The 72,089-nt window shown below is 36.5% G+C and overlaps 1 protein-coding gene across 1 annotated transcript; it reads left to right on the top strand.

Annotated features, from left to right (window-relative positions):
* Positions 1-35,920: 35,920 nt before the first annotated feature.
* Positions 35,921-55,517, top strand: ATP6V1G3 (ATPase H+ transporting V1 subunit G3). The gene is made up of 3 exons (XM_039216968.1): positions 35,921-36,012; positions 48,565-48,665; positions 55,303-55,517. The coding sequence occupies exons 1-3, from the start codon at positions 35,931-35,933 to the stop codon at positions 55,474-55,476; spliced, it is 357 nt and encodes a 118-aa protein (XP_039072899.1). The 5' UTR covers positions 35,921-35,930; the 3' UTR covers positions 55,477-55,517.
* The last annotated feature ends 16,572 nt before the right edge of the window (positions 55,518-72,089 follow it).

Genomic DNA, 72,089 nt, shown 5'->3' with positions numbered 1-72,089 from the left:
GGAGAGAGGCAAACCATGAGAGACTCTTGAATGCTGACAAAAACTGAGGACTGATGGATGTGGGGGGGAGGGTATGGAGGAGGGCACTCGTGGGGATGAGCACTGAGTGTTATGTAGAAACTAATTTGACAATAAACTATTTGTAAAAAAATAAAAATAAAAAAAAAAAAATAAAAGTGAAAAAAAAAAAAAAGTTGTATTTCTATTTTGGCAATGAACAATCAGGAATCAAAATTTTAAAAAGCTGTATTTGTAATATAGTATAAAAATGACTTCAAAGTGAATCTGACAAGAGATGTTCATTCCATATAAACTGAAAAGAGTAAAATGTTGCTGAGGGAAATTAAAGAAAATCTTGGGGTCCCTGGGTAGCTCAGTGGGTTTAGTACCCAACTTTTGATTTCAGCTCAGGTCACTATCTCATAGTGTGAGTTTGAGCCTCGTGTTGTGCTCTGCACTGACAGTGTGGAGCCTGCTTGGGATTCTCTCTCTCCCTCTCTCTCTCTCTCTGCCCTCCCCCACTTGCTCTCTCTCTCTCTCTCTCTCTCTCTCAAAATAAATAAATAAACCTAAAAAAAGAAAATCTAAATAAACAGAGAAATATTCTTTATTCATGCATCAAAATACTCAATTTATTTTATATTGATTCTCCTCAAATTGATGTATCGTTTCAATGTTGTCTCATTCAAAATCCTAGTGGGCTTTTCTGTATAAATTGGTAAGCTGATTCTGGGGAGTCTGGGTGTCACAGCCAGTTAAATATCCGACTACGGCTCAGGGCATGATTTCATGGTTTGTGGGTTCAAGCCCTGCATCAGGCTATGTGCTGACAGTTCAGAGCCTGGAGCCTGCTTCAGATTCTGTGTCTCCCTCTCTCTCTGCCCCTCCCCTATTTGTGCTTTGTCTCTGTCTGTCTCTCAAAACTAAATAAACATTAAATTTTTTATAAATTTGATAAGCTAATTCTAATATTTGATTCTAAAATTTGCATGAAAATTCAAGAAACCTAGAAAAGCCAAAAAGTCTTTGAAAAAGAACAAAAGATTATTACCCCTATGTTATTTCAACACTAATTATAAGGCTACAGTAATAAAGACTATGGTATTTGTATACAGAGAGACAAATAGATCAATAGAACAAAATAGTGAAAAAAACAGGCCCATAAATAGATAGACAGCTGATTTTTGGCAAAGATGAAAAGACAAATCTGTGGAGAAAAGTCAGTCTTTTCAGCTATTAGTGCTTGAACAATCAGATAATCATATGCAAAATAAAAACTTTGATCCACACCTCACACCACATATACAAGTTAACTAAAAAGGATTCTAGACCTAAATGGTAAACTGAAAGCTCTTAACATTTCTAGAAGAAAATGGGAGGAAAGGTTTGTAATCTTGTGTTAGGCAAATATTTCTTTGATACAACAGTAAGAACATATCTATAAAAGAAAAAAATTGATAAAATGTGTTTTGTCAAAATTTAAAACTTAATTTCTCACAAATTATTATCAAAATAATGAAAAGTCAAACTGAAAGAAAATATGATTAAGTATAGTAAGGGATTTGTATTCAGAATATATAAAGAACTCTCAAGACTCAAATATAAGGGGAGAAAAGTCCAATTTTTAAAATGGAAAAATATTTGAAGAGTCATTTCAACAAAGAATATATGTAATGACAATGAAGGCCATGAATACATGCTCAATTCTGTCATTTGGAAAATGCAAACTAAAACCCAAGATACCAGCAAACTCCCATTAGAACAGCTAAAATTAAAAATATTGATCACAGTATGCATTGGCAAGTAAATGGAACATTGAAATTCTCACACATCAAGGATGAAAATGTAAAATGGTGTAGTCACTTTGCAAAACTTTTTGGGATTTTTAAAAAGAATTAAATGTATGTATATTATATGTTCTAACCAATCCACTCTGAACAAAGACTTGTGCAAAAGTGTTCAAAGAAGTTTTTTTTTTGTGATAGCCCCCAATGGCAAACAATCCAAATTTCTGTCACAGATGAATAAGCAAATAAACATTGGTCTATCCATTCAATGGAATACTACTCAGCAATAAATAGGAATAAACTGCTGTTACATACAACATGAATGGATTTCTAGGTAAGTACCCTGTGTGAATGAAGCCACGCAATAAAAGAGCACATACTGTGAGATTTTATTAATATATAACTAGAGGACACAAACTGCTCTGTAGTACCAGAAAGTAGACCGTTGATTACCTCTGAGAAGAACTGGGTGGAGAGGGGCAGGATGTGCGGATTCAAAGGGCACCTCTTGGAGGTGATGGATGTGTTTTTTGTCTTGAATGTGGTGATGGTTTCACAGATATACACACATGTCAAAACTTATTAACTTGTACACTAAATATGTGCAGTTAATTGTATGGCAATTATTCCTCAATAAAATCTGTCGCAAAAAAAGATAAGTATGTATAGAATTCAGATTGTAGCTAGGGAGAAAGGTTTTGTGACTATCATCTTGGTGGCAATAGCTCAGGAGTCCCTTTAAAGAGATTCAGGAGGCCATGATTCTGCTAACAATGTGTGCAGAATTTGAGCACCACTGTATACTTATAGTCAAACTCCTTGGATTTAAAACCTAGCCAAGTTACTTATCCAACCTCATGAGATTGTTGTGAGGATTTAATAGATCGCATAGTAAGTGTTCTGCAAATGTTAGCTCCACAAATGTTATATTCTCATGTCAAAATTTGGGTGAGGGGTTCATAGCTTTGATCAGCTGCTCAAATAGTTCCTTGACTCAGAAAGTCAGCAACTGTAATCATTGGAGCTATGGAAGGCAGGAGAAATGACTCAAAAAGAGTGTGCAGAAGGAGATGAGAAAACTAAGTATAGAATCCTAGAGGACTATCTGAGCTTAATGGACAAGAGATAGAAGGGGATCCAGATAAGAAAACTGAGAAGTAATACAGAGATAAGAGGAAACCAGGAAATGGCAGATCACAGAAGCTAAAAGAGGAAATGTTTTCAAGGAAAAAAATGCAAATACTGCAGCCATATGAAAGAAGGTCATATATAAGAAAGATCTACTGGATTTGACAATAATGAGTTTGTGTTGACTTATTTTTAATGAGCTATAATTGACATATAATATCATATTAGTTTCAGTTGCACAAATGATGATCTGATGTTTGTATATGTTTCAGAATGATCACCACCGTAAGCCCAGTTAACATGTTGACCTTTGAGAGAACAATTTCACCAGAGAGGTGGGGAAACAAAACATATGATAGGGGGATATAAAAGAATGCTAGAAAGCTAGGCAATAATCCATAGAACTTTTCAAGAAATTTAGAAATTAATTTAAAAGATAAACAACAATATGTCTACAGCTGTAGCTGTAGTTAGGGCAAAGAGAGTATCTTCCATGGTAAGGAGTACCTGAGCATGTTTTCAAGATAACAGAAAGAAGCCAGGGAAGAACAGGTGATTGGAAATGAAAAAAGGCAAAACGAACTATTTCAAAACTAGGTTTTGAAAGCAGTAAAAGAAAACAGGAAATAGGGTATACAAGGATGCCTTAGAAACACCAAAGACCTTACATTTTATGGAAACTAGAAAGAAGAAAAGAAGAGTGAAGACCAGAGTCATTTTGAGCTGAAGAAGAGGAAAACTAAGCTCTCTGGTATTGTATGGCTGAAAATTCATTATAATAATTACCAAGGTCATCATCAAAATAAAAGATGAACTGACATTGCCCATGCATGCATAGTAAGGATAAGTGACTTGAATTACCAAGAGTTTGATATTACCACATACTTGATGTGCCGGGTGCATATATGTTGAAGAATTTAAAGAGATAAACAATATTGCAACCTCATATGCCTGACAACAGATTCTATCACATACTCAAAGTTTTGTTTTGTTTTTAATAAATGATTATATTGTTGTCAAAAGCCACAAGCAATAAGCCACAGTATATACAAGCATGAAATGAAGGACCTGATTATTAAGTACATTAGTTCATCTATTAAGCCCTTGGTTCTTGTTCTGATTCTGTCCCATGATCTTGAATAAGAATCTTCACCTTGCTGAGTATCAGTGTCCAAGTATAAAATTTGATCCAGGTCAAACATGGTAAAATTATATATCTTTATTTCAATTCCAAAAGATGATATCATTTTTGGTGTAATGTGGCTTGACAAGTTGGGATTTTTTTTCTTTCAATCCAAAACAAAATATGTTATTTTCATCAGTAGATGAGAAATAAATGAGAAAACCCAAAGTCAACTGCCAAGCCATGGTACTATGGGAGTTCAAACTTGTAAAGTCCTGTAGTCACCCTAAATTTCCAACAGATAAAACAAGAAAAGACCATTTGTCTGGTACATAGGCCTCCTCAATCACAGAGGCAGCCATTGCCCTCCTGGCTTCATATGGGTACTTATAAATAGAATGCAGAGTTTCATTTTAGGAATAACATTTTAAGCTATTTATCTTTACATTTTCCAGAGAACTTGATCTCATATCAAGGAAAGCAGTGCTTTATTTCAGAAGGGCAAGAACATAGTAATTAATAATGAACTCTCAAGAATGAGAACACCTAAGTTTGAGTTCTGGCCCCACTGCCTACTAGTTATAGCTTAGCCCTTCCAAGTAAAAAATTTCAATAAGTGCATGCATCACATATGCTGAGGATAGTATCTGGCACATAGTAAGCAATAAATGTTAGTTGTTTTTAACAGAAATGCACTACATTGTGGGGAAAATATTTTTTTCTCAATAAATATTTCTTCTGTTTGGATAATATTCAATTGGGTAAGTTATATCTTTAGCCTGAATATAAGTCAGTTTCAATAATCTTGGGAAAGGTGTGATCCAGGGGTCCCTGGGTGTCTCAAGTCAGTTAACCATCTGACTCTTGGTTTCAGCTCAGGTCCTAATCACACAGTTCATGAACTTGAGCCCCACATCGGGGTCTACACGAACAGTGGGGAGCCTGCTTGGAATTCTCTCTCTCTACTTCTCTCTCTGCTCCTCCCCTGCTTGTAATCTCTCTCTCAAAAAAAAAAAAAATAAATAAAGAAATTTAAAAAGAGTGTGCAGATGTGGCATTGAATGAGGGTGGCACTTAGAATATCTTCTGAAGTAAACCTGATTAAATCTTTTTCTCCTTCTTTCTCCTACCCACCTACTTGTCTCCACTCCTATGGGAACTAGTTAGTAATCCAGATATTGTTAGCAGAGAAAAATAGAAGGGGGCCTATCAAAAACTGGATATGACAAGTTGAATAGCATAGAATTTATGTTGCAAACAATGGAGTGCTAATTCAGAGAGATAAAAAGGTTAAATATGCATGTTAGAAAGTGGTTTGGGGATAACTTTAAAACACAGACTGGCAAACATTTTCTCCAAATTGTCACTTAGTATTTCTTAACTTTGCCAGCCTTTGTTAAGATAACTCAATTTTTCTGCTATAGGATAAAAGCAGCCATAGGTAAGATGTAACTTAATGGGTGTTGCTGTATTTTAATAGAACTTTATTTATAAAAACAAGCAGTGTTAGCAAGCAAAATTTGACCTTGCTATAGAAGATGAATTGGACAGTATAAGACTATACCAGAGTCAGATATTTCAAATGAGGTACTTAGCATAATTAACCAAGCAAGACATGAAGAGAATTGAAGGAAGCCATTGGCAGAGGAGACAGAGAGGAGGGAATATATTTTAAATATATGTAAGAGATAGAAACTACAGCTCTTAGAACCAATTGGATATAGGAAGATGTGATAATGCAGATTCAAAGTTTAGATCAGATATGCAAGGGGTATTCCCCACTCAGTCCCCTTATGTGCCCAGAGCTGTCACTGAAGAGAACGCAGTACATGGGAAAACTCTGCTCTCGGGTCACAAACCTCAGCCGTGACCAACATTCTCACCTCAATGCAGGACTAGCTACACAATTTCCATGACCCATTATAAAATCTGTGAACATGTGGGAGCCCTTATTCAAAATGATTAAGGCTTTCAAGACAATGACAACAGTGCATTAAACCAAGCATGGAGACTTTTCTAAGTACTGAGCCTTGTGCACACAAGGATTCATAGGACCATGAATCTGACCCTGCCCCCATCTCTAGCCTAGTATCCCTCAGGGGTGGGTTGCCTACTGCAATTCCAGAAGCATGCTGCATTTACAAAATTGAGCCTCTAGTCATGTTTCCATTGACTAGTAGATTTCAAGAAGTTTTTCCATAGTGTATGGATTTACTATGCTGATAACTAAGAAACGTTTATTGGGGTCATAAATTTCTAACATGCCTGCACAGCCCATTTTTGTTAGCTTCCCAATCTGTCACATAGACTAAATAGCTGTACTTGGATGGTGGCTTCAAGTTAAAGGAGATTTTAATTTTTTTCTTCCCTCAACTCACATTCAAGAAAGGGTATGCCAGAATGGCAGTATGCATTCTCCATGATGGACTGAGAATCTTTTTGAAGATGAGTTTCTCTCTGTGACTCAAAATGACAAGTGCATTTGGGGACCTGCATTGAAAAGGAATACAAGAGGGGCACCTGGGTGGCTCAGTCGGTTGAGCGTCGGACTTCAGCTCAGGTCATGATCTCGCGGTTTGTGGGTTCGAGCCCCATGTCGGGCTCTGTGCTGACAGCTCAGAGCCTGGAGCCTGTTTCAGATTCTGTGCCTCTCTCTCTCTCTGATCCTCCCCTGCTCATGCTCGCTCTCTCTCTCTCTCTCTTTCTCTCTCAGAAATAAATAAAACATTAAAAAAAAAAAAAAAAAAGGAATACAAGTTCCAAAGTCCTAGGCAGCTTTCTGCGTTCCAGGGCAGCTATTTCCTTGAGGGGTCTATGTCGATGAAGGCTCAATCCATTCAGAAGCCTGGAGAATAATCTGTGGTCAGTGAAGAAGATTTCTCTGATAAGAAGTCCAGAAATACATGCTGTCTATCCAGCTTAGCCCCCATTGTTTTGTACTCTTAATCAACTCACGTGACATTACTTAGTACACCTTCCTTCCTTATGACGACACATGAGGTGTGGCTCTTCAAGACCTAAAATTCACTTTTTGTATTACCTTTGCTCTGATTCCACAAAGTTTTTGAGGACCCATCATGTCAGTAAATTAGATAGTTCATGATTCATAACAAAGAGCAAGAAAAAAATTAAAACATCTTCTTAGCTGATTTTGATGTTTATATACACATAGACTTTATAATCAATTACTTCCCTATTTAACAAGAAATACTTCTTTCTATTTGGAGAAGGGAAAGCTAGTTATCCATATGCTAGAATTCCTGCAGAGTGGTCATCAAGGTGGGGTTGACAGATAAAATGTAGGATACTAAGTATCTGCAAATAGTTGGAACATAATTATACTTTAAAATGTGTTGTTTATTTGAAATTACTGGTAAATCTGGCAACTTTATATCTAAACTGAGTGGAAAATTGAAATATATGACTTGTAAAATCCGACCTGGCTCTGAGAACTGAATCTAGACATGATTTTACCATTTCCAGTAAACCAAACTAAGATCAAATAGGAGAATTTAAGAGAGGTAAGATAGTAATTCAATAGAAGATGAATCTGTTAATCAAGCAGAACTATATCCCCAAATGTTATCCATTTAATCTGAACTCTAATCCTAACCCTAACACTAACCTAGCCTAATGGTCTATAAAGTGGGATGTGCCCACCCTACCACAGGAGATGGTCAAGACAATCCTCCTTAGTGAAGGAAGAAAAAATGAAAACTTTTAATTTTTAAATAAGAAAGAATTTAATAAAAGAATTGAGCCCGGCCGCCTATCTCTATCAAGAGTTGAAGGTATCATGAAGGATCTGTGACAGTTTCACAACACAGGTGGTCAACAGAGAAATGTATATATTAGTTTTCTGCACTATCAAAATGGATGGATAAAAATGTTTCAAATTTTTGTGCTTTCTTTTGCCACAAAGGACAGGGCATCTTTAAAAATGTATAAGCATAATTTTTGAAACTTAAATTTTCTTATGCAATTTCTGCAGAGTTTAAATTAATTTTCAAAAATATAAACTGCAAATTTTCCAATGATTGTGCAACAATAGCTCATGGACATCAAGGATGACAGGAACTTAATGGATGAATTTCAACAAAAGCCTTTGCTTAATTAGTGGATGAAATTTTGTACCATAACTTAAAAATCACAGTTAATAATGCATTTCTTCTTTTGGATCAATATGCCAATGTGGCATATGTTTTTTTATTATGACAAACTTTATAACCAAGTATCAGAATTCTTTATCATAAATTTTTATAGAGTATTTCCATATTTTTCACGTATGAAAATATTCTTACATATATTTTTTGTGAAAACTAAACAATTTTGATATTTTGTTTTATATGTTAAAGCATTTCAGGGAAATTACAATGTGTTGAATGATTCATAAATAAAATAAAATATATTGTAGATTATTACATCTTTGATCTTTACCTCATCCACTTTATTTTTTTAGATTTTGAGAATATTTCGTTATATTAGAGTGCATTGGAAAATTCACATAATTTTTAAATTAGTAATATTCAGAAATCAGAGGTAAATTTTTAAAAATTTCTGTTTGATAGCTTTGTATTAAAATACATATTTAGTGATCTGCACAAATCATTTATCAGAGATTTTTAAGAGACCTTCCAAAATGAGCTGGGGATTTACCCTAAACTCTAAGTTTTGTTATTTTTTTTTTCCACTCTCAGTTTATTATTTTTGACAATTGTAGATATCCCAGGTAAAACTGGTCTTTATTTTGGAGGGGTAGACGGTCTCCTGTTTTGGCAAAAAAAAAGACTTTAATTTGGAGACGTGAGTCAGAACTGTTCTTAAACTGCCTTTGCTTCAAAATTTAGAGGAACATGAATAACTCTTCACCTTTGCATGTAATTAGTTCAGCAGTACCGTATAATAGCCATTGTAATCATTTCTACTATACATTAAACCTCTTTCTTCTTCTGACAATGATCCAAAAGATTACTTATAACTCTAAACTTCAAGATGATCATTAGGTTCTTTTCTTTAAAAAGTGGTTTGGTCATTTCTAATTTGGTTAAGGAGAGTGCAATCCATTCTTTCTCTCCCTCTTTTTTGTTAATTGGCCTGCTTTAAAAAAATCCATGCATTTGTAAAGTAATTGAATTAAAAAAATAATGATTTTGTTTTGTGTTTAGGCATAAAAAGTTAATCAATAAATTCATAAAATATTAGACCAAAGAATGGACAATTTTAGGGTTCCTTAAAATTGCTATGAATTCTTAGAAAGCTAAAAAGAAATAATGACTAGACTAGAAACCACAAGAAACTAGATAAAGGTTGGTAAGATGCATAAATGTGGTATTTTATTTTATTTTATTTTATTTTACTTTTTATTTTATTTTGTAAGCTCTAGGCCCATTGTGGGCCTTGAACTCACAACCCCAAGATCAAGAGTCATATGCTCTACTGACTGACCCAGCCAGGCACCCCTAAGTGTAATTTTTTATTAGTGGCAACTCAGTCTCAATAATTTAAGGTTAAAAGCTGTCTTTGACTTAGGGAAGATATAGAGTAACAACTTTAGGACAAATGAAAAATACTTTTAATATTTCGACCAGGCCATATTTTATAGGCAAACTAAGTATAATTAAGGAAAATATTTTAGGAGTCTAAATTTATTGTTGGATGCCATTCTTTTATGTAGAAAATATGCAGTAGAAATGATGTATATATATTTAAAATCAATACATATACTGATTTTTTTTCAACTTGGTTAATGTAATTGAGTTTTATAAAATAATGCTTTGGGGACTTATCAAGAAAAGTCCCTAGAAAGTGAAGAAAGAGAAAAACATTTTAAATTCTTCACTAAGTTACTTTACACTGACAGCAGATTGTGCAAGTAAAATGGGCCATGGACATGAGTGCTCAGATCTTGCGGGGGACATTGTGGCTTCTTAGGATTTCACTTGACTACGGACCTTTATATTATGCTATGTTTGAAATGTGAGTGATAAAATGTCACCAGCCTTGTGGTTACCAAAACCACCCTGAGAAATATGAAAAGCAATACAAGGGAATGAATAAAGTAATAAAGGTCCAAATGAATAATTTTAACATAGTAAAAATCCTATTTTTATGTTTTTTCTGAGATCATAAACCCCTTTGCCAGGAGCATCTAAGTTCTTTCCCTCAGGCTAATTCTGTTCTCTTTTAAAGGAATATTTGGAAATCCAGCATCTTAATTCAGGCTCTAGTTCCCAGCACCTCTTCCCCATCCAACTGAAAAACTTATGTTTGAAGGCTCGGCTCATTTGTTGCCTCTTTGGTGAAAACATCCAAGATGAATTCAGAATATTTTATGCAATGTAATTTCACTGATTATCATCAATATTTGTTAAATTCTGCCTTTTCTGTTGGAATATGAGCTCTACAAGGCAGGGCACATGCTTTATTCATCCCCATATACCCAAGGCTTCCAATAGACCAGCTTAGCATTGTCTGACAAATTCAAGGATAGAAGGAAAGGAAGGAGGGAGAGAGGGACGATGTAGGGGAAGGAAGGAAGGAAGGAAGATTAAATACATGAATAAATGAATGAAGAATGGTTTTTGGAGGAGGTATCGGATGTGTGTTATTAGAGTTATAGGAGGAGTATAGCACATTTCTTATTTAAAATCCTCTGTTAGGCCAGCATTAGACTCAGGCCTGAGCAATGGATGGAGTGAAAACCCACAAGTTTGAAGTTAGAGCCAAAAGTAGTAGGTAGCAATAAAAACTTAGTACTAAATCAAAGCTAGGTAGATCATTAAAATAGAGCTGTCAATTAAAAAAGCCTAAGTAAAAAGTCAGAATTCAAATCAAAAGCAAAGGACTAGAAACAAGGAACACTAGATGAAAGAAGAAGAGAAGCAGAACCAAGAGAAATCCCAAAGGCCAAGAAAGTAATTACTACAATTCTTTGTGTGCTAGTAATGACCTTCGCATTCCATAGTGACTAAGAGTCAGATTCTGCGTAGGCTGCTTGAATTCAGCAGAATTCTGTTGCTTAGCAGATCCCTTGCTTTTAACATCACACTTTCCTCATATGTAAACTAGAAATGGTAATAATACCTATCCATAGGGTTGGTGTGAGAGCTATATAAAACATGTCTGTAAGGTATTTAATTTAGTATAGTCCTTAACACATAATCAGTAATAAATGTTAGCTATTGTGATTAGGAGGTTTTATTTAGAGTTGGACAGCTATGCTAAGGTAGATTTTTTTTTCCCTAAGGTGTAGGGGTGCACCTAGATGGTTCAGTCGGTTAGGTGATGGACTCTTGATTTCAGCTCAGGTCATGATCTATCCCGTGGTTTATGAGTTTGAGCCCCATGTCCAGCTCTGTGCTGACACTGTGGAGCCTGCTTGGGATTCTCTCTCTCCTCTCTCTGCCCCTCACTTGTGCTCTCCCTCTCTCTCTCAAAAAGGAAAATAAATAAATATATTTTTAAGAAAGGTGGAGAGAGTTGGTCCTGGATAGAATGATAGTATTTATCAATTTGATTAGACCAAGCCTGATTTATGTATGTTGTCTTGGTATCTAATTTGGTTAATATGCTCTTTCGCTATCATAGAAACTTTAAAAAATAAAATGCGTTAGAATATCTTTAGGATGACAAGATAGGGAAAAATTTTCTGAAACATTAAATAAAAACTACAAATTGTAAATCAGTTAAATCAGACCTTGTCAAAATTTAAACTTTCAGAAAAACAGACAAAATGAGAAGTTGCACTTGTAATTAAGAAAATGAAGGTAAAATACAATGATGACTTTGCTTCTATAATAACACAGAGATAGCTGTAAAGAAGACTTCCCATAGGGACCAAGAGAAGCTGAACAAACTGCAAAGGATTTAAATCAGACAGAGTATGTTCTTTGATTACATTGCCAAACTAGAAACCAACAGCAAGAAAATAACTAGAAAATACCTAACTGTTTAGAAATTAAACAATGTATTTCTAAATGACACATGAATCAAATCATTAAATAAAATATGAATTATATCTATGAGAATTAAAACATGGTATAGAAAAACATGGGGAAGTAGCTAAAGCCATGCTTAGAGGAAAATTTGTAGCATTGATGAATATATTAGAAAAGAAGAAAGTCTGGAAAGTAATAAATAATTTTCATTGATCTAAATATTCATTTTAAGACACTTGAAAAAAAGAACAAATTAAAACTAGAGAAAGTGGGAAAAAGGAACCATAAAAGCAGAAAGAAATGAAGGGAGATGTGTTTTTTTTTTTTAGAGCTAATTAACAAATTCAAGTGTTGTTTCTGTAAAAAGTTGGGGTGTCTGGGTGACTCTGTCCATGGTTAAATCTCTGACTCCACTATCGGTTTTGGCTCAGATCATGATTTCACAGTTTCTCAAATTCCCTGCTTGCATTCCTCTTTCTCCTTCTCTCTGCCCCGCCCCTGCTCACACATTCTCTCTCTCAAAATAAATAAATAACCTTAAAAAAAGATTAAGAAAGCTAATAAATCCATGCTCACTGACAATTCTTCAAAGGTAAAGGTACCTAAACCAGGAATAAAAAAGAAATCATCACTACAGATAGGCATTTATATTCAAAGACCAAAGTAACTTATCATATTAATACAATAAAAGGAAAACAAGATACGGTCTTTTCAATAGACACAGAAAAGCTATTTGATAAAATTCAACATCTATTCAAAACTACATTTACTAAATTGGAAATTAAAGAAATTTCACTAATCTGAAATTAGAAAAAAAAGAAACCACACACACAGAGGTGCATGGGTGGCTCAGGTCGTCATCTCACAGTTTGTGAGTTTGAGCACGCTTGGGGTGAGCCCCAAGTTCTCGCTCTCCCGCTCTCTACCCTCTCACTCAGTTGCGCCTTCCCTCTGTCTCTCAAAAAAATAAATAAAAATGAATTTAAAAAGTAAAATAAACGCACAATAATTATTACATTTCACTGAGAGGTATTAGAACCTTTTCTCCTTGGATCTCAAATGAAACAAGGATGTTGTATCATTTTCCCAAATGAGGGTAGAAAAATCCAAATCACATCAACGTTAAAAACGCATGCAAATCCTATGCATCTGAATCTGTTTTCTCCCCAGAGCTCTAGAGGAGGCAAGGAGAGGAGGATGTAAAGGGCAGAAGGTAATTAGGTCTCCCAGACTTTACCCTTCCTTCCTTCCTTCCTTCCTTCCTTCCTTCCTTCCTTCCTTCCTTCCTTCTTCCTTCCTTCCTTCTTCCTTCCCTCCCACCTTACTTTCTTTTTCTCCTCCTCCTCCTCCTCCTCCACCTCCTCTTTCTTCTTCTTCTTCTTCCTCTTCATATGAAAAGGCACTTAAAAGACAGAAAAATATAAGTAGTCCCAGAGGCTGGTATTAAAATGTAGATGTTGATGGTGTACAGGAAAAAGGAAAACATGGCAGAAAGCCAGACAACCCAAGTGATTTACAGAAGCATAGAGGGGAAAGGCAGGCTGGGGCCTGGGAAATGAAACACTTGGGAAACTGAAGGAGCAGGTTTTTGAATGTCCCTATGTTTTATGTTTTGCGTCTATTTCACTATTTTATTATGGTATAATAAATACTGTCAGATCCTGGTACAAATTAGATTATTTACATTTCACTGAGTTGGAAAGAGTCATTGTCTCTTTTGACTAGGAGAAGAAATGATCAAAACAATGAAATAAAATTGCTTAAGATGATTCTAATTCTTTCCAACTCTCCCCAAAATAAAACCAACTATCTCTATCATCACCCTAAAAAAGACAGTCATCCACACCCTAAACTTAATAGAAATATTTGAACACAAACAATAATAATCCAAGGCAGTAGAAAAAGCCTAATAATGATAATTTATAAATTAATGTTTTTATTTATCATTACCCATATTACAATGATCATTAATAAACCTGCTCATTCCAACTAACTTTAATACTTAGATTTCAAGTAAGATGAATATTACTCTGTTGTAGAGCTTATAAGTTAGCAGAAACAAGTGATTTCCCTCAGCAGAACCTGTATTTAAAAAATCACTCAAACAAGCATACTCCACAGTGCATTATTCTACATGGATGTTGTAACTACCTTCACTTCCTATTTCTGTTAAACTGGTTAAGTGTCTTTAAAAAGTAACATCAGCATTGTTAGACACACAAAACAGCCAGTCATACTGCATTTTGCATCCGACCATGTTGGCATGCTATAGACATAGCCAGAAATTCTTGGCAAAATGTAGGGTTCTTAGCTACAACAGGGGTTAGTAGTGTAGATTTTGAAATTCTGGACTCAATCACAAATGGGCCATTAAAAGCTAACTTTATAAAAAATAAATAAATAAAACTACCAATCTGTTGGCTGAGTTTTGCCAGCACATCTAGAGCTGAACCTCACCAGTCCACTATACTCAAGACTGTAAACTACCTGTTATTAAATTGTTTTTCCTGTGCTGAGCACACAAAGATACATTGAAGTGAAGCAGGTAACAGCATTAGCTCCCGATTCATTCTCCAGACTTTATGGAGCCAAATTTTGTGTTGCTAATCAATACGGAGCCACACAGTTGTTTTTAAATGTCTTGCCACAGGAATTGGCTCGAAGCCACTGTAGCAGGGTGGTGTAAAGGAAGCTGATATTATAGAGGAAGGGAGCAAATGTCGTTTGCCTCCCTGGAGTCTGTTTATTTGTGTATTTTGCTATCCAATCAGTATTTTAAAAGAAAGCTATAAATTTAGATCCCTTAAGTCAGGACTCTTAGAATATGGTTTTAATCTAGACAGGACGATTCTGATATGCAATTCTTGCTTGAAATTTTTAATCTTCCCATGTGTCCATTCTAAGCTAAAAGATCAGAGATCCAAGTAGCAATGTATTAAACTTTAAACATTTGGCTTGCTAATTTTGATTTTTATCATATTCTGTAATTTTGGAATTCTGTATGCCCTTGCAACTTTGCAGTACTTAGTGTCACTAGCAGAGAGGGATCCAGTTTTTACATAAACAAGGAAACAAAAGATAATTAAAAATAAGATAAATATCAAAAGGAATTTAAGTTTGTAGTTTCTGAACTCTGCCTTTAGAGCTCACTTTCTTGACATATATTTGTGTTTTATGTCCTCACAAAAATACTATATTTCTGCTGCTTTACAATGAGTTTTCAGCAAATAAATCAAGGGTTATTTAAATTTGTTAAATGATAGAAGAAAATATTTACCAAAAAGGCCATTATGAATAGCAATAAAAGTTGAGCATTTATGTATGATTATTGCATTTGGAGATAATTTTCTACAGCAGAAAGCCAGATTTTGAGAATTCTATTCCCCATAAATAATGTGCCATAAATAATAGAAGATTTCCTGCTTTTTTCTGCTATGTAAAATGGAAATCCCTTGGTAATTAAATCAAAATATGTATTGATATTCCTCATATTGCATTTTTTATCCTTTTGTTATGACTCAGGCCTCTGAAAGTTTGAGCAGGTGTAGCTAGGAGTCAAATAACATGGAACTTTGTCTTTTCCAGTTACTTTTATTCATTCTGGGCATATAAGCACTTATTATTTTTTTCTCTAGGGAACATTATATCCTCCAAATATGTGCACTAAATGTCATACTTATCCACTGAAGTCACATTAGTTGTTCGGATGAAGGGAGGGTGAGCATGGTTATGTATCTGGGAGAATCGAGAAGAGTTTCCTTTAGTCTAAATTGTAAAATGTCCAAAATGTATGTTCAGATGTTGGAGATTTGATACCAGGATATTGCTTAACAAATTTATATAACAAATATTGCTTAACAAATTTATAATTCAAATGTATGTTGCTTAATTGTGTTGTTTCTCATCTCATTTACTGATGTATACAAAAAGCAACATTGTCAGGTTCTACCTTCAACCCACAACTGGGAAAGGCTGTGTGGTAGAGCCTGAGCATTTTGTTTCTCCAGTTGGGTTTATATCTACCTTTGCAGACACTGATGGGACGCAAGAAGGTCTGGGAAGTTATAGGATGAATGTGGGCACTTTCCAGACTAGCACTTTTCTTGAGAGGGAAGGAGAGAAAGAGTCAAACCATGTAAAGTAAATTGGTAAATTCTTTAAAAAAAAAAAAAAACAATATTGAAGCAAACATGCAATGGGGTAATACACAAAGTTTGCACAAATTTTAAGATAAGAAAATTTTGGATACTTAATAAAATTGTAATGTTTCAGTGAGACACGGTCAGTTATAGCATCTCGCATCATCTAGGGTTGATTTCTTTTTTTTTTTTCTTTTTTTTTTCTTTTTAAATATTTTTATTTATTTCTAGGAGAGAGAGAGAGACAGCGTGAGCAGGGGAGGGTCAGAGAGAAGGAGTCACAGACTGAAACAGGCTCCAGGCTCTGAGCTGGCAGTCAGCACAGAGCCCGACGCGGGGCTCGAACCCACAAACCATGAGATCATGACCCAAGTGAAAGTCGGACGCTTAACCGACTAAGCCACCCAGGCGCCCTTAGGGTTGATTTCTTTTAGAACTTCTCTGTATTCTGCGTTTAGGACCACTTTAGTGAGGAAGCATGAGAAGTATGGCAAAGCAAGAATAACACTGAGCTTCTGGTTTTACCCCTGCTGGTGGTGTGAACCTGGTCAAATCCTGCTCAAAGTCTATTAAAATGACCAAAGTACTATTATCAAATGAATATCACAATGATTCTTTGAAAGAAACAAATATGACAGTACCTGGTTGGCTCAATCAGTAGAGCATGTGACTGTTGATCTTGGGGTTGTAAGTTTGAGCCCCACATTGGGTGTAGATTACTTAAAAATAAAATCTAAAAAAAATAATCAAATACGAAAATGCAGTTAAAGCTCTTAATGAATTAGAAAAGTAAATTTTTTTGTTTATTTATTCTTTTATTTAGCAGGCATTTACTCAAGATTTCCTATGTGACAAAACTCTATTAGGTATTGTTCTCAGGAGCCTATGAGAAAAGAGACAAATAATCACTTCAGTACAGTGAAAAGAAGTCAACAATAGACATTTTCTCTGTGTTTAGTGACATTTGAGGGAAAACCTGATGGTAAAGGAGTAAGCCACAGAAGACAGCTCAGTAAATGGATTTCTGGGCAGAGGGGACACTCACAGACCCAGAATTAGGAGCACATTTCATTCATTATTAGGACAGGATGTTTGAGGTATCCTTCTTTGAAAGTGCTTTGAGGAATCAACTCAGATGTATGTTTTTCTCCAGTAGTATTTCATGTGGAATTGAAAGGTAGTTCAATTTTTTTGAGGTTTAGGGTTTTAACAGGTGATTACAAAGAAAGGAAGTTGGAAGTATAAGCAAAGAAGTGATTTTATGGAGGGATCAGAAAATCCAGAGGAGACATAGTAGAAATCACTGAGAGAGAAAATGTGGTAAGGTCAATGCATGGACGGGTCTCCATGAGGACGGAGAATTGGCCAAGTGATACATTAAAACATACTGAACAAAAGGATATGTCACATAAAAACACATAAGAGTCAAGGGGAGAAATAGGTTACAAAGCAACACGTAGAGTATTATCCCAGTTTTGCAAAACTAAATACTTGAAAAATAACGGAATGTTCATTGTGGTCATTGGAAGATGATAGAATTCTGAACCAATTTTATTTTATTTTATTTGTCTTTTATATTTTCCAAATTCTCTTCATTGAATATATATTGCTTTTGCAATTGAGAGAAAATTAAAAACAGATGTAGTAGCCCAGAAATATGAGAGTAAAACCAAACAGGTAATTAAAGACAATCATTCCCAGGCCTGAAGAAATGGAGAGTGACATTGGGTACCATCGAAGCATCACAAGCTGATTCTGAGATGCATAGGCATGCCACATTTACTGTGCTTCCTTCACATTTCTGCTCTGCATACATCCTCTCTTTTCTCACCCGGAAACACACATCAACACACACACACACACACACACACAGAGTGAGAAACTCACATGCCAGCACACACACATACTTCTGCACTTCCTTCTTCTGAAGATGACAGGAAGCCCTAAATACCACTTACATAGGCAACCACACCCAATGCTCTGAACATTTCTGCATGGCTGTGGATAATTTTGACTATTTCCTGTGACATCACACAGTAGGCTTTGGCATAGATTAGTGTATTGGGAAGACTAATTTAAGTCAAGAAAATTCCATTGAATTATTCCAGTTTCTCTCTTCTGCTTCTGTCTGAGCACTTTCATCTTCACTTCCAATAAAGCACGTTACTGGGGCACCTGGGTGTCTCAGTCAGTTGAGCATCCGACTCTTGATTTCCACCCAGGTCATGATGTCAGAGTTTGTGGGATCAAGCCCCACATTGGGCTCCGCACTGACAGTTTGGAGCCTGCTTGGGATTCTCTCTCTCTCTGCCCCTCCCCCAACTTTCTCTCTCTTTCTCTCTCAAAATAAGTACATAAACTTAAAACAAAACACATTACTAAACTAAATGTACTCCCAGTCCAGTTCTGAAGATGTGATGTGACAAAAGGACAGCAGATGACCCTCAACCTCTAACAATCCCTATTACCTACAATTCCAGCTCCATGTCCACTGCAATACAGCACATGAGACTGGCTATTTCAAATTTTTTATTTTAACTTCAGTTCAAAGAAATAAGAAGAAGTGCAAACTAGGTATAGATTACTCCATCTCTTTTTGACTTTTTTTTCTTTTTAATATCCTTCCCCTCCTCTAATCCTAGTTCTTGAATCTCTATTGCTTTTTGGCTAGTATATTTCAAACATACAAGGCTAGGTCTTTTTCTTTAGTCCCAAATTGATCCTTGGAAAAGCAAAATTGTTTTTTTAAGCTGTAGATCCCAATTTCTGTTTCAGTTTGGACAGGATGTATCTTATACTCAACTGGATGGCATCTCCTAGATTTGCTCCACAAAGGATTTTCTAACACAACTTTGGGTTTGCTCTCCTAAACTCTTCAGCTTTAATTCTGCTTAATTCTGCGGTAACTTGCATTGATTATCCTGAATAATATAATATATATTATTTTTAAAAAGTACTTGAGACCTTAAGGGAAATCAAAATAGTGTGCACAATGATTCCTCTTATCTGAAGAGTCATCAACATAGACAGGAATGATCCTGAACCTGACGCAGACAGACCTGTGTTTAAATTCCTCTAATGCCATTTTTTAACTATATGACCTTTACAAAACTGCTTAACTTATTTGAACACTAATCTTCTTAACTAAAAATCGGGTTGTAATCATCTAAGACAGTTGTTTTGAAGTTTTGGAGCTAATGTGCACACAGTTTCCAGTATAGTGACTGGCAATAATATGCAGTAGTTGACTTCTTTCTCTCTGTGCCTTCCATTTGAAAGTATCTTCCCATCTGTCAGAAGCCAACTGTATTATTAGCATATCTTTAACCTAAGGTTAACCCCAAGCACAAAGACTTTTTTTTTTTTTTAAGACCAGAGACTTCTGAGAGAGAAACATTATCCTGACTAAGAATTCAGATGAGAATTGTCAAAGGATTGTCTAACATTGCAATTACACCAAAATTTCTCTGGAATAATCTAAAGTCAACTTGAGGGAAGATTCAATTCAAATACTCAGTTGGTCTTAACATCAACCTGATTTTCTTGGATAAGAAAGAACCTCATCAGGAGCCCCTGGGTGGCTCAGTCAGTTGAGCATCCCACTCTTGGTTTTGGCTCGTGTCATGATCTTATGGTTTATGAGTTGGAGTCCCCGTAGGGCTCTGTGCTGACAGCAGGAAGCCTGTTTGGGATTGTCCCTCTCTCACTCTGTCTCTCTCTCTCTCTCTCTCTCTCTCTCTCTCTCTCTCAAAATAGATAAATAAACTTTAAAAAGGAAAGAAAGAAGAAGGAAGGAAGGAAGGAAGGAAGGAAGGAAGGAAGGAAGGAAGGAAGGAAGGAAGGAAGGAGACGAAAATGAAAAGAAAAGAGAATTAGTTGAATTCTTGGAGGAGAGACCAAAAGAAAAATCTGTTAATGCTCACCTTCTGGCATGCTATAACTCTGTATTACAGCTCTAATGAAACCATTAAATTGTAGAGACACAAATCTCTCCAAAATAATTAATTTTTCTGTTTAATTTAGACTTCAATAGTCTTTCAAAGTATCAAACTTTTCTTATTGAACTAATGTGTTAGAATCTGTTTTTGATCGGGGCGCCTGGGTGTCTCAGTAGGTTGGGCGTCTGACTTTAGCTCAAGTCATGATCTCACGGTTTGTGGGTTCGAGCCCCCCGTCAGGCTCTGTGCTGACAGCTAGCTCAGAGCCTGGAGCCTGTTTCAGATTCTGTATCTCCCTCTCTCTCTGACCCTCCCCTGCTCATGCTGTCTGTCTCTCTCTCTCTCAGAAATAAATAAAAACCATTTAGAATCTGGTTTTGATCACATCTTAAAAATTTTTTTACGCTTAACGTTTATTTATTTTTTGAGAGAGAGACAGACAGAGCATGAGCGGTGGAGGAGCATAGAGAGAGAAAGAGACACAGAATCCAAAACAGGCTCCAGGCTCTGAGCTGTCAGCACAGAGCCCAACACTGTGCTCAAACTCATGAACCATGGGATCATGACCTGAGCCAAAGACAGATGTTTAACTGACTGAGCCACACAAGTGCTCTGATCATATATATATTAATGTAAACTCTCACTCTCTCCTCCATGTCCATTTTCTTCTCCAACACTGCTTTTTCCTAAATTAAGAAAGTAAAACCTCTGCCAGAGAAAACACTCTCATAAATAGCCCACCAGAAAGACTCATATGAATACGACATCAAAGAAGGATATGAAAAGAGACTAAGAATACAATGATCTTGCCTTTGGATCTGCTATCCTTTCTGACTGAGTGGTTTAGAGAACTCCTCAGTTTCTTTCAGGACTTAGGTTTTGTATTTGGGCATACTGAATTTTCCAGATTGAGTGATGAGGGGTGTAACGTGCATCAGTTTGTTTCTCTGTTCTTATTGAGATCACAGTAAAGAGAGGAGAAACACAACGAAGGTAAAAAGGAATTAAGGTCCATTCTGGCAACAGACCCAGAAGTTGCAAAGGACCTAAGTGTATGAAAGTAAAACCATTGATGCATAAAACACAATCAAGAAATCTGTTTTCTTCGTATTAAATATTTATGTTTCCTTAATAAATCTAACTTCTAAAAAGCAATAGATTGGAGAAAAGGCTAAGGTATATTTTTTTCTGAATGTTTTTCTGCCAACTCTAATGTTAGTAATTTCAGACAGAGCAGTCTGAAAGCTCTTTGGAGTCAGCTGAGCTTTTGAACACTGGAAGCTTGGGATCAATGGGGAGAATTCTAAAGCATGTACCCAAATCCCTAAGTTGGTTTTGAGAGTATACTGTTTTTATGAATCCTTCAGCTTGTAGATTTGTGGACAAGACCATCTGCATTTCCAATATTCTACATTAGGTAAGTGTTTACTGGTCCATAGCAACAGCCCTGGGAATTAGCCGCTAGTAATGGGAGACAGAGCATCGTATATAGCCTAGTAATCTTACCTAAAGCTATACATCTTATCATATTGATAAAGATCCTGTTCATTCTTAACATCTAGAATAGTGCTTATCATGTAGTATTAAAGAGTTGTTGAACGAATGAATGAATGAATGAATGTAGTGCTTGCATTATGATAGACCCTTAGCTTAACTACTTCTTGTACATCATTGCATTTAATTTACAAGTTCACAATCACCCTACAGGACATTAGATATTACTGTTCCTATTTTACAAACAAGAAGATGAGTTTCAGAAAGTTTAGGCTACTTGCCCAAACTAGAAACAAAGCTGTCTGATTCTAAAATTCCTATAGCAATGCACCACCATCCCACCTCACCTTCAATCTTCAAATCAAGAATAATTGACGGACCATTTGATACTGGCCCTAGTGGCAACAAAATAATTACCTTAAATTATTCTAAAATATCCTTTCAAGAAGGTAAAACTTTCCTATGTTTATTCATTTATTCAGGCAACAAATATGTATTAAGTACCTACTGCTATATGCCAAAGACATTGCCAGGTTCTGAGGTGGTATAGACAAAGAACCTTGAGTTCCTATCCTCAGAGATCTGAAGAAACCCACACATAAGTTGAAAATCGTGATACAGATAGCCGAGCACCATTTTCAAGAGATGCATAAGGTACTGTGGGCATGCAGAAGACAATGCTCATATCCCCCTTCCTTAGAAATGTCCCCCCAAATGACATCAATTAAAGCAGCACGAGGCTGAAAGTACTCCGGTAGATTCTCAGACAGAGATTTGACTGAGATTATCACATGATAATGCCTGCATCTGTACGTTACCCTGACTTCCTCAGTCTCATTGGTCATTCCCAATTTTGGTAAGTTGTCACTTAACCTTCTTCCAGTTTAAAAATTCTGAATTATTTTTTAAGGGTTAAAAACTCAGTATTCGAGTTTTCTGTTCTCAGATATTTCGTTTTCTAATCTTTTGATCATGTTTACTGTTCACTCTGTATCCATCACATTCATTTTAAATCATGGAGCCAAAACTTAAAATCATTCCCCTAAAAAACACTGGAACAATAATTCAATATCACATAAAAGAGGAACTCTCCTACTATTCTACTCCTGTTTATATATCCCAGGGTTATGTGGATAGATTTCTATTTGTGCAAGCAATTCTTGAATAACATATCATATTCTTGATATCCTATCAAGTCCCTTAAACTACACCAAGAGTAATTTTTCTATTTCCTCTTTTTCTTTTTAATCACACTTCTCCAATTCCACTATAGCTTTTGGATTTTCCCTGTTTTTAGAAGTGTTCACATGTTATGGGTTTTAGGTTCACTTGTAAGCAAATTAAAAGTAGTTTAAGAGAAGAAACTCGCTAAAGCAAACACACAAATAAGTTGCAGATTCTAATGAAACAAGTCACTAATTCCAGTGTAATTTCTTCTTATTTACAGTAAACAACCAAAAACATTTGTCTGTTTATACTAAAATATCCGCCCTACCTGCTGGAACCTTCCCTTGTGTTTCCTGTCATGACAGTCACAAAGTAAGAATGTGTTATGGAAGCTCACATTTTTAAAAGATTGAGCAACTATTTTGAAAAAGAATTAAATTATGATTATTCCAACTGTTGGTAAAACACTTGAGATGCTTTTCATAGCTCTAACAGCTGGAAATACAGAAACACATCCCATTCAATCCCTTCCTTAGGATTCATGTCTAATTTGTAATTGTACTTCATTGAAATGCAACAAAAAGGAAGTTGGAGACAAAGACAAAGAAGAAAATTAAAGAAGAGAGAGAGAGAAAGAAAACCAGAAATAAAACTATGATAAAAGCACTTTGTATTGTTTAATGCTTCTGTCACTTTCTGTGATGCACATACAAATACATATATATTTTATGTAACAAAGTTACATAGATAGATAAATTATCTATATTCCAGATAGTCTTCCAAATATTTTTCAGATATCAAGTCATTTCATCTTCATATAACTCAATCACTTTCCAGATGAGGAATTGGAGGTACAGAGAAGTTAACTAACTTCCCTAGGATGCACAGCAAATAAATGGCAGAATTAGGCTCAAGAGCAGCACAGTCCAATACAAATACATTATGAGCCACTCATGTAATTTTAAACTCTCTAGCAGTCACATTCAAAGAATTTTAAAAAATGGATTAAATTAATTCTTATGCCTCTTATTTTACCTAGTGCATTCAAAATATTATTTCAACATGCAATTAATAAAAAATGAGATTTACATTCTTTGATGCATATCAAATTTTCAAAATCCGGTATGTAACTACATTTGTAGCACATCTCATTTTGGGGTAGAGAGTCACACTTTAAGATATCAATAGGCAGGTATGACAAATAGCTGGCATGTTGAACAAGGCAGTTCTAGAGTCTGGGCACTTTTTCATGCATAATATTGGTCAATCTCAGTTTCATTTTGGGTAAGTATATCCAACACACATAAATATACATGAACTCTAAATAATAATGCAAGTATTTTATGTCTGTTTTGACTTGAAAGGTACATGGTGGACACAAATTGAGAATTAAATGTTGCCTACATTTGAAGAGAATGGGAACCTATTTCATGCAGATTTGCTCAGCCCCTCACATTTCATCACATGCCTCGGTTCCACTCTGCAACATCAGGCTCCCTTCTTTCCCCTTTTCCCATCATGACCCATTTCCTTCTGCGTGGGTGTGCGGCTCCTGCTCCACACGATTCTTCCAACCACCCCTCTTTCTCTGAGCTCTTCTTCAGTGTCAGTTGGTCCTTGTCAGCCCCCTAATATCTTTGAACACTCTTCCGTAGTAATACTCTCTTATATCCACTGCAGTCAGGTGCTTCTGTCGCCAAGGGGAGATGACATCTTTGGAGCCACAGTCTCAGAGCTGACAGTGTCCCAGAATACAGAAAGAGTGCGCCTGTTCCAGTGAAAAAGCTGCATTAGGCATCTCTTTCTCCAGGTTTGGTTCTTGGCACTTTCTCTTTGATCCCTCCCTTTCGTTGAGGTTTCTGACATTCTCCAGGCTTACTCGTGAGTAGCTCCATGGGTGTTTCTTCTTTCCCTCTCATTTACCTATAAAGGGGAAACAAGGCTAAAGGAACATTCGGGGCAGTCCTGGAAGATTAAAATAAAAGGTCATAAAAGTGCAGCCTCGGGGAAGGTGAAAGGAAAGAGGAACACTCACCCACCTCCACATCTCTCTGACAGGAGTTCCTAGTGAGGGAGGTTATGGGCAGATGGTGTGCAAATCAGTGTCAGCTCTCTATAAGACAAGCTGGGAAACACCCTCTACTCTCTAATCTCATGATGTCCTAAGTCTGCCAGGAGCTATTTTTACTCCAGCCAAAGACATGGGGTCACCAAGGACAGCCTCATCAATACTTTAACAATGGTTCAACATGAGGTGTCTCAATCCCATCTTACCTCAAAGTACAGCTGTGAAGGCTACTCACTTTCAGTCCCCATGTTAAGCTTTTTCTTTTTTTAAGAGCAACGTTTACTTATTGTTGAGAAACAGGCAGATGAGGGGCACAGAGAGAGAAAGACACAGAATTTGAAGCAGTCCCCAGCTTTAAGCTGTCAGCAGAGAGCTCGATGCGGGGCTCGAAACCATGAGTGTGAGATCATGACATAGGCTGAAGTCAGACACTTAACCGATTAAGCCACCCAGGTGCCTTCCCATCATAAGCTTTTACCTGCAGCTCTCTTTATTTTGGTGACAGTGGCAAAAGGTCCTGGAGAAGGTAACTACAGTGGCTATTGATGGTGGATGCCTACAAAATGTTTGGATATTCTGCCCTCCTCCAGGCACCTCCAAACAATCCAGCTTATCTGTAGAATATTCAGGCTTTTCCATGTAAATCCATGAATTTTTTTTTAATTCTTAAATCTCTTAAAAGTAAGATAAAGTGTTAGGTAGGAAGAATATTAAGAGTCACATTAAATGTCAAATCCTGGTCCTAACCTGACCTTTTAAGAGCCATATGAGTTGGGCAAATTACCTGAGTTCCCTCATTTCAGTTTCTTCATATATGAAATAGGCATATATGCATGGTATCATTGTGAAATTCAAATGAGGTAATATATATGAAAGTGCTGAGCGAAGTGTCGAATACTAGTAGCACTATGAAGTTTATGGAATTCAAGTTAACTAATTTGCATCACAAAAAGTACTGTGGATGGCATATCGGTTTTCCATAACCTATAACTTCTAGGCTGATCTAAAATATCCCAAATTTTAAAAAATGCATTTTTATACCACTTATTTTCCTTTGCTGTAGAACCACATCTGAAAGACCAAGAGTGAAGGCTCAATATAAGTCTACTACATTGACATACAAGAAACAAACTCTGAATGATTTGTTTTTCCATCATCTTATTTAATCTTTATAAAACCAAGCAAATCTAATGGCATATGTTATGGTTACCGATTAATAGTAAAACAGAGTAAAGCAAACATTCCAGGCCATCAGGAATACTTTCCAATTGTCCAACCTCCCCGTCACCATTAGGCATTTGAGAATTGCCTGAAAGCCAGAAAACTGGAAGCCCAGATACTTTTTTTAATGTTTATTTTATTTGTTTTGACAGAGAGAGAAGGAGAGGGGCAGAGAGAGAGAGACAGACAGACAGAAAGTCCCAAGCAGCTCCATGCTGTCAATGCAGAGCCTGAAGCAGGGCTCGAACTCATGAACCATGAGATCATGCGCTGAGCCGAAATCAAGAGTCAGAATCTTGACTGACTGAGCCACGCAACAAGACTCCCATCCCAGATATGTTTCTCCTTTGGTTCTTTTCTTTTGTTTAAGTCAGTGGTACTCAAACTTTAGGATGTGTGGGATTACTACACATAGTATATATGCAAATCCAAATAAACCAAATTATATATATATATATCTTGACATGGGCAAGCCATGGACTTTATCAGACACAAGTCAGCCCCAGAGTTAGGACTCTTCACTGCTGCCATTGCCAATTCCTTTATTCTCACCACTCCAACAACTAGCACTAGTAACCGCCATTTATAAGGATAGTCATTACAATAGGTATCTTTCATGAATTATCTCTGAGGCTTACAATGACAGAAGGTGGATGCAATTATAATCGTTTACAGAAAAAGGAAACAGAGTTGCAGTCAATGTAAGCAACACTTTGAAGGCTATGTGGTTGCAAAATCATATAGTCAAATCCTAAGCCCAGTGTGGATCCAACGTGTATGGCTCTTTCCACTATGAGATAACCACAATAATGATTATCTGAGAAAAACATCTCTCTTGTGGTAAGCAGACCCGGATGGGTTATATGGCTTATGTGGTGTTTCTGATTGTCTAGTGAAAGAGTTACTGGACCTGAAGGCTTGAAAGGAGTGTGTTTATAATTGTACTAACAGTGCTTAAGAAAGAGGTTAAAGCTTTTGGTGGTGCTCCTCACAAACTACTAACAAGAACTGACTAATCAGTCACATGGTCAACTAATTTAACTTCAGGGCAAGCCTGCAAGGTAGGTACTGGTTTTATCTCCCATTTTACAGATGAAGAAACAGGCTTAGCTAGAGGACTGGCTGAGTCCCAAATCCATACTCTTAACTTGTTTCACGTTGTGTTTATTAGTGACAATGCATAATACCAACTAGAATGTGAGGGCATGGAAATTAAGATATACTCACTTAATGACTTGCCCCAAAATTTTCTAATGTATTGTAGTATTGTTTAAACCAAACTGAATTTCTTTGCAAAGAATAAGTTATGCAGAAACATTTTAAAAGATGCTTTTTCCCCTGGTTGTAAAAACCAACTAGTTGATTAAAAATAATTGCTCTTTCTCTTCTTCCTTTCTTCAATTCCTTCTTTCTTTTCTTCCCTCTTTTCTGGTTCATTACGCTTTAGGTATACATGTGATTAACATGTACAGGAAGGGGAGAAAAGAGATGACATGGTGGTGAACATACTGTATGAAACATCTCCACAGACCTCTTACACACACATTCACATTTATTACCAGATAGATTAGTTGGAGGGATTATACTCTCCCTGGTAACCTTGTAATTATTTGCCCACGGAACAATATCTGAACATTTACCAAGGACTGTTCCAGACGCTGCTCATAAGGGAACGAATTAAATAGGCAAAATCTTTGTAGAATATAGTATTCTAGTGGAAAGAGGTAAAGTATGGTTATGGAGTAAAATAAATAAAATAGTAAATCTCTGGGGAGGAAAGAGAGGATGAGTCTGCAAGTTTAGATTGGGTGACAAAAGAAGTTGTCTCTCAGAACATGAAGGTGAAGAAGCAAGCCATGTGGATGAGTAGCACTGCAGAGGGAAGAGCAAGTATATGTGTTCCAAGGCAGCAGCATATGGCATGCAGAAGGTCAGAGGAACTTGAGTGGAATGAATGGTGGAAGCCCTTAGATTCCTTGATCAGGATCTGATCTTTATCCCAAGTACACTGGACAGTCATTACAAGGCCTTGAACAGAGGAATGAGATTGTTCTCACAGTTTTAATAGGATTACTCTCACTGCTATATTTAAAACACGCTTAAGTGGGGCAAGAATAGAAATAGAAGAACACTTAGTAGACAAATTATCTACTCAAGAAATGATGTGGCTTTGACCAGAGTATTAGTGGGGAGATGGAGAGAAGTCAGATTGTGAATTTATTTTGAAGGGAGAGTCAACAGATTTGTTGAAGGATTTGATATGGGGAATGAGAGAAAGAAAGACTCTGCTTTGAGCAAATAAGTGAAAGGAACTATCATTGTTTCAAATGAGGAAAAATATAGGAGAAGCAGGCTTCTTGGGATTCAGGAACTCTGATTAGGGCTTGTTACGTCCAAGATACTTTTAAGCACCTAAGTGAATATGAGACTGACATTCAAGGGAAGGGTGAAAAGTAGGGATTTCATTTGTGAGTCATCAGCATATAGATGACATTTAAACCCATGAGCCAGCATGAGATCACGCAGGGAGTGATAAAAAGGGGAAGTGGTCCAAGAACAGAATCCTGGGTAACTCCAACATTTGCAAGAAAGGACAGGAGGGAGGGAGGACATGAGGGAGGTAGGATGTGAGGGAGGGAGGGAGAGAGGGAGGGAGAAGGAAGGAAGAGAAAGAGAGAGAGAAAGGAAGGGAGGAAGAAAAGAAGGAGAGGAGAGAAGAGGAGAGGAGAAGAAACCAAATAAAGAAAAAGAGACTGAAAGGGAGCAATAAAAATCGTTGGTATCCAAAGTATGTGAAAAAAGCATTTCAAGACATTCAACTAGGAGGGGCACCTGGGTGAATCAGTCAGTTAAGCGTCCAACTTCGATTCAGATTGTGATCTTGGGGTTTATGGATTTGGACCCTGCATCACACTCTGTGCTGACAGCTCAGATGCTGGAGTCTGCTTTGGATTCTGTGCTTACGTCTTTCTCTGCCCCTCCCATGCCCATGCTTTCTGTGTTTCTCAGTCTCTCTCTCTTTCTTTAAAAAAAAAAAAATAATAAGCAAGCATTAAATAAAATTTTTTTTAAAGAACACATTCAACTAGAAGTAATGGAATGGAATAAAAGTAACTCCAAACATGCCCATACCTACTTTTCAGAACACCATGTTATTTTATCTTTCATCTATTTGGATAAACACCCACATACTGCAGTGAAACTTATTGTACCAATATGTGGTAGAATAGAGAGCTAGTAGGGAAGGAAGATAATTACACAACAATCTCAGAACTTCCTCAGACTAGAACTATCCACCTTTTCCACGGAATCATCTTAAGAAGTAGCATGAGCTTCACTACAAAGGGGGAAGCCATTTAATATGGCAAAAGAAACAAAACTGAGACCCAAAACGACCAAGTTTTCTCACTGTTGTGGAAATGAGGAAATACTGTCAGTTAAAATGGCACCTCTCTATGACTCATACATTCCAATATTTCTTCTACATGTGGAACTATCCTCATGGTCTCTACAGTCTACTTTCTAGTACAGTTAATTTCTATTAGACTTTAAGTGGAAGACAAGAAAGGGAAGTCTTGCTCTTGCTACCTATGTAGCACAGCATAGGTATTTAAAACTTTTTGTTGAATGCATACATGAATGTCAGGTTTTGCAGGCATTGAGCAGAAAAATAGAAGGAAGATGTAATGCTCTCTTCAAGAAAACCAGAAGGGAATGTTATTCTTTATGACCAAATCCTGAGAGCACACAATAGTAGAATCCACCTAAGAAACAATTTGCATAATCTCAGCATAATTAGGAATATTTACTTTCAGCTCTAAGCAACTGCCATACTTATTAAAATGTTTTCATCTTTATTACTTTTTATGCTACAATAATTGCTAAATACAATCTTGTCCCTTTGATATAAGAAATGTCTTGTTTCCCAAATGAGTTTGAAATATGGCAGAATCCCCACCTAAATTTCTCCAAGTAAATAGAGTTCATGGCTGTACTTCATCTGAAAGAAAATGTTAACATAATTAAAAACAAAAATTGGTATCCATTATGTGCAAAGTACTACTCCAGAAACAATCACAAGTAAAATGTCACCTTTATCCCTAAAGAACTTATAGTTTGTGGTTGAAAAAGAGCAAGTAAAGCTTGGGGAATGAATATCCAACAGTTATGCATAAAATCCTATCAAGTTCTAGATGAAGAAGGGAATGGTTAGATCTGAGAGAATCTAGAAAATGTCATTCTTTAGTGTAGACATTAAAATTGGGCTTTGAATGATTTTTTCCCCAGGGAAATAAGAAAGAGTCTGAATAAAAGTATAGAGGGGGTACCTGGGTGGCTCAGTCAGTTGAGCGTCTGACTTCAACTCAGGTCATGATCTCAAGGTTCATGGGTTCGAGCCCCGCATCGGGCTCTGTGCTGACAGCTAGATCAGAGCCTGGAGCCTGTTTTGGATTCTGACCCTCTCTCTCTGACTCTCCCCTGTTCATACTGTCTCTCTCTCTCTCTCAGAAATAAAAATAAATAAATAAGAAACATTAAAAAAAAAAAAGGTATAGAGAAATGTTTCTGGTGTTGAAGAGACAATGGGTAGTATGGTGCACAAGCTGACTGGAGAGAAGGGAGAAGTGCCAGATGCAGAGAGACTGAATAAGGAGAGCCATTTCCTTATCTGGTGGTAGAGAGAAGAAAACAAAAGATGATCAATGGTTCACTTCTATTTGCTTTATATATTACTGCTCAGCTATAATGAACAAGTGAAGTGACTAATAATATTGTGCTCTGTAGAAGCACCCAGACTGTCTTAGAGTTTTGCTTAAAGATTGAAGTTGACAGCTTTGAAATACCTAGAAGCCCCAGACCTTCAGGAGACCAGGGACTAATCTACTTATCATTATTAATCAGATTCAGGGGCTAAACAGAAATGGGCAAAAGAGAAAAGGATCATATGATTAGCTGAAATATGCCGAGGTGATGATAGAATGGATAATAAGAGGAAGTCTGAGTAGAAATGAAACTTCAAACAAGAAAAACCAAAAAATATGTGTATATACTGAACACTTGCTAAATTTATAATTACAGCTATTCAAAATGTTCAATGTTAAAGTTTTTCCAGGTTAAGTGCAAGTAAAAATAAGAGACATTTCACCCTAATCCTTAACATTCAACAATTAAAACTTTTCCAAAGGGCACAGATTTTAAGATTTTGTCATTTTTAATATTTTTCTAATAAAAAATAAGTATAAAAGTATTTAGAAGAGAAAATCAAAGAATAGTGACCTAAATATGCACTCTACTGGTTTTACACTTCCTTTTTACAAATTTACTATAAATGATAAGCATTTCTATACTTCATCTGAAAAGCCAAATTCCTTCTATTCCTTGAAATTTTTATAAAAATGTTTAGCTAAGTACTCAATTTATCATTATAAATAATATTCAATAATAAAGTAACAATATAATATAATAAATAATATAAATAATAAGTAATAATATCATTAAAATGTGTTTCATATATGGTCACACATAAAATACAATAATGTTAATATTCCATTAACATAGAAACTCAAAATTATGTATACCACTCAAATTAAAGAAAATTCTAATATTTGGTTTAATTTTCAAGTATAAAAGAAAAAAAAGAATATAATAATCCATAAGATCAGAGCAAGTGGTCCCAAATAAACAGAATATGAAAAAACTCTAGTTGCTTAAAATGAGCTTTCCGGGGTGCCTTGGTAGGTCAATTGTTTGGATATCAGATTCTTAATTTCAGTGCAATTTATGATCCCAGGGTCATGTGATCAAGCCTTACATTGGGCTCTGCACTGAGCATGGAGCCTGCTTAAAATTCTCACTCTCCCTCTGTTCCCTTTCCCCAATTCTCTCTCTCTCTTTGAAATTAAAAAAAAAAAATAGATAAATAAATAATTTTTTTTAAAAAAGAGCATTCCTGAGGGGGAATCTTTAACAAGTAAGACCGTGGTTAAGCCAAATTTCACTTTGTTTTGATATTTTTATTATCAACTGTTTGACAACCTAGCATTCTAATTGATTTCTATTTTAATAGTTTTTTATACAGGGAAAAGTCAATAGATATTCCTCATTACCTGTTTATATTTTTCATCAACAAAAATGAAATATGGAAGTAAATATTTCCTGAGAAGAGAAAGAGCATCGAGCATCATGCCGCAGGAAGATGATTGACCTGATGTCAGTTTGGTCCTTTCACTAACGAACTACCTGACGTTGGGCCTGTTTTTCATACTCTCTGAGCCAAAGTTTCTCAATCATTAGTCTTGCTTATTTGATAGAAGCTCTAATCTCTTTATTGATAAAGTGAATATGATATGTGATAACAGTATCCATGATCAGTGCTACTGTGACAATCAAATGAGATAATGTATGGAAGTATGAATTATAAATTGTAAAATATTACACCCAGTTTTGAAACATAGTTGTATTTTTTTAGTGAATAGAAAAAGAAATGCTTGTCCACTGATACCTCAGTGCTACAAAATCTTAAAAGCAAAATTCCAAAACCCAGGTCATTAGCAGATAAATTTTTTCAAAATATGATTATCCTTAAAGTATAAATTTTATCAATAAATAAACATATCAGGAATTAGCTTTGCTTTAAAAATGGAAATAATTCAATTATAGTAAGTTAATGAGATGTGGTAATAATATAATAATAATACAGTACATAAATCTGATAAAAAAAAAATAACCCATTGCTTGCATGAGACAGTTTAAATTCCGCTGCCAGGCATCTGGCTATATCTACCACTATAGTGCCCATGTCTCCTGGACTTCACCTTTTCACTTGGTTCAGATTGTAAACTTCTGTTCAGGATGGCTTTATCTCTATGGAAGACCCTGGTAATATAATTTCAAACCCACACATTTTTACTTTTTTTTTCCACCCAGAGCCCAGACTGAGAAAAGTAGCTTCCTTTCCATTTTTCCCTTATAGGTGATTTTTTCCATCCCTCCTTTTCACCAGGAGGGCAATCCTTTGTGAGTCAGGAGAAAACAGAATCCATTCTAACTCCCTACTTTGAGTTATGCCCTAAATCTTTAACTCCTAAGTAGAGACTCTCACATATTCCAATATTTACATCTTTTTGTCAAGAGAGATTATGCAATGTCCTGTCTATATTTCTGTGCCAAGAAAGGACCTTTCCATTAAATAGAAGAAGAAAACCATCCACCTTAAAATTAAAAACAATGTGTTTTGATCGTAAGGAAAATACGATTAAAATTTTCTGCCATTGATATACTCACTAAGCATAACAGATATTCAGAAGGGGTCTAACAATATTATTGTATTAGCTGCAAGTTGTCATGACTGCTATCTGACATTATATGCAGGATTCTGATAGGAGTATGAGAACTTTGTCAGACTAAAAATTTTTTTTATTATTTTTTGAGAGACAGAGTTCATGTGCACACAGGTGGGGGGAGGGCAAAGGGAGAAGGAGGGAGAGAATCTTAAGCAGGCTCTATGCTCAGTGTGGAGCCTGGCTCGGGTCTTATTCCCATGACCATAAAATCATGACCTGAGTTGAAATCAAGAGTTCAATGCTTAACCTACTGAGCTTCCTAGGCACCCCTTTCAGATTAAAATTTAATCAATGTACTGTTGAGTTACAAGTGTTTGAATTTGCTAGTAGTACAATTAGACCCAATGTGAATCATAGATGTACATTACTTGGTGGTAGTGACAGAAAGTTGTGTTACGTGTCTTGCATTTCACATAATATTTATTTTCAGTTCTAAGTAGATATCTGGAAGTATAATGTCCTCTAAGATGACTTAAGATAAGGCTGAATAACATTTCTCCGGACATAGATACCGGATATGATATTTCTGCAAACTGATTCTAATGAAAAAAATTAAGCACCCTGGAAAGGAATAGATTTAGGCCAGAAAGGTGTTCATTGTGGACTCGGGGAGCTTTTGCTGGTGAGAATTTAATTAAGTACCTTGTTCAGATTAGGACAGTCGTATCTGTATCTTCAAGCTTTTAGGAGACATTGTAGTTTCCTACATCTGATGAAGGATGAAGGATTATCTTTCTCATAAAATCCTTCCTACCTAACTCCACTTCCAGTAATCTCACTCCATCTGAAATATCATTTCTCAGTAATTCAAGATTGGCCCTCATTCAAGGAGATGCATACAGGAAATAGTTAATAAATACTGTTGCTACAAAATTAAATCAAGTTTCTTATCCAAATTGCCACTCAACCATTCACAGAAGTCACTGAAAACCTCCCTTCTCATTAAAAGAATACTAACTGATGCCAAAGTCAAGCCCAACCTGAAGCTAATGAACTTCAATTTGTCTTCACATCTGCTCCTATGAGTTGAAATATGTTTACCAGGGCCCACGTGTTCACATATCTGTTTATTCCAGCTATACCAATCATTGTAATTGGGCAATGAAAATTAAGTTTTAGGGATGACTGGTGGCTCAGTCAGTTAAGCATCCAACTTCAGCTCAGGTGATGATCTCACAGTACGTGAGTTCAAGTTGCACATCGGGCTCTGTGCTGACAGCTCAGAGCTTCAAGCTGCCTTTAGATTCTGTGTCTCCCCCTCTTTCTCTGTGACTACCCCCACTCACATTCTTTCTGTCTCCCAAGATAAAATAAAGACATAAAAACTTTTTAAATTAAATTTTATAAACTGATTAAATATAAATGCAAAGAGAAAGGCATTCCCATGAACAAAAGCTGTTCCTTTCAGAATGATTTGCTTAAAATGGCGTACACATAACATTGTGCTACAGGCATGGACAATGAGATAACCCTAAACTATTAGGGGAAAGTTATTGTTAAAGCTTTCCTTAAAAGATTCAGCTCTCAGATTATTTTACAATTATTTTTAAATCCATGCACCTATTGAAAGAATTTGACCTGGTGTTTATAAGTGAGGCATAGTTAATGGAAGTAATAATGTGTGAAATTCCAATTTTGCAGACCATTTTAGGGGGGAAAAAGCCTTGGCCATAAGTCAAAATATTAGCTTTTCATTTTATATAACAATTTTAGATACATATAAATGATATTTTATTATTTTCCACTTTGATCAACATTCTCACTTGTCCTAATAACTACTGGCTTGAATCAAATCCAGGTGGATTTCACTGTACTTACTATGTTAGGACACCACCCAGTATAAGCACCGAGTAATATAAAATGCATGTTTAGATTACTTTAATTTAACCTCAAAACCTACAGATATAATTTCCTTTTATATTGATTTTGTCACCACACTGAGATCTCCCTGAAACTCTAGCATATAACATTACTGAAAAAACAACTCAGAGTCCTAAAGAAATCTTTTTATTCCAATCACTTGAGGCCTACAAAAAGAAAAGCATAGATTCCTAGTCTATTTTGTGTGCACAAAGCCAGGAAATCTCCTTCTCAGCAAAAAGTTAAAAAATTTGCCCCAAACAGATAACTGAATCCCTAGAAACAACTAAAAAAAAAAAAACCTCTAAAACCAGAACTTCAAGGACAAGAACAAAGAAAGGTCTTGCAACTTGAAAGAAAAATTTTGTAAATGAGTCAATATTGCTTGGAAGAAGGTAGCTAATCTTCCAAAAGTTATCTTACTCATTTTTTTATAAATAGACTCAATACCCCATTAAAATCTCATTTCATATAGAAAACTGAAGTTCGCTGAAATGACAAGTTTTCAGCTTCCTCATTTTGACAACTTGTTTTTCTGGATTTCACCCTTGGGCTCTCCTTGGAGCCCAGCTATCTGGCCCAATCAGGCCGTTTTGGAATAAACACTTGTGTTTAGAACTCACTGTTGACACAACAATCTAAGCTATGTGGTGATTTCTTAAAGGATAAATAGATCTGCCACTTCCCAGGTTTCACAGAAGCCACCTAACTCAAAGCAAGCTGCCATGACCAGCCAGTCTCAGGGGATCCACCAGCTCCTTCAGGCAGAAAAAAGGGCTAAGGACAAGCTAGAGGAAGCCAAGAAGAGTAAGTCTCTATTCTGTCTGACTTCTGAGGGATTTGTCACAAAACGATTGAGGCAGGTGCAGTGAAATGAGCATGGACCTTTAGGGGCAGACAGACTCTGGTTCAAACCACGTTTCCGTCACTCCCTCAGAAACCTTAGCCAGTTCACTGAAACTACCCAGTCATATGTCCCCATGGCTATCAAGGGGACAAAGTTCTCTAACTCAGATCCTTCAGAGAGGTCATGTGGTAGATGAAATGATAATGAACATTGAGTTTACGAGGAGGCCTTGAACCTTGTCTCTGCAACTTCCTTAATGTTGCCACGCCTCAGTTTCTCAATATTGTGAAATGGTTAAGAGATAGACAACTTCCAGACTGAAGCTACTTACTAGTGACCTTGCTTAGTAACCTAAGCAAGTTACTTACCCTCTGAAGCATCAGTTTCCGTTTCTGTAAAATTGTGACAGTAGCAGTTAATACCTCATTCCCATCCCTCTTTTCATGGCTTTTAATTGCCAATATTTTAAAAATATTTCCATTTTACTCTCATTTTCTAACTTTTTATTTAGTCATGCATCTATATATCAGTACAGAATGTTCTCAATAAATGTCAATCCCCTTCCTATGCTCTTTGATATTCACCACAACCATATGAATGAGATGTTACTATTATTTCCATGTTACGTATGTAGAAACTGAGAGTTCATCATTTGCCAAAGGTCATATTTTAAAAATAGAAAGTATTGTACAGGCACCGTGCTTAATTCTTATTTTATTTACTCACACCAACTGCTTTTGCAAAGAGGAAAAATGATGCTCAGATAAATTATGCAACTTGCCCAAGGTCACACATAACACAAATGGCATAGAAGAGACTTGGAGTCTGATCCCCAACCAAAGATCTTAACAACTGTACTATACAAAATTTACGTAATTTTCATAATGAATAAACTAACATGTCAATGAACAACTCAAATTTAGGGCTAAGACCTATACTTTTTCCACTATCCTATTTCATAGCACATTATTATTTAATCTATTTATTTATTCTATAATAATTTGTGTCATTTACCTTTTTCCTAATGACATGTCTTGCTTGCCCCTGCAATTAGATTCAAAATTCAGCAAGAAGTGGCCACATCTTAAAAATGCTGTTCATATAACTCTTTGTATGAATATAGTGATAGAAATAGAATAGGTAGTGACAAAAGCTTGTTTAAATGTATGGAATGAGATGCAGGAACAGTACGTTATAATCCAAGAGAGGAAACCAAGAGTGAATCAGTACTCATTCCACGGGGGATTTTTGATCACAGGTAAAATCATTTTTCTTTCTTAAGTTATCTCTTAAGCGGTCGGCAATGTAAATACCAGCAGCAGCAAAAGAAGGTCTTCATGTGGAAGGTGCTCTAAAAGAAAAGGAAGGAGAAAAACTTAAGACTAACTTTACCTACTTCTCCATTTCTTTTTCTATAACAAACCATGCAAATAAATGACTGCAAAATGGTATGAATGTAGAGTAATTTTATAGAAAACAAAGCAGTCCAGGACCTGCTGATTGAAGCAGCATAGAAAACTTCCTTATCTTTTATTCAAATTTCTTTAACCACATTCAGAACCTCCAGAACAGAAGACCAATTTATTTTTAAGATGTTATAATTGCATTACCTTTGCTTCCTTGGTATGGAAAAAACAAAATTGCAATATTGAGCACATTAATACTCTCATATGATTCGGTGGCTTTTTGCCAATTGTGTGTCCTTTTGCAAAGCCGTTGGAGAAGAAAGGTTTTGTGAATCATGTAAACTGTTTCAAGAAAAGGACCATTCAAAACTATCTAGACACAGATTTCATAGCAAAAATAAAACCCAAACTTGTTTGTCTTTCTGCTAGCAAATATGTTGTTCTTGGACAATCTCTCCAGAAGGCACTACTGTAAACTACATATTATCTTATTTTGATACAAAACATTCATTGTATTCACCAGTAACTTGAAGTACCTGTGAACTTTTTCCCTTGGTCTTCAGTAATAAATATCCAAGCCAATATGCAACCCGTAATCGTAAGTATTCAGGCCATAAAACATTTTGGAAAATGTTTTTTCTAGTGTTATTTCCACAACAAAACTCCCTCTATATTTTACAAAGAATGTCAGTCTGTCTTCTTTGCCTCAAAAAGCGTAGGCTTTAAGGACTGTTTTCACCAGTTAGAAGCTGTTTTCTTACATAGATGTCAGTGGGTAACAGTTTATGGTTACAACTTCAATTATAGCTCCCATCGTCTTGACTTCTTAAGAATTCTGTAGCAAATGAAATACTACCTTTTGTACCTAGTATTTTGTAACTTTTCTCATATTACTAGTTTTGTAATTTATTAATTTATTTAATTTAGCAAGTATTTATTGAGTGCCTACTATTTCCAGGCCACTTTGAGATATACACTAATGAGTAGACTAAGCTCTTCCTTAAACAATTCTAGTGAGATAAATGCATAAATGAACATAAAAAAGGAGAAAGGAATAATGCCATGAGAGGTACAGATAGCCATCATTTTTATCAACTTATATATTTCACTTTTTTTTCCAAAAAACAATTCATTTGAAAATCTGACAGAATAGTTTCAGAAGAGAGTACATACATCACAATAGTGAACACCATTGTGGGAAGTCTAGGATCACTTTCTCTTTCTTAAATCCATTTATTTGGAAGCATCTCAGAAATTTGCACATGGAGGACCCCTTAATATATATTTTAAAAAAAAGAAAAAGAGAGAAAAAGCGAAAGAAGGAAGGATGGAGAGGGGGAAAATAACAATGGCAATTCACCTGTTAATCATTTTAGAAACATGCAAGATTAATAAGGTAGTATATGTATATATAATGCTGTGAAAATATTAATATATTCCATTAAAAAGGACTGCCTTGGAGCTCAGTGAAGTTGTTACATAATACAATATAAGGTATAAATGCTGCTTTGCCTTAAGGGATATGGATAACGGTTTGTAGACCTGATGTATCAGGAATTCTCCTGAAGGCTGTTAGGTCTGTGGAAATGAAATGTACAGGTCCCTGCCCTCAAGACACTCACCAGCCAGGAGAGAACATTGTGGCTGGGCTGATGTGGGTGAAGATGGTGAGCAGACTCAAAAAGTTGGGATGTGAGGCAACAGAGTAGAAAAAGCACTGGTTTTTTCATGTTTCTGCATCTCTGAGTTTGACTCTTTTTAAAATAGAAATACAAGATATATATGATATATATATAAATATCAAATATATATATGCTATATATATGACAGATAGATGATAGATAGATAGATAGATAGATAGATAGATAGATAGATAGATGATAGATAGAGAGATAGCCATGATGTTTCAGGGATCAGAAGACTATACCTAAGATAAGTATAATCAAAATAGTTATTTTTATTTTTAACTTACATAATATGTATACTTGTATTACTATAAGTAATAAAAAGAGAATAGAATAAAAGAATAGGACAATCTGATTTCTTCTTTTTCTTTCTTTTTCTTTTTCTTTTACTTTTCTTTTCTTTTCTTTTTTTTTTTTTTTTTACAACTGCTACTAGCTCTGAGTTAGCTTTTCTTGTAATGAGGGAAACTTGGACTGAGCTTTTCCTGTAATGAGGGAAACTACTAGAGAGTTGATGGTTAGAAAAGCTCAGGTATCAGCCTCTGTTCACTGACTACAGACTAAATTTTATTTATCAGTTAAGACACACAAATTTTTATGTGCAAAATAGCCTTGTTGTTTGATAAAATTTAGATGGGGTCACGGTAGTTTGGCACTATTTTAAATTATCTTATTTGAAGTTAACATCTTCTGCCTTAAAAACTGTTCCTTAATCAAAACATAAAAGTGAGTGTGCTGGTCCAAGGCACTTTACATTTTTTACAGCAGAATGTCAGACCTGCCCTAGAGCTCCAGGCATGGGCAACTAAACTACTTCTGTCAGAATTAGATTAGAAATTCAAGGTACCATCATCAATAGGAGGAACAAAGACTTGTGTTTCTCTGAATTATATGGTAGTTTTACTTGCAGTTAGGACTCGTTATGAGATCAGCATTTATTCTGTTTATGCCCATTGCAAACTCGGAAAACTCTAGAACTCTTATGAAATGCTCAAATGCACATGACTCAAGATCACATAGAGAATCTATAATCCCCAGTTATTCCCAAAGGCGAACCAAACCATAGGTTTTCTCATACATAAACACTCAGTCTATTTACTTTGGCAGCTGCCAACAATAGTGTTTGGATTTAATTCAAAATTACAACTTGCATTATAGAATACAGATCGGAAGATGTGGTAAACAATGTAAATGTCCAAATCTGAATATGAGAAAAACTAAACAAGTAGTTATATTTAAAGTGTTCTAAAAGCAATAGATAATCTTAATAAAAGCTAAGGACATGCCTAGAATTTTCAAGATGGTGTAGTCAGTGCTTGCTTTCTGGATCTGGTCTGCCTGGTGGCAAATTCAGTTTTACCTCCTACTGGGTGGGTAAAGTGGCCAGGTTACCTCTGAACCTCAGTTTACCTCTCAGGTTACCTCTGTGTCTCAGTTTCCCTGGCCTCAAAATGGAGATAACAGTATCTACCTCATGGAATTTTCATGATTACCTGAGTTAATATGTATAAAAGACTTCACACAACTTGGCACATAGCAGGTGTTCCATAAATGTTAGCTACGAATATTCTTCCACTATTTAATAAAAAAGATTCTGTCAAAAAGTACAGCTAAATAATAGAGTCCCACTGATCTCTGAAGGACAATCTTCTATGAGGACTTCACTGAAGTACACTAAAGTGTACTTTAGTGCAAAATAAATGTTAAGACAATACTTTGATGATACATCAGCTAATTTGATAATGCAGATTCGTTTACATTGGATCTATAGGATACCAACCATAAATATTTTTTAAATCAGCTAATTGCCTATTTGCTTCCAAAGAGGCAGATATTCCAAATTATTTAAACAAGCACCTTGATTTGATTTAATAAATTCTTCTCTATGCAAGTGAATGCTTTGGTTCATGAAGACATGAATTTTAATAAACTAATAAAATAAAAGTTGCTATATTAGAATTTCACAGCCCTGTCTTGTGTGTTTTGTAGACCTGTAAATATTTTTCTCCTTTTTTAACAGTCCACAGACTAATGGGGTATTTGTAAGTATATTGGACTTTCATTTCTTCAAGTGGGTCATATTAAATAGCCACAGAACATTTTCATCTAGGACTAGCATTCGGTTATATTCAATCCAGAATCTACCCCAAACTACTTGCGATTGTTTTTTAATAAGGAAAAATACAAGTACAAAGAATTGCATAGAGAACACCAAGGAAGCAAAGATATGTAACTGTGTAACCAAAAAAAGTCTGCTTCTCTGTTTTTCTGGTGACAGGACTTTATCCAGTGTTTGTAGTAAGTGATTAAAATAATAACATTCTTTGAACCAGGTTGATTTTATCATACTATTAAAAATCCCCAAAAGCCAAGGAAGGTTGTTGTTGTTTTTCTTCTGCACAACAGAATAAAAATGGCTATTAGTAACAGATAGCAATCTCCAAACATTCACAAGGTGCTCTCTGTTTTCACATCAAGTCAAGGTAGCCTCTGTTAGGTTCATGCATATTTTTGTCAGGTGGCTCATTCACTTGGAGGCCTATTCTTCCTGCCACACGCAGGCACCTGGCTTTGCTTCCAGTGCTCAAATGACACTTCAGTCTATTTCTTGTGCACCCCTGTATTATTTTCCTAGGGCCTCTGTGACTGTTACCACAAACAGGACGGCTAAAAACAAACACAAAAACTACAAAAACAAAAACAAAAACAAAAAAAACCAGAAATGTATTCTCTTGCAGTTCTGGAGGCCAGAAGGTCCAAACACAAGGTGCTGCCATGGTTAGTCCCTTCTGGAGGCACAAAGGGAGAATCTGTGTCATGCCTCTCTTCCAGCTTCTGGTGATTGCCAATAATCCTTGACCTTCCTTAGTTTGGAGCCACATCATTCTAATCATTGCTTCTGTAAGTACAGACCTTCCTCCTTATATGTCTTCTCTGTGCCTTGTTATCTCAATGTCCAAATTTCCCTCTCCTCTAAGGACACTAGGCATCAGAGGCAAGCCCCATCTTAATTCGGTATGACCTCATCTAAACTTGATTACATCTGCAAAGACCTTATTTCCAAATAAGGTCACCTTCATAGTTTCCGGAAGTTAGGATATAAATATATCCTTTTGAAGGACACAGTTCAACTCACAGCATCTTCTAACTGTCAGATCCACTTGACCGACTGTCTTGAGCCTTTATCTTCTTTGTTCCCTTTTGTAAAAAGTTGCCTATATTCCTTGTGTCTACCTTTTTAAATTCAAATTTCTCCTGAACCCACTTTTTTCATTAATTTTTTATTTGAGTGTAGTTCACACAGAACGTTACATTAGTTTCAGTCGTGCAGTATAGTGATTCAACTTCTTTAAACATTACGCTATGCTTACTCCAAGTGTAGCTATAATCTGTCACCATATAATGCTAGTACAATATCATTAACTATATTCTTTATGCTGTGCTTTTTTCCTGTGACTTATTCATTCCATAATCGGAAGCCTATCTCTCCCATTCCTCTTCATCCATTTTGCCAATCTCCCCAACTGCACTTCCCTCTGGCAACCATGATTTTGTTTTCTGTACTTATAGGTCTAATTCTGCTTTTTGTTTATTTATTCATTTGTGTTTTATTTAGATTCTACATATGAGTAAAATCATATGGTATTCCTCTTTCTCAGCCTGATTTCACTTAGCATAATACCCTCTTTAATCAGACTTTTGTCGCTATAACTGCACCAAAGCTCCCTTTGCCAAGACCACAAATATTGTTAACCTTTTTAAATAATATCTCAGTCACAACGGGATCCCTTTTTCATGTTTGAAATTTTTCCTTCATTTGACCTTGGGACACCACTTTCACGGTTTGGCTTTCTGTCATCTTTCTAATCTCTAAAGATGAGATCCCATTTTGGGCCTGTTTTCTTATATTTCTGTAGATACTGTCATGTGATCACATCTAATCCCATGGCTTTAAAAACCAGCTCCATGAATGATGATTCCTAAACTTCCTATTTCCAGCCCTTGTTGCTTCCTCAATCTCCAAATTCATGCAAACATCAGTCTTCTTTCCATTGTTGCTAGTTGTTTACTAGGCATCTCAGTTAAACTGCATTCTTGACTCTATTCCCCAAATCAAATGTTGGAGTCATCATTGCCTTATCTCTGTCTCTCATGTTTATCTATCAACTCTGGCTTCAAAGTATATACAACTTCTTGCTAATTCCTCTGCTACTTTACCATTTCTAGCAATAGTTAACATTTATCTGAAATATTGCAATAGATTCCAAACTGGTATTATTGTTACTCTCTTGCCCCTACAATCTATTCTCACCACACCAGCCAAAGAAATCCTTTTAAATCATATACAGTATGATGCCCCACCTTTGCTAAATAACCTTCATGGATTTAGCATCTCAAGGACCAAAGAAGCTTTATCATGACCCATTAGCTCTATGTGGCCTGCCACCACTACTATCTCTCTGGTATCATCTCCTAAAGTTCAGTCATCTTGTTCCCTTTTTTCAGCCAAGATAGTGTTTTTGCTGCTTCTCGAGCACGTCACATACCCAAGGTTTTTGCATCTGCTGTTGCCTCTACTTGGAATGTTCTTCCCTTCAGATAGTTGCATAGCTAATTGTCTTATTCTTTCAGGTCTCTGTTTATATATCACTTCATCCAAAAGACAGGGCTTACCACTATCTCTCTATCCCTTACGTTCCTTCTTTCTTCTTCATAGCACCTACTACCCCTACAATATAATAAAGTCTGTTTTCTTTTTTCCTTTTTTTCAAAAAATTTTAATGTTTATTTATTTTTGAGAGAGAGTGACCGAGCAAGAATGGGGGAAGGGCAGAGAGACGGGGACATACGGAATTTGAAGCAGGCTCCAGGCTCTGAGCTGTCAGCACAGAGCCCAAAGCAGGGGTCAACCTCAGGAGCTGTGAGATCGTGACCTGAGCTGGTCGACCCCCAACCAACTGAGCCACCCAGGCGCCCCTAAACTATTTGTTTTCTATCTCCCCTCATATGTTCAAATTACAAGCTCCATGAGACTAGAAAGCTGGTCTGTTTATGGTTTTCACTGTTGTATTTATAGATCTAGAAACAGTGTATGGCACACAGAGGATATTCAGTAATATTCATTGCTTAAATGTCGCTTTTTTCCATTCTCTGTAGTAAGCGACACTATTGGCCACATCCTCCTTGAATTTTTTTTTTATTTCCCCTACTTCTCTGAGCACTTTCAGGCTCCTCCTGAGGTTCCTCCTCCTTTTCTCATCTCTTGAATGTTGGCAGCCCCCCGACCTGAGACCTTTGCTGTCTGTTCTCCTTATTCTGTACACCTGCCCTTGGTTTTAGTCCAAATTCCACCGCTATGACTAGACCATGTTGAAACCCAGACAACTGACCTGTAGATCTCTGTCTCCATTTCAGAACTTGCTTCTGGACCCAAACTTGTCTGTCCAGATGTCCTAAATTCCTCCACTTGGATGTCCTCAGGGAGGCCTACAGAGGCTTTTTCGGCCACAGCCTGAGTACTTTTCCTCAAATTCGCATTGTATAAATTGTCTTTGTTCTTAACCAAAGTTCCCTAGAAACTGGGCTCATTTTCCTAACCATGATTAAAAATAATCAAATAGCTGTTCTTTGTCAAGCATTTTTTCCTAATACATCTAATGACTTATTGCAGTAAGTTATTAAATCTGTTTATAGATGAGAAAACTCAGACTCAGACGCATTAAGTTACTTAAGGTTACAAAGCTTCCAATATCTTCTTGCAGTGTGCCTTGTATAGAATTTTGAATCTCTTCTGAAATAATAATAGAAATCCCATCATCCTCATCCTTAAAAAAATTCCAAAATAAAAGTAACATTCCAATCAACATAACAGGGTCTCTGTGTCTCAAGGGTTCATTCGCATTTGGGCCCTTAATTTGCATGGCCTCTCCTAACCACAAAACCGGGAAAAGTCCATCCCTGACATTGCACCCCCTATTTTTACATAGAGTTTAACTTTCACCTGCCCACACTGATTTTTTAATTCTTTTCCTACAAATCACCTGGAAATCAATTCAAGCATCTTTCCCCCTATCTTTCCCTTCCACAAAATTTCCTGTAAAGTATCTCAATAAGGGCATGTTGAATGTAAGACATATTTGCATGGCCAGCCACAATGTCTAAAAAGTGAATGGCTTTATTAAGGTGCAGCCATTTACAGAATGTCCAAAACTATCTTAGGAAGGGTCTCCTGCTTTGTTCTAATCTCCAAAATGAACTATTCATCCCCATTGCTGTCCTGCCTAAAAAGTCAGCTCAATCATCTTCTCAGAAATCTCCCATGACCTCACCTGGCAGCTTCCTCTGAGGCCTCTTCTGCAAATCTGGGTCTAGTCGTTTATATTTTGACTTGTCCTAGTAACATAATTTTAAAAAATTTAATGTTTGTTCATTTTTGAGAGCAACAGAGACAGAGTATGAGCAGAAGAGGGGCAGAGAGAGAAGGAGACACAGAATCCAAAGCAGGCTCCAGGCTCTGAGCTGTCAGCCTAGAGCCCAAAACAGGGCTCAAACTCATGACCATGAGATCATGACCTGCACCAAAGTCTGGCGCTTAACCGACTGAGCCACCCAGGTGCCCCTACTTGCCCTAATAACATAAGACATAACATGACTATTAGGATGGATGGAAAGCACAGGTTATCTAGAATTTAAGTAATGAAAATTTCCATAAATTTGTGATTTTTAACTGCCATGGAACAAATAGAACTGAAATATATGTCCCCTTGTTTTCATAGTTGATTACATGTATTCTTCACAATTTTATGTATTTCGTATTTTTTTCTTGGAAACCAGAGCACCACATACACATTGCCAAATTACACTGTATTTATGCAAGGACCATACCATATGCATTTCTCTATCTTCTATTTGTAGCTGTATACAGAATGTATAGTAGGTGTTCAATAAACAATGAATGAATAATGGATGGACAAATCAAAATCATCCTTTCTTGTATCACTCTGGAGCACCTGCTTTAGAAGTATTTAAAATCATGATGCATAAGAAAACCACATTTTTTAAAGCAAACATTAAAACATTTGGCCTGATAAGCCTGTGTGACCTTGTAGGAAGTTAGGGAACAAATATTTGATTGTCATATTTAAAATCTGGACTGTCCCATATGGTCACCCTTATGTTTCATACAGACAGTATTGAGAAATAAGAATATAAACCTAAATGCCTCTTGGGTCCCAGCATATTTTTAATGCTTAAGAAGATAAGGTATAATATTAAAATTTGGAAATCTTCCTACACAGGCAGAGAAGAAAGCTAGAGGTTAATGTAAGTTGATTTGATGCATGCATTTTGCTTCACCTCTACTGAAACAGCAGGCTTTAGGCTCCAGTTTCTTCCACTGGATTAAATCAGGTGTAGCATATGCAGGCTCTCACACAGTGGCCGCTGCTGAGTCTGTCCAAAAAATGGCTGTGCCAGCAGCAATTTCCCTGTGGCTCTCCTATTTAATTGAATGAGAACCAGCAGGTGACTGGTGCCATGACGGGGGAATCACAGACACACTCTGAGCCTGTCACTGTGTGATGGAGCTAATATATAGCCTTTTAGGTAAAGCACTGGATTCCACTCAGGGGTAGGGCACTCAGAGCTTTTCCTATTACTATTATTATTTTTTAATGTACCAGAATTGTGACTTTGAAACCAATATTTTTACATATTATGTAATTAACATGGAGAGTAGTGATGTCTCAGGCAATTTGTTTTATGAATGACTCTGTATCCTACAACCCATTATTACCAAGAAAATGTTAATACACATTAAATATATGTTTGTACTAATGTTAATGACAGCAGTGGTAAGAAAGGAGACTGGGGATCAGGGAATAGTTTTGCCTACCAACAGATTGTGCATTTGTTCCATGAATAGTGTTTGGTTGCCACAAAATGGTTAGAAATGCAGAGAATGAAGGGATCTATAGACACAAAATGGTAATGAGCATTAAGTAGGTACAAAAAAGGTGAGCAGAGCTATTAATGTTCCATTAAGCCTTAAGCATCAGAAGAGCACTAATTTTCACCAGACCTTGGGTTCTTTAGAGTGTAAAGACAGAGCTAAATGTCTGCTTGCATGAGGCTTACTCAGTCTCATTCAAGAACAATGGGTATTAAAAGAGACACATGTCAATGTATAACCCAGGAAATCTATCGTTATTCTGTCTATATGTACAGGAACTACCAAAGCACCACATGCTTAGCAGGGAGAGACCTTTAGAAACCATTTACACTCAAATGCTACAGAGGTGTATAAAAATAAAGGCATATAAAAACACGGATGTGGACGACAGAAGTTTATGTTAAGGTTTTCTTCCACGCTACTCAATGAGAAAACGCTTACTTAGTTCAAAATCTGCACAATATAACAAACAGTTGACAAAAATCATAAACAAAAGCTTGAGACATTATCAGAGAAACTGTTAAATAAGCAAAAGAATGAAGGCATTAAACTGAAATTGAAAGACAATGGATTCAGATTTTAAAAATTTAATACAGTTCAGAGTTTCTTTAAAGTTTTAAAGGCCACAAAGCATTAGTACCGAACCCCCTGAAGGTGCTGGGGGCATAGGAGCAATTAATATTAGTCTATAACCCCCCCAAATCTACTCTGGCTGTCAAAAAAAAAAAAAAAAAAAAAAAGTCCTGTGTCTACCTAATGATCCACGCAGCATTGTATATATCTGAAACTTTCATCTACGTTGCTGTCTGCTGGCTTAAGGCTTACACCTTTGCTCTTAATAAAAGAAAAGAGAGCTATTTAACTAAATCTCCTAACCATTAAAAACAATTGGTTTTACGGCCACTTTCAAGTCCCCCTCAGAGAAAGCTACTACAAAAAAAAAATACCTACTTTGATGTGCTGCGGGGCTTAATCAGACATTCTAGAGTCAACAAATGCTAAGAAAAAATTCCCAATAAAATGCTTTAAAAAATTGTAAGTCAGTTTGATAGAGTCTGAGTTGCATGTTTGTAGTGCTTTTGGACATCTGCCAGTGTTAAATCGGATCCAGTTGGTGTGGACTGAAGTATTCCTGGCAGCAAATCAGGACAGAAAATCTGACCAAATAATGTCTTTTCGAATAAGTGACAGCTAAAATCTGTTCTCTGGTTGTTACTGCTGTGAGTAAATGGGCAGATATTTTATTTAAACATGTAAGTGTGAAAGAAAGTTGTCATTTCTACATTCTATAAAAACCAATTGAAAAAATAAGGTATTTTTCAAAATTGTTCTTTAATGCACCTTGCCATTTTAGAAAAATTTATCAAGAAAACAATGTAGATCTCACCTATTTTATTTTTTTAGAATTCAAGGTTGAAATTCCATGTTGATTAAAAAAATCATTTCTTCTATGTCACTGTTAATATTCAGGAAAAGAGAAGCGATTGAAGCAAGCTAAGGAGGAAGCCATGGCAGAAACCAACCAGTACAGAATGCAGAGAGATAAGGAGTTTCGGCTGAAACAATCTAAGGTAAGTAAGAAAGTTAGCACAGCTTTTCTACACAGCATAGATTATAATGCATTAGTATTTAAGAAGTATAATGCAGAATATCAAGGTGGGAAAATACACTAGAATGATTCAGGCTAAGCCTGAACTTCAACTAAGCCTGAACACCAAACTAAATCTTATACATTACAGAATTACTGATTTTACATGTTCACTTTCAAAGCTTTTTGATTTGCTGTATAAAGTGTCAATCAATAGTTAATGTCTAATGTATACTCCATATTAAAAATCATATTTTCAAATATTCACACTGAAGGGACTGGTTGAAGTATTATTTGTATCACAGATGAACACATTTAAGTAAGAAAAACACTTCAGAAAACATATTTTTTTGTCTACTAATATTTACCACTACAATCAATAAACAGTGTTGCACACCATTATAGAATGAGTCTGTTAGGTCAACTCTCTTTGGTAAATTCAAGATTGACAAATGACAAAGTCATTTGTAGATGCAGCAAATTGTTGCAGCTTCTGGGACTTTTTTATTCTTTCCTTTTCAATTGTCTGGCTTCATTCGACAAATCTTTCATGAAAATATTTTTAAAAGGTTTTTCCTCCGCTAGCATTTAAAAAATATCTATGGTTTACAGTTAAAAGGAAAGTGCATGAAATTTTCAGGACCAACAACATCTTCCTTTCTCTATTGCGATATGGACTAAAAAATTTTTTTTAATTCCATGTGTTACAACTAAAGCTTATATGATATAAGGGTTCCCTCCTCCTGTAGAAACATAAGTAAAGCCTGATATTGAAAGATGAACTAAAAGCACTTTGGAAATCCCCTTATTTACAACCTTTTTAAAGTGGGAGTAGATGTGGGGCTGGTAGAAGATGGAGCAAATTGAATCCCATGGTACGAAAAATTTTTCCAGGGGACTTTTTCTTAAAAGAAAAAGAAAAAGTCTTTCCTAGAATAAAATGGACTGCTCAGCACAAATAAATTCTTCTTATCTGTCTTTTAAAAAAAGAATCATAAAATCCTAAGTCTATAGTGTATACAGCCCTCCGTGATTGGGTATCTATCTAACCTCTCAGTTCTGAAAATGTCATGCACTCACTTTTTTCTGTGAGCCACAGATATTTTTTAAAATGCTAGTGTAGGGAAAAGCATTTCTTTATATTTCTATGAAAAATTTATTGAAAGAAACCAGCCAATTGAAAAGGAAATCATAAGGAAATACCAGAACGCTTTTCAGCAATGTGCAACAGTATCTGCTTTGGTCATTTGTAACATTTTCTATTACCTTTGTCTCCACTTATTCTCTTTTGGCCACATGGGCCTCTTGTTCTTCCTCAAGCAGATTGAACACACAACTACAACAGTGCCTTTGCACAGAGTGTATTTGCTCCCTGAAATCATCATCTTTTGGACATATTCATCCCTCTTCAATCTCTGTTCATTCATTAGCTCTTCTTTCTGATCACCTCATTTAAAACTGTGCCTTTCATTAGAAAAGAAAGTAATTTTCCATTATATTCATATCATGTAACACTACTAGATATATTATATATTTACATGTATTACTTATTGCCTGTCCTTCTTTCTGAACTATAAACACCAAAACAACAGGGTCTATGTTTTGTTCTCTGTTATTTTCCCCAACAATGAAATAGTGTCTGCTCCAAAGTAACTACAATAAACATTCATTGAGAGAATGGGTAACTAACATTTCTTCTGTGCCTTTATCTTTCTTATTGAGTTCTCTCATGACCCGTGACATATTGGGACCTGAGAAAATAGTTATCCTTAACAGTAGTCAGCATTTATTATTTTATGAAGGATATTTCTGATGTACTTATTTCTGTTTTTAAGTAATAACAAAACTGACTGTAATTTTAGAGAATAATTGGGTTAAATCTCTTGAAATATTATTTCTTCAGAAGGATCTCATAAGATGTAAGTCTGGTTCAGGATATTTGTTCTCTGCTTTGGAAAATAATTAAAACTCCTCATTGCTCTCATAATTAGAGCTCTAAGCCAATTTTACAGCTAGTTGATCAAAAGCTCACATCAAAAGGTCAACATGTTTAGGCCTCCGCTAACTTCAAGCATATTGTAAAACCATTAGCACAGATATTCTTTCCTTGGCATGACCTCCATATGCCAGACATATTGCTATTCCAGTTAAATCTCATCATCATTAACCCAGGGCGAGTAGGTCTGGGAGGCGAACCAAGAAGCCAGTTTTCTGCCTGCTGTGGGTGAGACACCTCGATGTTACTTTTTTTAGTTGTGTCTGAGCTCTTGTTAATATATGGGTTGTTTCAATTCCCCCGATGTATCAACAGAAGCAGGTATCCCAATGTTGGTTGTATAGCAACAAATATTGTTTTATTGAAGATTTATTTATCTCTTCCTCATCACTGCTACCGAATAAGACACCTTCTACTAAAGAAGATATGACATTGCTGAAAGGAAATCTGGACCACAGTGGAAACATTAAACCTATTATTAATGCAAGTAGAAGTTAGAAGGACCATGAATCCAAACCAAAGAAATGAAAACGGTCCCCTGGTGGCATATTGATGATTTTTGTATCTTTAATCTTTCTTCCTGAATTCATATCATGAAAACATTTTGTTTCCTTGAGGCAACCATATATTGAGAATGCCAAACGGTGTTTTGCTTATGATAGTGGGACCTGAACTTCTGCTTTCTCTTAGACAGGAACATTTGAACAATTTATAAAGAAATGTATTGAATGTTGAAAGATTGCACCAACACCGTCAGTCATTTAGCTGTAAATTTATGTGCATCAGTCTCAACATCGAAGTTTTGAAAATTAACAGCAAAAAGTCCTTAAAGGGTAACCTTTGACCAAAGGAACCACCCCATGTCACACAATCATCAACTTCTAATTTCTATAGTGTTCCAAACATCCAGATAGCAGACTTCTGCCAACAAAAGCAATAGAACACAGGTAATAAGTTCTCTGTAATGCCTAGAGTTCTGATTGTTCTATCCAATTCAACAAATACGTATTGGGCATCTACTTTGAGGTGTTTGAGGCATTTATAATACATCAGTGGACAAGATACCACTGATCCTTTGTGGAGCTTATGTTAATTTCTTTACTCTCCTGCATGGTTTAAATCAACACTGTCTGCAGATATAAAGGTATGGAATTCTTTCCAAAGAAGGCCATCTAAAATAGTATATGGTGCCAAAGGGGATGTGCATGGGGGGATGTGTGAAATAGGTGAAGGGGTTAAGAGGACACTTAGTGAGCACTGAGTAATATATAGAATTGTTGAATCACACTATTGTACACCTGAAATTAATATGACATTGTATGTTAACTATAAAAGAATTAAAAACAGAGTAAAAAATAAAGAAAATAAAATAGTGTATGGTTAGTTTTTCTAACTACAGAAAAAACTAGAAACTCAAATTACTGTGCATCAAATAAACTCAAATAGACATGGGATTATGGGCTATTTTTTAAGAGCATTTCAATGTTTCTGAAAGTGTATAATGGCTTAAAAATTAGGAAGTATAAGCAACACAATCAGTGAAAAATCATAATAATAATCACTAACATTTACTGATGAGTTACTCAGTGCTAAGCTCCTTGCTATGTACTGTCTCTCCTATAATCCTCCTAGAAAACTATCATGTTGTTTTGGAAAACCACATTAGGAGCACAACTAAGAGTAGTAGCTGCCATCTGTGCATTAAACCCACACTGTCAGAAAGGGTGGCCACTTAACAGACACATGAAAAGATGCTCAATATCGCTCATCATCAGGGAAATACAAATCAAAACCACATTGAGATACCACCTCACACCAGTCAGAGTGGCTAAAATTAACAACTCAAGAAACAACAGATGATGGCAAAGATGTGGAGAAAAGGGAACCTTCTTGCACTGTTGGTGGGAATGCAAACTGGTGCAGCCACTCTGGAAAACAGTGTGGAAGTTCCTCAAAAAATTAAAAATAGAATTACTCTATGATCCAGCAATAGCATTACTGGGAATTTATCCAAAGGCTACAGGAGTGGTGATCCATAGAGTCATATGCACCCCAATGTTTATAGCAGAGCTATCAACAATAGCCAAATTGTGGAAAGAGCCCAAATGTCCACCAACTGATGAATGGATAAAGATGTGGTTCATTTATACAATAGAATACTAGTTGGCAATGAGAAGGAATGAAATATTGCCATTTGCAACAACATGGATGGAACTGGAAGATATTATGCTAAGTGAAATAAGTCAGAGAAAGACAGATATCATATCTTTTCACTCATATGTGGAATTTGAGAAACTTAACAGAAGACCATTGGGGAAGGGAAGGGGAAAAAATAGTTTCAAACAAAGAGGGAGGCAAACCATACAAGACTTTTAAATACAGAGAGCAAACTAAGGGTTGATGGGGGGGTGGGGAGAAAAAGGGTGATGGGCATGAAGAGGGCACTTGTTGGGATGAACACTAGGTGTTATATGTAAGCAATGAATCATGGGAATCTACTCCCTAAGCCAAGAGCACACTGCATACACTGTATGTGAGCTAATTTGACAATAAATTCTATTTTCAAAAAAAGAGTGGCTCCTTCACATACAGCTAATGAACACTTGAAATGCAGTTAGTCCACATTAAGATGTTCTGTAAGTATAAAATACATACCAGATTACAAAAACTTTATAAAAAACAACAATGGAATAATTTTTATATTGATTGTACATTAAAATAATAATATTAAGAATATAATTGGTTAAATAAAAAATATTAATAGGGACACCCATGTGGCTCAGTTGGTTGAGTGTCCAACTCTTGGTTTTGTCTCAGGTCATGATTCCAGGGTCATGGAGTGTGGAGCCTGCTTTAGAGTCTCCCTTTCCCTCCACTCTTCCCCCACTCACACAGGTGTGTGTATGTGTGTGGGAGAGGAGAGTGTGGGTGGGTATGTGCACATGTGTACACATGCTCTCTCAAAATATATATATTATGAAAATTAATTTTACCCAGTCTTTTTTCCTTTTTAATGTGACTCTATAAAATTTAAAATTACTTGTATGATTTGCTTTGTGGGTTATATCACATTTCTATTGGACAGCTCTGAAATAAAGAACCTAAGGTTGAAATAAACTTTTCCAAAGTCCTGCAGGATAGTGCAGCAATCTAGCCTAATAACAGCTATTTTAATACTGCAGCAAAGAAAAATTGATAGTAATTTTATAATAGCTTGTCTTTTAAATATTTCATTTAAGACATTGGATTTAGGATCCAATGTTTAGGATTTAGTTTTTTACTTTGGAAGAATCTCACTTAATATGGTAGATTTAGAGGAAAAAATGATTTTGGTAGAATTATTTTGTAAATGGTTCTCTTCCATTTTTAAACTTCTACCTAGCAAGAGAAATTCAGTCCATATGTCTCTACTCCTTGTATACTCACTTATCTAAATGTTATTGTATAAAAGTTATTTGATGTCCTAAAAGCTATACTTCCTTAAAATGATTTTCTTTGAACTGGGAAGCCCTTACTGTGTGGTGTATAAACAGAAAAGAACTTGAACCTGATAGCTTTCAATTGTGTTTGATTTCAAGTTTAGGACCCAGAAAGATAATCCAAACTCTAGAATTTAGAATAGTCTAAAAACCCTGAAGTAGAAGTCAATCATTAGTGGCCTCTCTTAGATTGAACTTAATGTATACCTTCCTTGTGTGTAAACATTCACAGAAGAGAAAAACAAACAAACAAAAACCAGCTGTGTCGTCTTAACAATACCATGTTTAAGAAAGGTTGACTTTACAAAGGAGATAAATTAGGAGTTGATTGGTTTACAAAGGATAACTTTTCAAAGGATTTCATTGCAGAATCCCTCTAAATTAGTAACTCCTTTGGTGAAATTATATTTTGGTCAAATATCTTGGAAATAAATAAAAATACTGGGAACCACTGCCAATAAAAGAACAAATAGAAAGATATATTAAACTGTATCTAAATATATAATGTAAGTAAATGGACAAGTATATCTTAATTTGAAAGAAATTAAATTTATATTAAAATTTTCAAAATTATATCTATTATCCAAAAAGAGATACCTATGCATGTAAAAGTATCCTACTGTGCATATTGCGACTATATGTTCCTGAAAGACAACAATTAATCAGTTCAGATAATATATTTTAAAAATTGGCAAACCAGTTATTTGCTCTTTAAAAACCAGCAAAATGAGTTTAATGGTGTCTTTCAACTTTACTTTCCAGACTTTTAATTCAGAAAAGTAAGGAATGGGAAAGATAGAGGAACTCAATTGCAACTCTTAAAAATATATGAAAAATGTAATACAGGAACAAAGTTCTGAGTATGGGTGATGATTGTGAATGTGCCTCCAATTTGTACTGTGTGGAGGCCAGTCTAGAAATAGAAGTAATTGACCATGGCCACCTTTCCTTTTTTAGAAAAGTTTATTCGTCCCACATATGGTATTGGTGATTGTGTTCATTCTCTGAGAAAGTTATGGAAAAATAATATATAATGTGTACACCCTAGGATATTCATTAATAAATAGGCCCAAACAAATTTAACTAGTAAAATAGTTACATTTTAGCATGGAGAGTGTGGTGAATTCTGTGTTTTATTTTGTTAGGTAATGGGCTCTCAAAGTAACCTCTCAGAAGAAGCAGAAGAGCAAACACTAAGGAAGATAAAAGAATTGAATGGAAGCTACACCAGGTACATGGAAATTGTGTTGAAAGAGCTTTTGAACATTGTTTGTGATGTGAAGCCAGGAATCCATGTGAACTACAGAGCTACCCACTAAATGTGCACCCTACTACTCAATAAATGGTATGTGTATGCCAACTGGTTGCTGATGGTTTCTGGTTTATATGAAGAAATTTGAAATGTAAATCTTAAATTTAGTAGACATCCACAGATTTCAATGTGACATAATTCACACATAAGCACTGAATTTAAAAGCAAACAAACAAAAAGTTGTTATATCTTTCTTGGTAATAAATATGACTTGTCATTTAACATGAAGTGAATCAAGCATGCAGAGTAACATATTTTCTGACACTTGGCAGAAAAATGTGAACCTGGCCATTTTTTAGTGAGTATGAGGTTTAAAAAAAATGCTTCTTCTTAGTAACTTAGAAATATTTTTCTTTGTTGTAGGTGTTAAAAGATCATTTTTAAAGGAAGATTTATATCTCATACAGATATAAAATGAACAGATGTCAAGGATTTTATTTAAGTCACTAATAAGGAAACCAGTAAGATGTTACCACTAATTCAAAGAATAGTAAGAGCATCATAGATAGAGAAATGATAGAAAAATAGATAGATGATAGATAGATGATAGATGATAGATAGATAGATAGATAGATAGATAGATAGATAGATAGATAGATAAACAGATAGATATAGGTGCCTGGGTGGTTAGTGTCAGCTCAGGTCATGATCTCAGGGTCGTGGGATTGAGCCCCACCTCAGGCTCTACTCTGAGTGTGGATCCTGCTTAAGATTATCTCTCTCTCCCACTGCTCCTCTCCCCTGCTCACACTCTCTCTCTGTCACTAAAATAAGATAGATGATAGATAGATAGATAGATAGATAGATGATAGATAGATAGGTGATAGGCAGATGATGGATGGATGGATGGATGGATGGATGGATAGACAGGTAGATAGATAGATAGATAGATAGATAGATAGATAGATAGATAGATAGTAGATAGATAGATAGATAGAGGGAGGCACCTGGGTGGCTCAGTGCCTGACTCTTGATTTCAGCTCAGGCCATGATCTCAGGGTTGTGGGATTGAGCCCCACCTCAGGCTCCACTCTGAGTGTGGAGCCTGTTTAAGATTCTCTTTCTCCCTCTGCCCCTCTCCCCCACTCACACTCTCTCTCACTAAAATAAGATAGATAGATATGATAGAAAAAGAAATGGGTTGGTTATGTAACCATCCTCTCTGCCTACCGTCAACTAACCATCTTTCTTATTTTTATTTTTCTTCTTCTTTCAACCATCATTTCTTATTTTTATTTTTTAATGTTTATTTATTTTTGAAGGAGAGAGAGTGTGCAAGGGAGAACAGGAGAAGGGCAGAGAAAACTGGAGACACAGAATCTGAAGCAGGCTCCAGGCTCTGAGCTGTCAGCACAGAGCTCCACACGGGGCTGTAACTCAAGAGCCATGGGATCATGACCTGAGCCGAAGCTGAACACTTAACCAACTGAGCCACCCAGGTTCCCCTCAATTACAATTTTTTAAAAGAAAAAACTAAATAATAGTTAAATGAGCTGCTAGCATAGATGTTTAGGCTTAAAAATAAAACAAAACAAAACAAAACAAGTCCCAGGTGATGTAACAGTTTAGTATGTATTATGAATTGAATGCTTGTGTCCCTCCCAAAATTTATATGTTAAAATCTAATCCCGTCACATATTTGGAGGTAATCAAGTCATGAGATTGGAGCTCTTGTGATTAGAATTAGTGCCCCTGTAAGAACAGGCCAGAGAGCTAGTTCCCTCAAGTGGGAGAAATTGTCAGTCTGCAACCTGGAAGAGGGTTCTCACCAGACCCTGACCATGCTGGTACCCTAATCTTAGACTTCCAGCCTCCAGAACTATTTATAAGCCATCCAGTATGTTCGGTGCTTGGGTATAGCAGTCCTCCAAACTGATACAGACAGTGTGCCATTAGCCCAGCCACCTAAACAGTAATCGCTTAATTCTTGTTAAGTACCAGGCACTTTAAGTACAATGTATGAATGATCTCAATCCCATTACGGTGAGTCATGTTAGCAAGAATCCATGTTTTACAAAATGGGAAATAGCAATTAAGGAGCTTGCCTGCAGTTGCTTGAGTGACAGTGACATGGGACTTCCAGTCTGACCAATGACTCAATACCCCCACCCTTCATTACTTACCACACTGTCTGCCTGAAAAGTTTCTATATTTACATCATTAAGAATCCCTGAGTACTCCGTTCTCCAATAATACATGCAGACATATTTTAACTCCAGTTGAAAGAAAATTTAAATGGTAAATTTTAATTGTTGCCAAATTATTCATATATTCAATTCCAAATATAAACTGAAATTATTCTGATGGATCATTGTTTTAGAATAACCTGCACTAGATTCAGGTTCCCCCTAGCAGACAAAATTAAAATTTTATCACATAGTCTTAAATCTCAGAAACATTCAATTTTATATTGACATTGGGCAAATGGAAGAAAAATTTAATATTGTTTGTTTTTCCCAGCTTTTGGGGCAAGAAAACCAAACAGGTTAGTTTTTATTTTGGTTTCATGTGATAGATTTCTCTACTTATCAGAAAGACAACTGATTCTCCAATTAATGACCAGAAGGGTATCATCGACCTTTCCTAGGAACAATGTCCTTTAATTTGGGGTGGGGGGAGGGTAAAGAGGGGAAAGGAGATAAGGCATCAAGTAAAATTGCCTCCCTAAAATGAGGACAGCCATGGAGGATTTCTACCTCAACACAGATTTGGAGATTCTGATTACTCCTACAGAGGTGAGTTATGTAAAACAGTGAGCAAAACTGCATATTTGAAAAATTGTCATCTGAAAAGATAACTCTCAAAATCATAGCCTTGTGATTTTGCCTTACATATCTTATCTCATGAAAAATATCTAAAATGCCTTATTATGAAAACTATCAAGATGTTGATTTTCTAAGTAGGAAAAGCTTGAATATATAATCTGGAGCACACAAGTTGGTAATAAATTCCTGAGCCTATACAAGATGGTTTTTTTAGGCTTGAATGCAATAGAAATACACTAAAATCAGTATAGGATTTTTTTCAGCAGTAAAGCAGCTACTACGGCCAGAGGACAGTGATGAAGGCCTGCTCTTGACACAATAGCCTGTGTGTCTGGTCCTGGCTGTGCCCCACACTCTCTGTCTTATTGGCAACTTATTCAGTCTTTCAGGGCCTCAGATTTTTTTCAGTGTTTTAATAGACAAAATGGCATTCAACTAAATGATCTCTACAGCCCCTTCAATATTCAATTCTACATACTATATCAGACCATTTGCAAAGGTCAGCATTCATGACCTGTAGTTTTCTCACGTCTGCAGTATTTGTTAATGTTTTTAATGACCCCAAGTCTATTCTAACCATTTGAAGCATTTCAGAACATCTCCTCAAATTGTGCCCCTTTGGCATGCAGACTATTTTGAGCTGAAGGCAATCAAGACCCAGCAGACTCAAGAAAAATTTTAACCTCTCCCCTAAATTACCTAAAAGAATTTGAGAAAGAGAGTGATTACCAAGAGATAACTTTTACATCTAAATGCCCTATCTGTATGGCAGGACAAATATCTAATTACCAAACATCTGCACCTTTTATTTCCCTGAGAATCACCCTCCTTCCTTTTGAAGCTCCAGGCCCTTCTTGCTCCCTAGTTCAAGATAGCATTTAAACGTCAATTGTCCCACTGTCCTTGGGTCTCATATTCTTATGAGTATCCTGTATGTGTGTAATCAAATTTGTTTTCTTTCTGTTAATCTGTCCTACATTAATTTGATTGTTAGACCAGCCAAAGAACCAAAAAGGATGGAAGAAGCAAATACACTATATTGGCAGGAATATGTGCTGATCTCCAGCATTCTAGATTCTCTGTAGCGCTATAGCTCTGTAAAATGTAGATTTTACACTCAAAAATGGTTTCATATCTTTGTCTAACTGAATGAGTCATTTTCAAGAGCTCTCACACTCTCACAGATGGCTGAGCTGTCAAGTTTTACTTTATTTACATATGAAAAGGGTTTTACATATTTCAGAGACGACTCACTTATCTATGACAGCTTTCTCAGTCACAAAAAAAAAAAAGTTGACTTTTTTTTGCACAGGTACATATCCTAAAATAATTTTCCTGTTCATACAGGTCTTCACACAGAAATGGAATAAAGTAAGGATGTGTTTAATCCTCCTCTGTCCCTGTTTTGATCTCTGGCACAATCAGAAACTGCAAAGTGAAAAATGACTCCATTAAGTTCTTACTTATTTCCATTGTACCTAAAAGCAAACCCATGCAATTTACAGAAATGTAGAGGAATAAAAAGTTTTCTAATTTTTTTTCCTCTATGTTAGCACACAAACACACACAAAATCAGGAATTGCCACCAATAAATCAGCACTATTACTTTCTAGACGAACAGCATTAAGAGAATGAAGCTGGCCAGAGTATGAAAAACTACCAATTTCGAAATCTCCAGATGAGGCTACCCTGGGAACAGCCAATCCTCAATATGGAAAAATCCAGCCTAGATCAACCGAGGTCAACCGAGCCCTATTACCTGTGGTGGCCCATAAACACATAAGTGAGGAAAGTGAAGACCATATACACCATTTAGAAGGCCTAGAGGCTCAAGAGCGATGATAAATTGTTATTTTAAGCCACCAGGTTTTAGAGTGATGTGTTATGAAGTGATAGCTAACTGATACCCCCATTAGTTATTGCTTTAAAAGAGAGAGGGCAGACAACTGTCCTGAAGACTGCTGAGAGTTCGAGTTAAATAAGACAGATACGTGACTGTTAGACTCAGATCTGTGAAGGAGGACTTTTAGGAGGAAATGCGCGGTGAGTGAATGAGAGATACTAGCTACAGGCTAACTAGAAAACTACAAAAATGGTCGGAGAGATGGGGCTGCCACATGAGGGAGAGACATGTCAAACATGTTTTTGTTTGGATAGGAAATGTGAGAACATTTTCATACACCAATTGAAGTTCTCCCAGAGAAGATATATTTCTCTAAAGGATAGAAGGAAACTATTGCAGAAGCAAAGTCCGCGAGAAGGCAAGAAGCATAGGATCCCATCCCCAGTAAAAGAGTTGACCTCACACTAACAGAAGATGGCATACAAGTGGGGTTGGCCTACACGTGGTAGGTAGGTCTGGTAGTAGGGAGATGAGAAAGTTCCTGTCTGATTTACTGACTGTTTTCAAAATAAATATGAGGGAAATGATTGGCTAAGAATGAATGGAAATTTCAGGAGACTTATCAAAACAAGAGAAGAAGTGAATGGTCATTTTAGAAAGTGACAAGATGACTATGCTAGAGAATTATGATAAGACTGTCAAGCAGTGTGGAGTGTCCAAAGAAGACATATTGTCCTACTTGTAAAATGAAAAAAGTCAGTTGTGTGCTTTTCTCTGGTGATGGGGAGCTGCTCAGGTGCAGGCTTGGGGGAGACAGACAGTCTGGTTTCACTTCTCAACTTCTGAATGGAGACCTGACATCATTTCCCTTGTCCTACTTCTTTCAGCTCTCAAGTTTAATTGGGATAATTGTCCTCAAAATGGATACTGTATTCCTAAATTTTAAGGGAACAAGATTATCGGAAGGAAAAGCATGAAAAAAAGAAAGCTAGGAATCTAAGCACAGAGGTCATTAAAAATATAATGTTTCTGGGGCACCTGTGTGGCTCAGTCAGCTAAGCATCCGACTCTTTGTTTCAGCTCAGGTCATGACCTCACAGTTCATGAGTTTGAGCCCCATGTCAGGCTCTGTGCTGCCAGTGTGAAGCCTGCTTGGGATTCTCTATCTCCTTCTTTCATCTCTCTCTCCCTCTCTGTTTCTCTTTCAAAATAAATAAATAAATAATGTAGTGATTCTATTTTATCAATGGGAAGAAGTGTAAGGGCTGTTATTTCTACGTGGTTCTCCCATATCCCATTCTCATACCTCCATTCTCTTGGGCCCACGGGATGGATGGAGACGCTGCAGGAAGAGGTAGGGTAGTGAGTTTCTTTTTCTCACTTCAAAGAGTAGCCTGAAGGAGCTACTTACCAATGACATAACTGGGAGATCTTACATCCCATGCAGTATTAATCATTCATTCACTCTTTCATTTATTGAACTAAGATTATTGTTGAATCCTATTACATATCACACATTTGAGATTGGTATTGGAAATGTAGCCGTGGACATGACCATAACTGAGAAGTCTCATATTCTTATTCCTACCATCTCCTGTGACCCAAGATCTCACTTTCAGTTTAAGACTACGTAACTTTTGCGTTCATGAGGGTCCCTGGGTTTGATTGTTCAAATGAAGTAAACCTCTCCTATGACCGTGTGAATAAAAGCATATTTACTATGACTGCTATAAAAGGAAGTAGTGTTTTTAAAGCACCATCCCTGGGACTAGGCTGTCTGGATTCATATCTCAGCACCATCAGTTATTAACTCCATGACCTTGAGCACATTTCTAACTTCTCTTCTTTTTTAATCCCCTCATCTGTAAACGGGAATAGTAACAGTGTTACCACAGAGATACTCTAAGTATTAAATAACTAGGTGCCCATAACATGCTCTGAATGTTACCTACCTTGCACATCATGAGTGGCACACATTTATAATAATAATGTCAGTTAATATTATTGCAGTTAAAAAAAAAGAACTACACCGAATAAGCTTATTTAAGGATAGAATGAGTGTAGAAGGGTGTGGTGAGGTAAGGAATGGCAAAAAATAGCTGTAATTTTCTTTTGCAGCCAGTGTAAATAAACCATTATCTCATTTTTAGAGTAGAGCAAGTCTTAACTATTCCTATTTGGGTAAGTAGCGTTCAATGGAACAGAAGTTTAATGAAGCCTGTTTCATCATGTTAGCGCTCCCATTGAAAAATCATCTACAACTGCTAACTTGTTATCATTTTTATTAATGTGTAATCATTAATAAGAACATATGTGTTTCACAGACAAACCCCAAAGATATTTAAATAGAGCTTACAGTGAACATGAGAACCTTGCCAATACTATAAAGATCTGTTTCCTGGTGGAATTCACAGCTTTTAGTCACAGTTCGGAAAGATGCTTTCCTAAGCAAAAATGTAAATATGTCTAAACACCCCAAATAAACCAGCAGCACCGAATGTAATATACATTTCAGTCTACCCAAGAGGCAAAAAGTTTCCCACGGTGGCAATCCAGGTGTCAGCAAAGTTTGAAAGAGCTGTGACCTTGCTGACTGAAACTTGCATAGGCCACCCTTTATGAAAACACTTCCAAAGTTGTCTATATCCACACAGAAAGGAACAAGGAACTCTCGGGCAATAAATATGCACCAACACAACTCCACTCCCTACCACAGCTGTGAAATAAGTAAATGGGTCTAATAACAATTCAACAGTGCCACTCTCTTTACCACAAGTTCAGGTCTTGCAAATGGTGAGGAAGTCAAAGCAGCAGTGTTAACAGCAGGGTTAGCAAATGAAAGACCAATGTTAAGGCTGATTATTATAATAATATGCTATATATGTTGTCTAGAGTTTCTCTTCTTTCCTTCTTAACCTGGTCAATCCTACTGGGTTGTTTTTTTTTTTTTTTTTTTTTTTTTTTGTGGGGGAGGAGTGTTTGTTTGTTGAGAGAGACAGAGACCGCGCAAGTTGGGGAGGAGCAGAGAAAGAGAGGGGGAGAGAGAATTCCAAGAAGGCTCTGCACTGCCACCACAGAGTCTGATGCGGGGCTTAAACCCATGAACCTTGAGATCATGATCTGAGCCGAAACCAAGAGTGAGACGCTTAACCAACTGAGCCACCCAGGCTTTTTTTTTTTTAAGTAGTATTTAAGGTTTGTCTAATTTTTGAAGTCTTACATAACTCCCCTAGGAGAGGGGGCCATGACCTCCTTGGTGATTTTATAGCTCTATTATAACAGTTGCCATGTTGTAAGTTATTTAGTTACATGTGTCTCCCACTAGACAATGGTTCCTCAAGTGCAGAAACTATATCTTCCTCATCCTCATCTCCTAAGGCCTAACTCAGTGCTCGGCACATTGTCTTCGTTAACAAATTTAATGTCCATAAGAAATCAGCATTTAGGTCATGAGGTGAGAATAGCTTTTCATGAATATTGCAACAAGAATCTCGCAGAATTAGAACTTAATACAGTTTTCAGAATCTCCCGTGGGTCTGCCAAAAACACGAGGCTGAAGAGGAGTTAGCCTGGTGAACGTGGGGTGGTGTAGGGGGCGGAGGTGCTATAACCAGAGAGAAGAACATGTGCGAAGGCCCAGGGGTGGAGAGAATGTGAGGCAGATGGAGAAAGCTAGCATTTAGAGAGAAGAAGACTTCAATTGCCATTGAAGAAGTTAGAAGAGGGGCTTTTGAAGAGTATTTTAAGCCACGCGAAGAAGTTCGTTCCTTACTTGACATGGATGGGGAGCCTTGGAGCAGCTGTGAGCAGCAGCGCAACATGATGAGGATGGTTCATGCATCAAGCAGAGTGCATCCAGCAGATCTGAAGGGGGGGCAAGACTGGAGACCAAGGCATTTCTTCAGAGGCTCTTGTAGGAATCCGAGTGGGTGATAAGTAGGTCCTTAATCTACAGCAGGAATGGACATAAGAAGATAACGAGGTAATAAAGAAGCAGGACTGTGAACTAGCTGGATATGAAAGAGAGAGAGAGAGAGAGAGAAACAGAGCATATGACAGAATGCTAAAGACCATGATATTTCAAGGAGAATTCAAGGGATAAAAGAGTGAGCGCAGAGAAGAAACGGTCCTTGGGGACAAGGGGGGCAGCCAGACGTGAGCAGTCCTGCAAACACGGGCAGAGCACACAGCTGGGCTCCCTGACCCCAGACAGACCCGGGAGACACCTGTTTTCTGGGAGAACTACAAACAGCGCCTTCTTCCACTCTCTCAGTTGTCCTGTGCAGAAGCCCAGACTAAGTGGAGATGTGGCTCATTTACTGAGTATGAAATCCTACTGAATTCCAAGTTGTCACCTTTGACCTGCTGCAACTATCACCCCTTGTTCCTCCCAGAAAACTGCCTCCCAGTTTTTGTCTGGCTCTCTTCATCTTGATCCGCTAACACCTTCCAGCCCAGGCCATTGCCTCCTCCCCCGGCCCCTAAATAGTACAAAACAGCACAGAGAGGCTGGAGACCTGGGAGGGTCAGCGGATGTGTGAAATAGCTTTGCAGGTTCTATATACCCATCATTCGGCAGGAAGTACAGCTGCCTTCTCACATATGTGGGTAGACTCTACTCTGACCTGTGATAACCTGGAGGCAACCCACAGCTTTCTCAAGAGAGCTTATGGCTCCAGGCATCTTAGGGGTTTTATACTTTTTCTGAATATTGATGGGCTCAAAGATTGTTCATGTCCTTACCTGCTGCATTTCCTTTGAAACGTTCCTTTTGCACCTGCTTCTCCCCTGCAGGTCTCTCTGGCAACCCCTACAAGGGGTCATGCTCTGCCATCCTCGATAGCACAGAGAGCAGCTACCTAGCATTCCTTCTGGTATCTCCTTTCTTAAGTTGTCTTCCTTTCCCTCCCTTCCTGCTCACCGCTCACATTGTATATTCCCTATATAACAAGGATAATTAAACAGAGCATCAACTTCTATCTCCTAAAGTAATATTCCCATATCCACTACTTTGCTCAGCAAAGAATCATCCAGCTACCAGGAACCAATCTCTACTAAGGCAGTAGGGGATTTTAAGTGACAAAGCCCCTAATCATAAATTAGTTACACCACACAAGTTCCCAGGATAATCCATAGAACACTCCTTCTGTGGGACGCAACAAATCTTAAATTCCAGGAAGGAATGGTAACACTGGGTTTTAAATTTATCTTCTTAAAATAGTGAATTTGGGGACTCCACTATAGAGATTTTGATTCAGTAGATGCAAAGTGAGGTCCATGCACCTGCTTTACCAGGCGCTGTTTGTGATTCTGATGCAGGTGATTGCTTGGTGATATTTTGCTCTGAGAAATGTTTGTAAGACTCAACCATTGACTACTATTCAGTGAAAAATTTGAGTTCCAATCCAGATGCTAGAAGCAATCTGAGGAAATTCAACCCCACAAGTGTGGCAATGACTTCTTCCTTTTCCTTATGGTGACAGCACTATATCTGAGAATCAGAGGGAGGAGAGAGAGAAAGGAATGAGCTAGAAACGTTTCTCAGTTCAGTGAGGGGGCTTAGAGTTAAAATCATGGGCATTAGAAAGGACCAGCAGAAAGGAAATAAACAGTTTCAATTTGAAGGTATGTGGGAGGTGGCTTCCATGCATAGAATTTCCATATTACTGAACATTTTTTAGTTCAGAGAATATGCATACTGGGATTAATTTTTTTTTTTACTTCATCACACTAGAAGTTATCATTTTAAGTAGATGAATAGAATTCAAATAAAAAAATAGTACATGATGTCAGAGTAAATAATAAAAGGGATAGCATAAGTCAGATGCAAAATCTTATGAAAATGCACTGGAAGACATCAAGCTTGTTGAATTTGTTTAATAGATTAAAACAGTTCTCCCTAATATCTAAATACGTTGTACTTGAATAAAGGCAGTATGAGTAATGCTGGGCATGTACACTCTGGAGCTGGACAGTCGAAGTTCAACTCCCAGATCCAATACTTACAAACTATGAGAATGTAATGCTTTCAATTGTTTTCTATTTATGAATTGAGGCTAATGATGATGTCCTTATAAGACTGTTATAAAATGCTTCAACAGTGCCTGGAACATAAAATGCACTTTAATACAATAAATGAAAGGTATCACTATTAAAAAGTTTCATATTTTGGGGGGATTTTATTTCCTTTGAATTTCTCAAAGTATGATGTCATGAGGCAAGGGAAAAGAGGGTGGAAGGAAGGAAGGGAGGAAGAGAGAAAGGAAGAGAGAGAGAGAAAAAGAGCAAGGAAGAAAAAAAAACATTAAAGACATAGAGATTATTAAAGCAGAGGACAAAACCATGAATAATCAGACTCTGGCATTAACTATGGTGAGAAGTGACTAGAAATGTTTTATAGTCTCCTGTGTACTACAATGACTTTATTCACCAGGAGCTTCCAAAGTCAGAAGTCCAATAGTTTATCTGATTAGCAGAAATATGAAAAATACATACATATATTTTTTAATTAGAAGAGGGTTGTGCCATGTAGCTGAGTAAAGAGCCCCTTCAACAAGAATGGAAGGAGAATGCTTCAGAGGTTGGAAAACTAAGAGGAATTGCTTTCCCTCCAACTTTTTTTTAAAACCAAATATCATATCTTAGTATTTTCAAGAAAATGATGAGAAGAAAGGATAGAAAAGAAGGAATAGTAAGAAAACTTGGATAGAAGCGTAATCCATATTTGGCCATTCTTGCTCACCTCCTAGTGGGCTGCTTCACTGAACAACCTTTTATACACACACACACACACACACACACACACATATACATACATATTTAGCCACATGTGTCTCGCCTTGGATTCTGATTCCTCAAGTGCAGACATCATGATGAAAAGACATCCTGTATTTATAAATTAGATGACTTAATATTGTTAAAATGTCAATACTAACCAAGGTGGTCTGCAGATTTCATGAAATCCCCATCCAAATTCCAATGACACTTTTTGCAAAACTAGAAAAATTTATCCTAAAATTCATAGGAATTCTCAAGGGACTTTGACCACAGCCAAAACAACCCTGAAAAAGAACAAGTCTGAAGGACTTACAATTGTTAATTTCAAAACTTACTGATTACAAAACAAAATAGTAATCAAACAACGTGGGACTGACAAAAAGACATACACATAGATCACTGGAATATATGGACTCTCTCTAATATATGGACTCACCTTATTAAAAAGAGAAGAAGACAGACAAATTGATCTTCATAAAAATTTTAAAAACTTGTGCATCAGAAAACACTAGGAATGAGTAAAAAGTAGAAAAGAATGTAAGAAAATATTTGCAAATCATGTATGTAATAAGAGAGTAATATCCAGAATATACAAAAAACATCTAAGGCTCACAAACAAAAAAACTAACAGCTCAAGTTAAAAATGGGCGCAGAACTTGAATAGACATTACTTCAAAGAAGATATACAAATGGCCAGCAGTAATATGAAAAGATGCTCAACACCACCAATCAGAGAAATGTAAATTAAAACCACCACGATGAGTTTTTACCTCACACCTTCTAGGATGGCCATTATCAAAAAACAAACAAACAACAAAACAACAGAAAAGAAAATAACAAGTTTTGACAATGATGTGGAGAAGTTAGAACCCTTATGCACTGTTAGTAGAAATGTAAAATGGTGAAGGTAATATGAAAAACAGTCTGGAGTTTCCTTAAAACATTAAAAATAACATATGATCAGCAACCCCATTCCTTGGTATTTATCCTAAAGACTTAAAAACACGATTTCAGAAAGATATTTGCAGTTCCGTGTTCATTGCAGCATATTCAAATAGGCAAGATGTGGAAACAACTTCAAGTCCGCTGACAATAAATGCATAAAGAAAGTGTGGTATCTATGTCCGGAGAAGTGTTATTCAGCCTTTCAAAAGAAAGCAATTCTGTCAAATGCTACAGCATAGATAAATCTTGAGGAAATTATGCTAAGTGAAATCAACTAATCATAGAAGAACAAACACAGTATGATTTCACTTATATGAGGTATTGAAAATAATCAAACTCATAGAAGCAGAGAGTAGAATTGAATTTGCCAGGGGTTGGAGATGGGGGGATGGAGAGTTGTTATTCAGTGGGTATGGGGTTTTAGTCTGTAAGATGAAAAAGTTCTAGAGATCTGGTGTACAGCAGTATACAAACAGGTAATGAACTGTACCATACACTTAAAATTTACTGAGGGTAGAGTAAAAACAAAAAGAAGACACTGTTGTAAAGAATAATATTTGTATAAATTTAGAGACAGAAAACGAAAGAGCATGATATGCAAGCCAAGCATGAGTGTGTTAAGTGTGGAATGTTGAAAAGAGAAAGTCGAATGAGAAAGAAATTGAGAAGACACTATAGATGTACATTGTGCTGAATTATTGATTATAAAATAAAGAGCACAGGTTTTATTTTATAGAGTTTGAACTTTTGCTTAACAATATCCTACCAGGTTTTATACCTAATTGTATAAATAAAAGCAAGTGGTACAAATAAAACCATCAAAAAAAACCCACAAAATTTTCACAGAACTTGTTTAATATTTAATTTCTCTTCTTCTTCCACAATAAGTTATATCCTTTGGCCTGTTATCCATTCGTGTGTGTATGTGTATCTGTGTGTGTGTGTCTGTGTGTGTCTGTGTGTATGTGTGTGTGTGTGTGTGGTGTGTTTAACTATTTCTTTATTGGTAATATTCTGTCTTTGTCACTTTTCTCCCTTTCCCATATCCTTTACATTCCTTTTCGGTGATATATTTGCCAAGCGTTTTTCTTTTCATCCTCACTGGTTCCAAATCTTTTGCTGTAGACCATTAAAGAGTCAAGGTGGAGAGGTGGGAGGCAAACCTATGTTCTAGGTGGGCATCATTTCATTGAAATCCTGGCTCATCAAACTGCACAGGTTAGCCCTCAGCAAGTCACAGCACCTCCTCTGAGTCTCGGTTTGTCCATTTTAAAAATCAGAACATACAATGTGTAACTCACAAATTTCCTGCAAACATTAGATAAAGTAAACAGCAAAGAGCCTATTACACAGCCTGCTACATACTGGCAGCTCAAAAGATGTATTCCTTTCCTTGATTTCACTCTCTGCTGAGAGGGCAGCATCCCCACCCTCAGAGCTGGAACATTTCACAAGACATTTCTGCTTTCACTGAGTTCTATTTCCATAAACCTTTCAAATACCTTCTCGTCCTTATCCTCAAGTTCAGTGTGCATTTATTTTTAAAATATCAAGTTCCTTGATCGTTCTTTGTAGCTATCCAGGTTTTCCTTTGCAAGTTGTTGACTTTTATCCTCCACTCTGCCTCCTTCTTTCCGTGTCCTTTTCCTGGGTCGCCAAGTGCCCTTTTCTTTTCAGAACATTCTTTTCAACAGAATGTTCTATTTCTACTGGTCATATTACCTGGAAAATGGAATACAAAAAATTGACCCTGGGTTGTTTGAATCTTCTTCTTTCTTTAGGTGAATCACATTATGTTATAAAGCAATTGCAACTCATGCTTAGCATTCCTGCCTGATGTGTCTTCCAACTAAGATGTTCTTATAGCTAAGCAGGACCACCAAATGTCGCCAGTACCCATTAAGAATGATCACAGAAGCCAGCCACACACACACACACACACACACACACACACAAAAGATACAAGGAGATTTGCTTATTTTTTAAAGAAGAGCAGTCTTTTTATTTTCTAAAATGAAAATGAACTTCTTATTTTCATCTTGTTTTCTTTTCTTCTTTTTTTTTTACTATAGTCATCTTACATTATTTTTAAATCTCTGTCTATAGAAGTAATGTTCTTCCTTTATTTTAACTTACTAACTTCCTTTTGCATGTTATTGCTCCTTAATTCAAACAGTAAAATGTCTCATTTAAAAACCTCTATTGATACCTTGAATAGTGTGATATTTTCAGTTCTTCCCATGTTTAGGGGGTTAATAGTATAATATATAACTTTAATGGCCAAGAATTGTTTGAATAATATTTTCATTTTTCATCATTCACTTTAGCTTTATGCCTTCACCACATTTTATTTATTCCCCTGAACAGCATTACATGTTTGCTCCTCATTTCCTATTTTGCTGAAGAAATGCCATCCTTTATTCAGGAGATTAGTGTTCTCTCTATTTCACCGGTGAAGAAATCAAGGCTCCCAAATGTTAAATATCTTGCACAAGATGACACAGTTATTAAATCTGCAGAGGTAGATTTTAATGGTTTTTTTTTTTTTTATATTTGAGAGACACAGAGCACAAGCACGGGAGGAGCAGAGAGAAACACACACACAGACAGAATCTGAAGCGGGCTCCAGGCTCCGAGCTGTCAGCCCAGAGCCCAACTCAGGGCTTGAACCCACGAACTGTGAGATCATGACTTGAGCTGAAGTCGGACACCTAACTAACTGAGACACCCAGGGACCCCTAAATTTGCAGGCTAGAATTTAAATCCATGCCTGCTGAAATGTAAGAGACCTGTGGGCACAGTGTTAGAGCAGAGGAGAGGTAGCAGTGCCCCAGCAAGAAGTTAGCTCCACTTCATAGGATTTTATAGCAATAAATAGTTGAAATGTCAGTGTTTTGACATTTTTTATATTCGCTACATTTTGTATTCTCTTCAATTTTTATATTCTCTGCATTTCCTTTTAAAGACATCATTGTCTAGCAAGTGTGCCAATCATTTTGCCTTTTTCCCATTTACCTGCCATTTAAAAGTGGAACCAAGAAAGCTGTCCCCATTGGTGTTCAAAAGTGCATAGAGTCCAGTGTGATAATGTTAGACCAGAGGATATCGCCTCTCCATCAAGTCTCATCACCATCCCTCCTGTCCTGACCTGTGCCTTCTGTGAGTTAATTTGCTCCTTTCCACTTTGAAGTGACATTAATGCACACTGTCTCTTCTCTCTGAGCGATTTTTTCTTGCTTTTGAGCAAAGCACTCAAGAGCTTTTCCATCATTCACAGTTTCTCTTTCTTAGACTGTCAATTTAATTTTTTTAATTTTATTTATTTATTTTTGAGAGACACAGAGACAGGGTGTGAGTGGAAGGGTCAGAGGGAGAGGGAGAGAGAGAATCTCAAGTAGGTCCACGCTGCCAGCATAGAGCCAATGCAGGGCTTGAACCCATGAAGCCGTGAGGTCATGACCTGAGCCAAAACAAAGAGTTGAATGTTTAACCAACTGAGCCACCCAGGAGCCCTTCTTAGTCTAGAGCTGACCACTCCAAATACCCCAGGATGCCCAGAGTCTGTGCCTCTCTCCCTACTTAAACTCTATCTTCATGTGTCACTTAAACTTTGTCTTATGAGTATTACCCTCCTGCTGCTATTTCTGATATACCTTATGCAATGAGTATGTATCGACCAGTGCATTTTATCAATCACTCCATTATTAATTCAAGCTCATTTTGCTCTTCACAGCCTTCAACTTTCCTCCTTTCTAGAATGTTTTCTATCTTCATGGTCTAGAGTGTAGCATTCTCTACCACTGTTCTCTGGTATGAAAACATGAGCAAGATTTCCCAATTATTACTCTTATTTTAAAAATTTGTAAAGCTTATTTTTATTTATTTATTTTGAGAGAGATAGCAGGGGAGGAGCAGAGAGCAAGGGAGAGAGAGAATCCCAAGCAGGCACCACACTGTCAATGCAGAGCCGAACACAGGGTTCAAACACACACACTGTGAGATCATGACTGAGCTGAAACCGAGTTGGAAGCTTAACTGTCTGAGCCACCCAGGCACCCCCCTATTTTTTAAATGTTTATTTATTTATTTTGAGAGAAACAAAGGTAGAGCATGAGCGGTAAAGGGCAGAGAGAGAGAGAAAGACAGAGAATCTCAAGCAGGCTTCTCACTGTCAGCGAGGGGCTCAACCCTATGAACCCTGAGATCATGACCTGAGCCTAAATCAAGAGTGGAACACTTAACTGACTGAGCCACCCAGGTGCCCCAAGACTTCTCACCTATTTTTGATGT

The sequence above is a fragment of the Hyaena hyaena genome, unplaced genomic scaffold, assembly GCF_003009895.1.
Source record: "Hyaena hyaena isolate Hyena2069 unplaced genomic scaffold, ASM300989v1 scaffold_666, whole genome shotgun sequence".
NCBI classification, from domain to species: domain Eukaryota; kingdom Metazoa; phylum Chordata; class Mammalia; order Carnivora; family Hyaenidae; genus Hyaena; species Hyaena hyaena.
Note: the sequence above shows the minus strand (reverse complement) of the source record. Positions and strands in the feature narration are given on the sequence as shown.

Excerpts from the sequence above, each read along its gene's own strand:
- ATP6V1G3 (XM_039216968.1), top strand. The coding sequence starts at position 35,931 with ATGACCAGCCAGTCTCAGGGGATCCACCAGCTCCTTCAGGCAGAAAAA. Across the intron at positions 36,013-48,564 it reads GCTAGAGGAAGCCAAGAAGA|GAAAAGAGAAGCGATTGAAG; the intron begins GTAAGTCTCTAT and ends GTTAATATTCAG. Across the intron at positions 48,666-55,302 it reads TTCGGCTGAAACAATCTAAG|GTAATGGGCTCTCAAAGTAA; the intron begins GTAAGTAAGAAA and ends TTATTTTGTTAG.